The 70,775-nt window shown below is 49.7% G+C and overlaps 1 protein-coding gene and 1 non-coding gene across 2 annotated transcripts; one reads left to right on the top strand and one right to left on the bottom strand.

Annotated features, from left to right (window-relative positions):
- Nucleotides 1–8,252: 8,252 nt before the first annotated feature.
- Nucleotides 8,253–8,359, bottom strand: LOC124512731 (U6 spliceosomal RNA). Its single transcript, XR_006962241.1, has one exon. It is a non-coding gene; the product is annotated as a U6 spliceosomal RNA (small nuclear RNA).
- Nucleotides 8,360–26,290: 17,931 nt separating this feature from the next.
- GSC (goosecoid homeobox) lies at nucleotides 26,291–28,194 on the top strand. Its single transcript, XM_047079913.1, has 3 exons — nucleotides 26,291–26,645; nucleotides 27,122–27,381; nucleotides 27,701–28,194. Exons 1-3 carry the CDS (start codon nucleotides 26,291–26,293, stop codon nucleotides 27,854–27,856), a joined length of 771 nt encoding a protein of 256 aa, XP_046935869.1. The 3' UTR covers nucleotides 27,857–28,194.
- Nucleotides 28,195–70,775: the final 42,581 nt, after the last annotated feature.

Here is a 70,775-nt window from a genome sequence, read left to right on the forward strand (position 1 = left end):
AATGATTGTCTCTAACACTGTATACTTTTTCTCTAGAAAAGTCTTCCACATCTAAAAAAAATAATTCACCTTAGATGCTCCGTCCCTGTTCTGTTGCCGTTGCTATTATAAAGGAGTCAGTTCTGAAATTATGTTTTCATTGTTTGTTGTTGCCTGTCGTTGGTGGATGGAAATGCAATTCATTTTTTCATTACTGACTTTATATCTAGCTATTTCGCTAAACTCTTACTAATCTTAATTTGTAGATTCTTTCGTATTTCCTATGTAAATAATCCTATCATTTGTGACTAATGACAGGTTTGGGTTTTTTTCTTTTTTCCCAATCATTACATCCTTTTCTTGCCTTGTTGCACTGGCGAGGGCCTCTGATGTAATAGTGGTGACAGAATGCATTCTTGTCTTCTCTCTAATTTCTAGGGAAAAGATTCTAATTTACTACCAAATGATTCTGGTAGATACCTTCGCTTTGTCAAGGAAGGTCTTTTCCATTTTTATGCCGGTAAATTTTTAACTGATTGATTACAAATGGGCAACAGGTTTTCTAAATTCTTATTTCTACGCACATTGGGACAGTTTGTTTATATCTGCTAAACTAGCGAACACTTATCAACTTTTTTCCAATATTAAATCACCTTTGCATCGTTGGGATTAAACCCAACTTAGTTCTCATGCATTATCTTTTTGATACATTGCCAAATTCTGTTGGTAATATTTTAGATGAGACTTCTACATTCATATTAATAAATGAGATTGTCTTTCTCACACCGTCCTTGACTAGTAGGTTTTGATATCAAGGTTATATTACCATCATAGAATGAGTTAGGCACTTTTTATTAGTCTCTGGAAGATTTTCTGTATGATCGGGATGAGCTGGGAAGTTTAGTTGAACTCCTTTGTTTAAAAAACAAAAAAAATCCAGGGGCACCTGGTGGTTCAGTCAGTTAAGTGTCCAACTTCGGCTCAGGTCATGATCTCATGGTTCGTGGGTTCGAGCCCCGTGTGGGCTCTGTGCTGACAGCTCAGAGCCCGGAGCCTGCTTCGGATTCTGTGTCTCTCCCATGCTCATGCTCTGCCTTTCTCTGTCTCTCAATAATAAATAAATGTTAAAAATTTAAAAAAAAAAGGAAAAAAAATCTAGGACCTGTAATTATCTTTTCCTATAGGAAGATAATTAAGCTCTTACTCATTTTATAAGTGGTTTTAAGAAATTTTGGGCTTTTTCATTCTCTTCGAATCAATTTTGGAGTTATTTTTCTAAGAACGTCACTGTTTTGTTTGACTTCTAAGAATTTATTTGAATTCTAAGAATTCAAATTTTTGGCCTAAGGATGAAAAAAAAATGTTTTTAGTGTTTATTTATTTTTGAAAGAAAGAGAGAGTGAGAGAGAGAGCGAGAGAGAGGCAAAAAGAGAGGGAGACACAGAATCCGAAGCAGGCCCCAGGCTCTGAGCTGTCAGCACAGAGCCCGACGCGGGGCTCGAACTCACAAACCATGAGATCATGACCTGAGCCAAGATCAAGAGTCAACGGCTTAACCAACTGAGTCACTCAGGCACCCCAGGCATAAAGATTTTTATAATATTCTACTAAATTTTTGTTGTGGCTATGGTTTTGATCCATTTACTTTCTTTATACTATTATATGCATCTATTTTCTTTTTTTTTTCAATCAGTCTACCAGATGCAGGCTGCTTCATTAATCTTTTCAAAAAACCAGTAGTCTTGTTGATCTGCTCTATTGTATCTTTTTTGTTTCTATTTCATTAATTTCTGTTCATATCTTCATGGTCTCCTCCTTTCTGCTGTCTTTGGGGGTATTCTGTTTTCCTTTTTAATGCATACATTTTCAGCTTCTCTTGGTTCTAATATAATATTTAAGGTTATGGATCTCCACTTAAGACCGTTTTCCCTGCATACTGACATGTAATAGTTTGGGTATCAATCAATTCTAATTATTTCAAATGCAAATTATTATTCTCTTATTCATGAGTTGTTGTGAAGCGGGCTTTTAAATTTCCAGACATGAAAAGATTACTAAAATTTCTCTTTGCACTATCTGTAGCTACTTCGTAAATTCCACTGTGATCAGAGACTGTCATATCTGTATGACATTCATTGTCTTAAATAGATGACAAATGTTCCGTGGTTTAAGAGTCTACACATTTCAACCCTGTTTTCCGACCATGATGCAATTAAATTAGAAATTAAAACCAGTGCTAAGAAATCGTAAAACGCAGATGAAAATTTCCATCTGTACTTGAGAAGAACGACCATTTTTTAATTGTTGGAGGAGTTATATGCCCACGAAGTCACGGCCGACGATCCGACAACCGTAATTCAAATCTTCCGTCATCTCGGGGCGCCTGGGGGGCTCCGCTGGTTTAAGCTCAGGTCATGATCTCGCGGTTTGTGGGTTCAAGCCCTGTGCTGGGCTCTCTGCTGTCAGCACAGAGCCTACTTTGGATCCTCTGTGCCCCTCCCTCTCTGCCCCCTCTCCACTCGCACTCTCTCTCAAAAATAAATAAACATTAAAAAAAAAACTTCTGTCTTTTCTAATATTTTTTTGTGTGTTTATCGGTAACTAGTAAAGATGCGTTGAAATCCTTGACAATTATGGTAGATGTGTCCATTTCTCCCCGTAATTGTTTTCAGATTTTGTTTCACATTTTTGAGGCTTTATAAAATGGATGAAGTTGGGGCGCCTGGGTGGCGCAGTCGGTTAAGCGTCCGACTTCAGCCAGGTCACGATCTCGCGGTCCGTGAGTTCGAGCCCCGCGTCGGGCTCTGGGCTGATGGCTCAGAGCCTGGAGCCTGTTTCGGATTCTGTGTCTCCCTGTCTCTCTGCCCCTCCCCCGTTCATGCTCTGTCTCTCTCTGTCCCAAAAATAAATAAACGTTGAAAAAAAAAATTCAAAAAAAAAAAAATGGATGAAGTTTACAATGTCACATCTTCCTGGTGAATTGAACTTCTTATCCTTATCTACTGACCCTCTTTAACATTGCTTTTTTTTTTTTTTTCTTAACAATAATTTAGCTTCTCATGGGTAGTGCTGATAAAGCTCTTTGAAATCAGGACAACACTGCCTTCCAATTATTACTCAATGTACTTGCTTACTATTTACCATTCCTTGCTTTGGCCTCTGCTCCCTGATATTTATTTATTTATTTGCTTGATTAGTTGCTTGTTTATGTATCTTTCGTGGTCCTTCAGAGTTCCCTTATTTCCAATAAGCTCATCAATACATCAAAATGTGTGTTTGCTATAATGTTGCCAGGCTCTAACTGACATAAGAGTCCCTCAGAATGCCTAGAGTGCCAGAATGCCAAATTGGCACACTTTTCGGTCTTTACTATATACATACTATATATATTTTATGTAAGCTTCATGCCCAGGTCGGAGCCCAACATAGGGCTTGAACACATGACCTTGAGATCAAGACCTGAGCTGAGATCAAGAGTCAGATGTTTAACCAACTGAGCCATCCAGGTGCCCCTACTATATTTCCAGAAAGTAGAAGTTATGGGCCTGGGGCGCCTGGGTGGCTCAGTCACACCCAACTCTTGACTTCGGCTCAGGTCGTGATCTCACCCTCCGTGAGTTGGAGCCCCGCGTCAGGAGCCAGCCTGCGTGGGATTCTCTCTCTCCCCTTCTCTCTACCTTTCCCCCACTCGTGCTCATCTCTCGCTCAAAAATAAATAAATACATAAACATTTTTTTAAAAAGAAGAACTTATGGGCACAAAAAGAGAAGACAAGGGACGTGGGCACCAAGGAGTACCGACCAGGGGATTCTGTGTGCCCATGTACACATATGCCTATTTTCCAAATACCTGTGGGTAAACAATGTGTGAAGGAAGTATGTGTATTCCTTCATCTGTGCTTCTGAAATCATAGGTTTTTCAAGTTACGTCTTATTTCTTTTTTTCAATTCTTTTTTCAGTGTTTATTTATTTTTGTGAGACAGAGACAGAGCATGACCAGGGGGAGAAGCAGAGAGAGAGGGAGACACAGAATCTGAAGCAGGCTCCAGGCTCTGAGCTGTCAGCACAGAGCCCGACGCCAGGCTTGAACTCATGAGCCATGAGATCATGACCCAAGCAGAAGTTGGAGGCTCCACCGACTGAGCCGCCCAGGCGCCCCAATTAGATCTTACTTCAGTCAATGAATATTTACTATATATAAAACAACTAGGGTGTGAGGACCATAAAGATGTTAGAGATCCTCACATTCATTAAATGTAAATAGTGCTCATCTCTCCATGTTGGGCTTGTGGGTGGTGAGTATTGTCTTCTATCGATTTTCTGTTTCTTGAACTTCTGCTGTGAGCATGTACTAGTTCCCTGATTATAGGGAAACAGTTATTTTACAAAGGGGTTTTCATACTTCAAAGAGTTGGAAACCACTAGTTTGGGGATTGAGAGCTTATAGAGCAAGAAAAACAAATTCGAAGGTGAATGGATGGGGCCAGGCCTGTGAGGACAATGAGAAAGTGGCCGAGGGGGCAGGGCGAGGGGCTGGGTTTCCAGTGACCTGATGGCCAAGGCCAGATGAAATGGGAGTGAACGCCTGTCAGCTCCACCCCATTTTTTGCTCTGTAAAACTGCAGGCCTGATGTTGCCAGATCTTTTGGCTAAGTGAAAATAGATATCTACATTTTGTTATTTGAAATCTTTACAGAGTTTCAATGCTGGCACACTCACTTTTTAAAAAATGTTTAAACATGGTGCAGTTCAAATCAACCATCTGTGCAGATTAGATATGGCTCCTGGGTGGCCCCTTGATATCCTGTGTTAGGACCTGGGTTCCTTATCTCTTTCACCTCCACATGCACACTCCACAATCACTAAGATCAGGTCCAGCCCTGAAATATTTCTGAAACAGGAGACACCACCAATTTCCTCCTTCAGTTCAGATTATGGGCAGCCTCTCCATCTGCCCTAGTTTTAATCACATTGAAACAGTCACCAAGTGGGTATATCCATCCATCCGTCCGTCTGTCCATCCGTCCATCTTGTCTGTCCATCCACCTATCCATCCATCCATCCATCCGTCCATCCATCCGTCCATCCATCTGTCCATCTTATCTGTCCATCCATCCATCTGTCCATCCATCCATCTGTCCATCCATCCGTCCATCCATCTGTCCATCTTGTCTGTCCATCCATCCATCCATCCATCCATCTTGTCTGTCCATCCACCTATCCATCCATCCATCCATCCATCCATCTGTCCGTCCATCTTGTCTGTCCATCTATCTATCCATCCATCCATCCATCCATCCGTCCATCTTATCTGTCCATCCATCCATCTATCTGTCCATCCATCCATCTGTCCATCCATCCATCTGTCCATCCGTCCATCTGTCCATCCATCTTGTCTGTCCATCCATCCATCCGTCCATCCATCTTGTCTGTCCAGCCATCTATCCGTCCATCCATGTATTTATTCTGACAACAGCTACCTTTTGGACATCTCCTAGATGGCAAGTAGTGCCCCAAATGGTGGAGACAGAACAGGGAATACGACCAAGCCCTACCCTTAAGGAGCATGTAACACTCTAAGGGAGGAAATAGATAATTACAAACAAATGATCTGATGTCAGATGGGGGAGGTGTGCTATCTAAAAGCTGTGTGGAAGGAAGAGGTGAGGGGACAGCATTGCTTGAAAGGGTGGCCAGGAAAGACCTTCACACATGGTGTCTGAATAAGACCTGCTTGCTAAGAAAGAGGCAGCTGTGCAAACACGGAGAGCGAACTTAGCCTCCAGGCAACGGATGGGATAACAGCAGGTGCAAAGGCCCAGAGACAAGAACGGGATGATCTAGATTTGTTGGGGGAGGTGTGCTAATCCTCTCCTGCGAACCCACACCACGCAGACTTCCTCCCTGACTCCACTGTCAAGCACTTTGTTCTGTGTTATCTCCTAACTCAGGCTGGGGGCCAAGGCCATTCTCCACGGGTCCATCCCACAGGGCTGGTTTCCAGGGAGAAGACATCTTTCACCCCCAGCAGAGATCCCGGGCAGGTTCCTGGTCTTGACCCTCCTTTCTGATCTTCAGTGGTTATCTTCCCCTGAGAGAGGCCCCTCCTCCACCAAAGGGCCTCCTTCCTGCTCCTACAGAGCAGACCCATTAACTCCTTTCTAAAGCCATTTGATAAAAACCCCAGATCCTGTCACCACCTCTACCCGCTGTTCACAGTGCACTCACCTTCCAGCTCCAACCCCTCCCCACCCTCTCAACCCTACCCTTGCAGCCCAGGCCCCCAAACTTCCCAGGCCCTTCTCTTGATATCTGACCTTCATAGGCATGGTCTGTCCTCTTAGCAACAGCATCTCCCCCTTTAATTCTAGCACCTTCCTGGTCGCTTGGTCCATAGCATGGCCTCACCATGGGCCTTGTCCCATTCCTCTGCCCCTCCCCACCGTCTTATTGGTCTTCCGCTGGCCCCTTCCTGCCTCCCACAAACACGAGCTCCTTGGCTGGCTCAGCTTCAAGCTTCTCTACCCTGGTCCTGCCGTCTTTTGTAACCGCTACAATTCCAGGCCGCTCAGTGCACTAACACGTGTAGGGTGAACACCAGTGAATAATTAAGTCCTTGGGTTGATCTGGGCACTCAGAATGGTCTGTCTTTGAGCTCGGAGTCATCACAACAGACAGGCAATCTCTTCTTTCCAGCATCTTCTTTATGCATTTATCATAAGCACAGGAGTTGCCAGCGTTGGTCCTAATCTATACTCGCTTGGGGCGGGGCTGTTCAGTATAAATAGAACCCTTGTATGGGGTGGTCACTCCCTGCCAAGTGTCCCACCTGGCACACAGCCACACCTCCTTGTTGTATAGATAGAATGACCGAATTAGCACCACGAGTGAATGAGTGAATGACCCTCCATAGGGCACTTCACACAGACCATTACAACGACCCAAGAGATAGATTCCCTGGTCAAATCCCATCTTACCGTCTAGGAAACATGAAGACTGAAGGTGATTAAATGATCTGCCTGACAGTCACGAATCTAATAAGCGGAAGCGTTGGGATTTCAACCCGCCCCAGTCTTTGTTTCACGGTCTAATCCCTGCGCTGTTCCACGGGGTGGCCACCAGCCACAGGTGGCTCCTGAGGACTCGTCCAAACGCGGCTGGTCCAAATCTAGATGTGCGGTGACGATAAAACACATTCCAGACTTCTAAGCTGTAGTGTGAAAAAGAGAATGAAAACTATCTCATTGATGCTTTTTACATTAAAGATAGGCTGACATGAAGGCATTTTGGATATATCGGGTTAAATAAAATATGTTATCAAAATTAATCGCACCTGTTTCTTTTTACCTTTTGAATGCAGCTACTAGACAAGTGGAAATCGCACTGTGGCTCACGTTACGTTTTTGTTGGACAACGCGGGTGAAAGCGCCCAGCCACCTTGTTCTACCAGTTCAAATGCAAACGCCTTCATCTTCAACATCCTGAATAATGCGCACCCAGGACTGTTGGCCCAAGGCTCCGTTCTTCGTCCCCCTCGGTTCGTCTCTCTTCCACCCACTGGAATGATTTAGTCTCAGTGTATCCCAAACCCCAGGGCTGCTGCCTTGCTTTTAGCTGAATATCGTGGACAATATTTACCTTGGAGATGTCTCCGACCTGGGGAGTTGGTCCTGAAGTCGGAACGTGGAGCTAAAATCGCTCTAGGCAAAATTATCCACAGAAAGCCCTCCAAATTAGCATGCGGTAGTGTGTCCCTGGTTTTGTGCACGCGGATATGTATGTACACATGTATGACAGACTCAGTGATATACAGTAGGTAACAGTACAGAGCAGAACATTGGTTTGCAAAATTTTCCCACCTATTGTTATTATTTTGATTAACCGCTTGTGAGTAAGTTGCAGATATTGGGACTTATTACTTTTTTGTTTGTTTGTTTTTGAGACAGAGAGAGAGAACGCATGCGTGCACGTGAACATGAGCAGGGGAGGGGCGGAGAGAGAGGGAGACAGAGGATCTGAAGCAGGCTCTGTGCCGACAGCAGAGAGCCCGATGCAGGGCTCGAACGCACGAACCGCGAGATCATGACCTGAGTCGAAGTCGGACACTTGACTTACTGAGCCACCCAGGCGCCCCAGGACCTTTCATTTTTGAATGTTTCAGTACATATTTCTTTTCTTTTTCATTTGACTCACTTTATTGCAATATTCACTTTATTGTGGTCATCTGAAACAAAACTCATAATATCTCTAAGGTATGCCTGTACAGAAATTCTAAAAATCTGGAACGTTTCATGAATTTGCATGTCAGCCTTGTGCAGGGACCATGCTAACCTTCTCTGTATCGTTCCAATTTTAGTCTCTATGCTGCTGAAGTGAGCACTCAGTATATATTTTTTAAGAACTAGGGGAACCTGGGTGACTCAGTGGGTTGAGCGTCTGACTCTTGATTTCAGCTCTGGTCATGATCTCACAATTCTTGGAATGGGGCTCTACACTGAGCAAAGAGCCTGCTTGGGATTCTGTCTCTGTCTCTCTCTCTCTCAAAATAAATAAATATACTTAAAAAAAAAAAAGAAGCCTGTTCTCTTATGTAATAGTTACCATTATGAAATCCAGGAAAGTTAACATTTTTATAATATCTGATATGCATTCCATATTCAAATTTCCCCAATAACATCTTTCCGAGCAACTTTCCCTGAATCCAGGATGCAAACCAGTATTCCATGCTGCATTTACTTGTCATGTGTCCTCGGTCTCCTCAGTCTGGAACAATTCCTTAACCTTCCTTTATCTCGCGTGGTATTGGCATTTTTGAAGATTACGGGATAGCTGTTATGTAGAGTCCTCCCCTATCTGGATATGTCTGAATGATTCTTCATTATCAGAATCAAGTTGAAAATGTTTTACACGTATGCAGCATAAATGACCCCGTATCCTTCCCACTATATCCCACAGGGGCTGGTGGTGTTTGTCCATCGTCCCATCCTGCTGAAGGTAACTGTGATCACTGACTGAGGCAGTCCTAGATTTTCTCCCTTTTATTTTAAAGAGATTTTTTAAAATGTTTATTTTGAAAGAGAGAGCGCATGGGCAGGGGGAGGAGCAGAGAGAGAGGAGCCCAGAACCAGCCCAGAGAGCAGGAGCCTCACACAGGGCCTGATCCCACGAACCATGAGATAATAACCTGAGACCTGAGATCACGACCTGAGATTTCATGACCTGAAATTAAGAGTTGGACGCTTAACGGACTGAGCCACCCAGGCACCCCATCTCCCTTTCAATTATTAAGAAATCTCTGGTCTCCTTTTGTAAGTGATAAGTAATCTGTAGCACAAGACTCTGATAGTGTGTAAGTATCACATTTCCTAACAATTTCACCCAGAGGTTTTAGCATCCATCCGTGATTTGTGCCCTGAACTGAGTTTTATTAGGATAGCTGCAAATTATTTTTAAAGCTGTAAAGGAGGGAGGGGAGTGGGGGGAACACAGGTGAGCGGTTGCATTTCCTTAACATAAAGGCCTGGAAAATGTTACTCCATTGTGTGGAGAATTTTTAATCCGCAAAGCACGGTTTGGGAGGAAGGGGCAAGATTAACCAAGATGTGGTCTCTGCCACCAGAGCAGCTCACGATCAGATGGGGGACACAAAGCAGACAGAGCACTGAGGATACACACACACACACACACACACACACACACACACACACACACAGGAAAGGAGGGACAGGAAACCGTTAAGTGAGAGCTTCAGAAGAAACCCAGCAGCCTGGAGCCGGCTGCTGGAGCCTAAGGTTTGCCCAGCACATAGGTACCAAGTAGGGAAAGCATCCCCCCATCCCCAGTGTCATGGATTGATGGGTCCCTCCCAAATTCATCTGTTGAAATCCTAACCCAATACCTCAGAACATGACCTGATTTTGAGATAAGGTCTTTATAGGGGAAATCAAGTTAAAATGAGGTCATCAGGGTGGGCCTTAATCCAGTATGACCTTCATCCTTCTAAAAGGGAAAAATCTGGACCCAGACATACACACAGAGGGAAGATGCTGCAAAGGGAGAATGTCACCGACAATCCAAGGAACACCGAGGCTTCCAGAAGCCTGGAGGGAGGAGGCCCGGAACAGATTCCTTCTCAGCATCTGTTCTGCCAACACCTCGATCTCGGATTTCCAGCCTCCAAACTGTGGGACAATACGTTTCTGTTGTTTAGGTCATTCCATGGGTGGCACTTTGTTACAGCGACACCCACCGTCGGCAAAATGACCCCACGTTCATGGGTTGCAAAATGTTGAGGGAAGAGCCCGGGCTCGAGTCAGAGCCTTGGGGTCATGGCCAGGTTGTACCACATCACAGCTGCTTAAGCTCAGGACAGTCTCTTTGTCTCCAGTCTCGGTTTCCTCATTTGTCAGTAGAGGGGAGTCAGAACCGCTGCAGAAGGGGTGCCTTGCGCTCCACTGGGGCCATCGTGGCTGGCCGCCATGACCTCATCCAGTCTTTGCTGACTACGGGACTCCACCACGGGAACCCCTTCCCTGACTCTCACTCTGCTGGGAAGGGTGGCATTTTTACTCCCTTTCACCCTCAAGGTCAAGCTCATATGGGGCAGAACTAGGTCAAGCTAATACGGGGCAGAACTAACACAAGCCAGTTACCCAAAATGCCCTGGTGCCGTGTCAGTGAAGGAGGAAGTTGGCTTATCTTTCTGAGATTTAACATGATCTATGGTGCACCAGGCATGACAGGCCTTGCCTGTCACTGTCATGGCCTAGACTGTGTCCCCCTGAACCCAGAACATTACAGAAGCCTTCCCGGTCTCCCCAGCCCTCTGTGGAAGTGATCACTCAATTTCTTTGCTCTATTAATTGCTTCTCTCCGGGGCCCTGGTTGCCTTCCATGGGCCACTGTTCTAAGCAAAGGGAGGTGGTTAAGGAGGGGAGTGTGGAGGGTCTCACCCCGGAGCCACCCTGCCTGAGTCTCATTCCTGACTTTGCCCTGAACTAGTTGCGTGACCTTGGGCAGCTTCTCCAGCCTCCCTGAGCCTCAGACTTCCCTTGTGTAATAATAACATGGCTCTTGGCTGGTTGTGAGTATTGGCTAGGGCCTGGCATATAATCATCCAATAAATGTCAGCTATTTTTAAGGCTTTTATTTATTTTTGAGAGAGAGAGAGAGAGAGAGAGAGAGAGAGAGAGAGAATGCAATCGGTGGAAGGGCAGAGAGAGAGAGAGAGAGGGAGACACAGAATCTGAAGCAGGCTCCAGGCTCCGAGCTGTCAGCACAGAGCCCGACACGGGGCTCGAACTCACGGACCGTGAGATCATGACCTGAGCCAAAGTCGGATGCTTAACCTGCTGAGGCACCTAGGCACCCCTCAGCTATTTTTGTTAGCGTTGGGAGCCAAGATTTTGGTGTAGGAAAAAAGATGGAGATCTGAGTTTAAAAAGGTTAAATATAACCTGAGTTAGGATTAGAAACATCAGAACAAACTCATGGTATATTTTATCCTTTAAAAAATGATCTGGATTTTTTCTTCACTCTGTTAACTCTAAATCTACCGAAAAGACCCAGAACAATATCTAAACAGTATAAATGAGCATCCCCAGCATCAGACTATGGTCTCTAAATACTGTTTCTCACTCAAAGAAACCAGGAATGGTTGATTCCAGGTCTCGGGCAGGAAATGAATGTGATCATTCTGGAACATCCTGTCAAACAAGAAAGCAGGGCAGCCATGAAAGACGACTGAGCTGTGTCAGCTTAGGACTCAGAAGCAAATTTGGGAAGGTTCCCATTCGCCAGAGACAGGAAAATGTGAGCACCAATAGGAAAATGAATTTCAGTATACTGAAACACATAAAAGTAAATTAAATCCAGGGGTGCCTGGGGGACTCAGTCGGTTAAGCCTCTGACTTCAGCTCAGGTCATAATCTTGTGGTTCGTGGGTTCGAGCCCCGCGTCAGGCTCCGCGCTGACAGCTCAGAGCCTGGAGCCTGCTTCAGATCCTGTGTCCCATGATGTCCCCAGCCCCAAGGCCAGCAGTTAGCAACCTTACCGGGAATGTGGGACCTGCTACTTGGCAGAGGGCTGCCCACATTCCAAGGCACTAGCAACTTTGCCCTGGTTTCCAGAACATTCTTTCATTGCTGGAGGCAGCCCGGCTGGGCCTGCTTCCCAGCTCTTTGCAGCTGGCCTGGATGTCAGTCTGTCCACGTCATCAGCCCTCCAGGCGCAGGTGGGCACCCCAGCCCTGCCACAGCCCTCTTCGGGAGAGGAAGAGAGCTAAAGCGATCTGGCCACACCCCACACCTGCCATCAGCTCCAAGTCTTCCAAGCACTCCACACTGTCCCCAGTGCTGCAAAGGAGGAAGGGTGGGGCAGGGATCCCCAGACACAGCGGCCCCTGGGGCAGTCGGCAAAGTGCTAACCACTCCCCTGGCGTCGGCAGAATGGGAAGTAGAATGGTCGAGAAGAAGGCAGCCAGGCAGCTATCCACCAGGTGCCTGGTTCAAATCCTGGTCTCACCCGCCCACCATATCTCTTAATTAACCCTACCTTAACACCTGCTAAGCACCATGCCAATGTCACGTGCACATCTGTACAGACATACCCACTTAGCACCTTCATTCTTACGTGATGAGATTTTTTCATTAAAACTTTTTTAAGCTTTATTTATTTTTGAGAGAGAGCGAGACAGAACGTGAGCATGGGAGGGGCAGAGAGAGAGAGAGGGACAGAGGACCCCCCATGCGGGGCTCAAACTCACGAACCGTGGGATCACGACCTGAGCCAAAGTCTGATGCTTAACCGACTGAGCCACCCAGGCACCCCTATGTGATGAGATCCTCAGGCTCATGTAGCCATAGAGTATTCTATTACATATCATTTTCTCACGTGCCCACGAAGGAAAGCGCAAGCAACGTTAAGTTGTTTTCCTCTGACAAGAGTCCAACTTCTGTGAATTAGGTCCCTGTGTTTCCATAGAGCATCACCGTCTGGGCCACCATGCCTGTGAAAGCTATTCCTAACCAGCTCCTTTATTCCTCACAACCACCTAGGTGGACAGGATGACAAGTAGCCGCGTTTTATAGATGCAAACACTGAGATCAGGGAGATTCAAACCCTCCGAAGGAAGCTAACCCAGAAAGCCCTTGCTGAAAATTTCCTTTCTCTGCATCACCTCTTTGCCTCGCCAGGTGCTGAGGCGCAAAGAATACCGGCTTTGGGGGGAGATTTGGGTTGGTCTAAGACTTCTGCTCCTTTCTTACAATCTGCATGATCGATCGCTTCACCTTCCAGGATCCCATTTCCTCACGCGCAAATGAGGATAATAACTCAAGTGCAAAAGCCTTTAAAGTAAATTAAAGATAAGGAAATACCATCCAGATTGTCTTTATCTCAGCCCTTGAAGAGGACCGAGGTTAATTTTCAGCGTCACTTTGAGTAGCCATACAACGCCTTGAGTCTTAAAGGTGTTCGGGGTCTTGGAAAATGCTAAATCCGAACATCCAGAAAGCCTCCCCAGGCTACCATTTGGTGAGCAGGCTCTGTGAGGGCACAGGTGTCTTGCCTTCTTTCCTGTCCAGGCCAGAATGCTCCCATTGGCTGGACCCCTTCTAGGCACCTAGTACTTATCATCCATCCAACAACCCGAGAGCGGTCCTCACAATCTCACACGGATGATCCTTGAGGCTCTGAAACCCCAGGAACCCGCCCTGGCACCCTAGTGACCTGGCCATGGGTTGGTGAAACCAGGATTTGGGCTCAGGTCTGAGTACGGTGGATGGTCCGAAATCTCATGACATCAAAGTTACATGCCCTGATTGTCAGCACAAGATCAAGCAGGCTCATCAGAAAAAGCCTGAGCAGGATCTGTGGCTATACAGACATCAAAATCAAACTCGGCACCTACATTTGAGTTACGAGTTTACGCGACTCCGTGTAACTCAGACATCTGTGTTCCGTCTGCTGCAACACACTGAGCTGTGACAATAATGTCCCGTCCTGTTCACTGCACCAAGAGCTAAGATCACCTGCTTTATTTCTCCTTAGCCATGGCTTTTTACTGCTGGAAATCTCTTTGAGCGTAAGGGACTTACCATGAGGTCAGGGACTTTTGCAAATTCGTCTTTTCTGCCCCAGCACGCAGCCCAGTGCCCAGCACGCAGAAATTCCTTACAAACTATTTTCAGCTCAGTTTCACAAACATCCACTGAGCACCTACCTCGCGCCAGGCACTGTTAGGTGCCAAGGGACAAAGATGATTATAATTTTAAAGGCTCACTGGTCTCTCCAGAATTAAGGGGAACTTAAGGCAAGGTTGGGATCCTTGTCGCAGAATGAGAAGAAGTGACTTACGCATCTGATCGGTAAGTTTGGGGACTAGAATCCAATCTTAAGACTTTAAACCTATAATGTGTCCACGTAGGAGTCCCGTCCTCTTCACACCCCCAGCCATTGTCCAGGAACCCAGGGGAGTGAGTCATTAGCGAGGGGGACTCCTTTCCAAGGATGTTGTTTGCCTGTGATGAGGTGTTAGTTGAGGAAATGGGGATGGGGGTGGGGTGTAGTCGCTTATCTCATTATTTGTTTGACCTGGGTCCCCTTTCCCTGGAACACTGCCCATGCAGAGGGGGAAAGGAGTTTCAGATTTTGGAGATACTGGGTTTCGATGCACATTGAATTTTAACGTCACAAGTAAAACACGAATGCTGTGTCTTTGTTCAAAAGTAAAACATTAGCAGGAAGGCTCAAGTCCTCTTTAAGTATCTACTCCAATCCTAGCCCCTCCTACAAGAGGTGACTGGTCCTGTTAATTCACTGGTGGACCTTCTAGATCTTTCTCTTTTGTGCGTTTATATATTCATTTCTCAAACACCATACAGCACTTACTGTGTTCCATGCATTGTTCTAACTGCCTTCCAAACGTTAACCCCTATGAACCCATAGTCAATGTTGCTGTTGTGTATGTGCACACACACACACACACACACACACACAGTCATAATATTTCAGATAACTTAACTTTGCCATTCAACAAGACATCTTAGAGATCTTTCCATATTAGTACATACGAGATGGCCTTCTTCTCCTCAATGGCCGTGTGGTTATTTATTATGGGTGCATGCTGCTTTATCTAAGGAGTACCCTACCGGTAAACATTTAGGTTGTTCCAAATAAATTTCATTATCCCTCGTGAATATCCTTCTGCAGACCTCGTGTATAGTATGAGTGGAAGGGCTTGCTTGGGTGGATTTACTCAGGGGGTCTTAAATCTTAACCTTCAGTAGGTTAACCTATGAATAATATAGGCCACGCCCAAAGAGGTTTGGGGCAGGGTGGCAGGGAGGAGGAGGGGAGGGGAAGAGCCTGGGGTCACAAGTGAACTCTGACCGAAAAACTGCCCCTTCCGCACTGGCTTCCTTGGGAGGCAAAGATACCTCGGGAGGTGTGTGCACAGCTTTTCCGGAGGACCCCACCCTCCCAGCGAAGGACCCCACCCTCCCAGCGAGCGGTCCCTCAGCTTCTCAGACTCCTCACAGCTGGAAGCCCCCTTGATTTTTCCCACAGTGGGTTTGGAGTCAAGCTGGTTGTTTGAAGAAGCAGGCGCTAGGCTGCACCAGGACGGGTCTGGTGGAAGGAGCCCCAGGCTACCAGGAGGCCCAGCGAGGAATGATGGCACCCCGACCTGCTTTGAGACCTGGGGCGAAGTCCTTAGACTCCTCTGACCCCCCGTGGCTCCCTGTTGCTTTAATCTGAGAATCAAGGGAGGTAGTGAATTGCTATTCTTTCTAAACAAAAAAATTTTTTTAATGTTTATATTTATTTTTGAGACACACAGAGACAGAGCATGAGCAGGGGAGGGACAGAGAGAGACACACAGAATCCGAAGCAAGCTCCAAGCTCTGAGCTGTCAGCACAGAGCCCGACACGGGGCTCGAACCCACGAACTACGAGATCACGACCTGAGCCACAGTCGGACGCTCAACCGACGGAGCCACCCAGGCGCCCCCGGAGAATTGCAATTCGTAAGCGACACACCATTTTCCTTGGGAATTTCCCCGGGAAAGGATTTGAGGCTTTTTGTTGTGCAGGGAACCAAGCCCAGGCCTCTGTCTACACCACTGCAGATATTTAGGCTCTCCTGTCCCTTGATCTATTTGTGTGCAAGAGCTGGGGCCCTAATGGTAAACACCCCTTGAGGTGGCAAGGACTTTCCGCCCTACAAATGACAAATGACTGCAGCTGCTCCACGGGCACACACGCTGGATCGCTCGCCCTGAGAACGGGATCATTCGTACCCACCCCCATCTTACAGACTCGAAGACTGAGACTCCGAGAGGTCACAGGGCTGTCTCCGGCTCACACAGCTCGTGGGCATCAGAGCTGGAAGGCAGCCTGACAATGAAGATGGGACTTTCAGCCACCACACCACCCACGGGGGTTGGGGCGGGGGGGGGGGGGGGAAGGGACTCTGGAATCGGGAGCTCTGGAATGGAATCAGACAGGGACCGTTGAGCGTGTTGCCAGTGTTCAACATTTGCTCTTTTGCAAGAGAGTCTCTCCTTGACTCGCTTTGTCACCGTGGAGGGGCAGGGAGTAGTAACCGCAGACTGAAAACAGGACCCCCAAAGGTGGCGAGGGCCCACCCCCAATTCCTGTCCCCGCTTAGGGTCTCAAAAGCAGTTTTTTCAACTACCCGAGACCCATCTACCCATCCCGGAGGGCCAGCTTTGTCCGGACAGCTCTGCTCCCACATCGCCACGCGGCCCTGAATTGGATCCTGACCCCTTTGGCTGCACCGCTGGGAAGTGGGGACGCATCTCCCCTGAACAAGGTCAGAACGCAAGCTAACGGTGACCAGCGGCCGAGGTCTGAGCTAAGAGGGGATTTGCAGCTGGTTTCCTGATCGCTCCCCCATTTCAGAGATGGGAAAAGGAAGGCTCCAGGGGAGACACAACCGGGGAAGTCCTGGAGAGTCTTCCTGCTTTCTTCATTTAGGACCCACCCCGATGACAGTGGGACGCCCCACCCAGATGTGTCAGACCTCAGGTTCAAAGGTGACCGTCGGCCTACCTTGGCACACAGGTGTGGCTGGAAAGCCCAAGGCTACCTGCACACCAGCGCACTCCTATGCACACGCCAGCCGCATGATGACGCCAGGCAGTGTCTGGGAGAACTAACTGCCTGGGGTTAACAGATGGACAGCCCTTCTCCCTTACCCGCTCTTTTATCTACTTCAGGAGAGCACCCACTGTGGCTAATTAACACTCCCCTGCTAACGATCTTTCGCCTGGAATTTGGGGAGGAAGTAGAAGCGAGGAGGTGGGGAGGGGAAGGGTGAAAATGTATTCTCTCCTTAAACAAGTGATTTAGCACACTCACAGGGCCAAGTGCCGGTTCCGCCCATATGGTCCCAGCTCAGATATTTCCAACCCTAAGAGGACTCGTTCTGCAGCACAGGAAGGCCCGACGGTCACCTCCGGGGTCTTCAGGGTGGCAGAGGCCACGTCCGCACAACCAGACAGGGAAGCCAGTGTGGCCGCGCGGAGCCAACAGGGGAAGGCCACGTAGGAGGGGGCGAAGAGAGCCAGCGAAGGCACCAAGACTGAGCGGCACAGGGCAGGGGCCTTCCGCGTGTGGCCAGAGTCCTGACAAACTAGGGTGGGGACAGAAGGGAGGAAAGGTAACTTGGGGCCAGGGAACAAAAGGTGTTGTTCAGCCAGCTGATGAGCAGGGCATTTCCTTGTTTTATAGAGCCCGACGCAGGGCTCAAACTCGTGAACCAGGAAATCATGACCTGGGCTGAAGCCGGACGCCTAGCCTACTGAGCCCCCCGGGCTCCCCTTTTCGCTCCATTTTCTAGAACAAACAAACTAGTCGTTTGCCCTAATTAGACCTAGTCATGGCCAGCCCTCAATACCAGTTTCTCCGGCCTTATGCCTCAAGATGGAGACGTTTGCTCCCATTTAGAACATACGCCCATAAAAAGGCAATTTGTTCCTAGCTCGGGAGACTAGGTCAGCCCCGACAGAGATCCAAGGAGCGAGATTTCACAGTGACTCCAGCTTTTGGAGCGAGAAATATTCAATAAAGAATTTCCCTGAAATATGGAGGGGTGTGCATTCGCCACACATATTCAATATCTACCTTTTCCTCAGAAACACCAGAATTCCCCTGCCGCGCAGAGAGCTTTGAAAGCAGCCCTCTCTGCCGCTGCGCTTTTACTGAAGGACTGGAATGGTGAACAAGTTATTTCAAAACTTATTTCAAGTTAAGCATTCACTTGATCACCTAGTTTAGCTTGGAAAGCTACTTTCTGAGGGGTTGGGGGGGGGGGGAAGAAAAAAAAAGAAAAAAAAAAAAAAAGAACGGCCGCGGCTGAAATCAGAATGTGGATAGCATTATCAAAAACTTATGTTCCCATCTCAGAGTCAACCGGAGACACTTTAAGATTCAAATAATTCCAGAATCCTAGAGTTTCAGAGAAAGCATTGTCATTAGCCGGGCATGAAAGTGTTTGTTGACGTCAGCATTCTACTTGCAAATATCGCGTGGACCTACCGGGCAGAGCTGAAAATGACTATATCTACAAACCTTATGAGAGCGGAATGAAATGTTCTTCGGGGACCTGTTAAAAAAACCTGCGAGGTATCATGTAGACAAGAGGGGTTCTTTTCAGTTCAACTGTCCTGTGTTTGGCTCATACACTCAATTCCCCAAGCTATCATTACTATGAACAGACTACTTTTTCCCATAATACATAAATTACAAACAACCCAATGACAGGGGAGACGGACTCTTGTGATTTTAAATCCAAGACCTTCTGGTCTGCAGAAAGAATTTTACTGCTAAGTGAAACCAAATCCACCTCGGGACCCAGCATCATTCAGTTTTTGTCCCTGGGTGCAGGCAGACACCCCCAAACAAGAAAATAAACACAACCTCCAGAAAGGAGGTGACCAAGGAGCTGGTATTGGGATTGATTGGCCCAGAAGTGATCAAGTGTGCAAAATGAAGGCGGGGAGGGGCTGAGGGTGTGTGTGTGTGTGTGTGTGTGTGTGTGTGTGTGTGTGTGGAGGGCAGTGTATTCCAAAACTCTCGATCTCCTGGCTAAGAGAATAAAAGCCCCAACACAAATCAAACAAACTGAAAGTTGAGGTTGTTTCTGGGAATTCTCCTTTTTCCTTTCGGGGACAGAGAACTGATCTGAATTATCCAGGCACCCTGGGAAGGGCTCAGCCTGTTCCTCCCACGGCAAAGCCAGGTTCGAGTTGAGTGACAGCATCAGACCCTCTGGCTGGTGGGATTGAGCAGGTGACAGGACCTGTGACCTCTGGACCTCTGAAAGCGGCTTCCCTCCCGCCTGCCACTTCCCATGACTTCGTCCGACTCCTTAGGCTTTTCGGAAGCCTTGATTTCGGCACACGACCGATGGGCAAAGGAGTCTAGCTGCTTCTTTCAAAGGCAGACAGGAATGAATGGGCCCAAGTAAGTGACCTTTTAGGAGTTGAGAAAACTATTCAAAACCGTCACTGACAGTGATGCTGGGGCAAGTAGGAGCCTCCCTTGGTGACTGCTTTGAAGGACAAGACACATCTGGGAACATGTTTGTTAGTTTCCTCGTTCTGATGTTGAAAAAGAGCTAGTAAAGTTACCTGCTACCCATCTCGCATCCAGATCTGAAGTAGACGTATTGTCCAATGACCATTTCATCAAGTCCTCTCTAAAAAGATGAATACACGTTACACACATCTCTGCTGATAACCAACCTTTCTGGACACGGAACACGGCCACCCAGGCATGGCTGTCTTTCCCCATAATTTTCAGTTTTATTTTCTAATAGTCTTTTCTTCAAAAACAAAACAAAACAAAAAACCCCAACCCACAACTTCCCAAATTATCTCTTGAGTATTAAGGCTTCCTTTTTTACCCCCAATACGTGTCTCGCCTAGCTAACTTTGATCACAGACACATTTTCGGGGTAAGTTCCTAAAAGTTAAGCAGCTGAAAGCTACGGAAATATTTTATTAGCAAATCAATTGTTTTTCCAAGAACTTTACAACCACGGCTAACAGGAAAAATCTACCCTTATTCATTTCAAAATGGGCAGAAGGGTAAGATAGGAATGTAGAATGCTGAGGAAAAACAAAACAAAACAAAAGTCTGGTGCCTTCTTTAGGTTATGAAATATGTCCTTGCCTTTCCGGTTTGCTGACCACAGTAAGATGTGTTGGAATGCGTAAGAAATGTAAATAAAACACCTCCTCCTGTCTTTCCCGGCCAGTCTTCTTTCTTAATCACATTTTGTCTCCCGGACAGTCTCTCTATAAAGAAGATCTCACTCTGCTTGGTGGCTCAACTGTGCACAAACTGGTCTCTGTTGCTTCCTGTCTCCCCTCAGTGTTTCCAGAACTTCACAGAGGGGCGAGGTCTCTCGGCAAAGTCTGCGTAGGACAAAGCTGACGTACAGGATAAATAGGGTAGGACCAGGAGAACACAGGGCTTGAAGGGGAGGTGGCCGCCACGGCAATTGTGTGGCCCCGTCTAGCACCCGGGGTAACTGGCAAGCTACAGCTGGCTCTGTAACCAGCCTTCCAATCCACATTCCAAGCTTGTTTACGGAGACGATGGATATATGAGCAACAAATGGGTTTATGCAGATGTATACGTGTTTCAGAAACACTGGCAGCCCAGAGGGGTCTCTGAACTGCACCCCATGCAGACTGTGCCTTTTCCAGCCACAGCCTCCCACTGAGAAAGACCCCCCCCCACCATGCGTGACTCAGACGTGCCATTTTGTGTCCAGCGATCCCATGCCCAGGATTCTCCTCCCAGACTGATTTTTGATCTTAATGGGTTCTGTGACACAGAGCCATCTCGCCGCTAACATCCTGAAGTGATACCTAGATTTTTAACACCTATTTGCGTGTTGGACTGATTGACTCGGCTCTAAGATAAGCATTTAATGACAAGGCAGTCAGTCCCAGTCCTGCTTAAGTGTCCTCTCAGATGGGCTGGCTTAAAGAAAGATGACAGAAAATGTTCTTTAATAACTATGGTTTATCCATTTCTTTCAGATAGTAAGTGGCACATTCTCCCTTCATTTGCAGCTTTTAATCCCAAATGGACATCGCTTTTGAAATATCCTCTTTCTTTCTTTTTCTTTCTTTCCTTTTTTTTTTTTCTCTCCCTGAGGCTGCCACTGGAAAGTTGAAATCTAGCAAGAATGTAATGGTAGATGCCAGCTTTCTGAATTACAGGGTGACTGCCTGAGCTGATCCTAAAAAGCGAGTGTCTTTTTTATACCGCATAAAAGGCTGAAATGTTTACATATCAAAAGGCTATAGGCCAATTTCTGTCAAAATTACACATGAAGTTAAGCAGTACAAGCAATTTATTTAAACACTAGTCATTGTAGAAAAATTCAAAACCATATGCTCTTTGAGCAGCTTTTCACAAATGCATTTGACCCATGACTTGGCTAGACATACAAGCTTCATAATTTACTCTAAATTTCAAATCCCCTTGACGTTTAAATAAAAGATCTTCATTAATGAGGTTTACATGAATGAAAACTTTAGAAGCTGATATCGGTGAGCGAGGGGCTTCGGGAACTGTCTGTGCACTCGCTCTAATTTTCAACTGACTGACTTTGCTAATCATTTCAAGAGAAAGTTCCACTGAGAACAAATTATCGGCATTTGCATTCTGCGAGTTGCCAAAGCGATGGTGCAGTCCCTTTGAAACAAACTTTGGTAAATAGCTCCGCTGAAGGAGGATTTCTCCAACCCTGAAAACCCAAGGCTATTTTTTTTTCGGATGCTTTGGGAAGACGTCATTTTTCGCCACCCTTTTCTCCCCCACTCCCACCCCCCTCCACACACCCCGAGTTATGTTGAATTTTCCTAACACCTTGATTATTTCGTCCTCCGAGGCTCAGTGCGCCTGTTTGGAATGTTGCAAAACTTGCGGCAAAACTCAGCCTAGTAAGGGTCCCTATATCCCGGTTGAATGGGCGCGCTGCCCTTAGCAGGGACCGCGTCTACACCTGGAGCTGTACTCCACCCACCCAACCTCACGCGGAAAACCCCCTGGGGCTACCGGAGGTGTCCTCGGAGCAGCAGGGCCATGGACCGGGGTTTGAGCACTATTTTTGAGGCACTGGATTTTTTTTTTTTAAAGCCCACCTACAAACAATACAGCCGATCTGCGCTGTGGAGACCGTCTGGGGTCTCAACACCGCGCACCCGCTGCAGCCGGGTCTGTGCATTGTTCCTAATTCCTCTGACCCACCTAATTCGCCCTCCTCCGAGGGGGCTCCCTACCTTTGTAAAGGACACGCCGGCTTTTTGCCCATGCCACGAAAAATCTTCTTAAGGGCATCCGATTATGAGCTGTGCTCTGTGACCGGGAGAGAGGCTGAAAGAATTAAGAAAAGAAAGTTCCTGAAACCGTAAGAAGTTGGGACCGCATATGCATTTTTTTTTTTTTTACAGCCATGGGTGCACGTGTGTGAGTGTGTGGAAGGGCAGTGGGCGACAGTTTTCTCCCTAATGAAAATATCTTGGGGGCGGGAAGAGATACCCAGACGCACACTCCAAATCTGGGCACTCGGTTTTAAATCAGAGAAGCAATTTAGTCTAGGCTCTATGAATCAATTTAGCGATGACTGCGGAGCAAAAGCGCCTTTAGAGATGCCGACCCGCACATATACCTTACGCATTCGGAATCCGCTGATCTATTCTTTAATATATTAAAAATGAGGGTCATTACCGGGGCGACGGACTCCTCAACAAACACATTTTCATAGACTTCTGGCATGGTGATTGCTTCGCGTGAAATCGTGTTTGGGTGATAATAAGTAAAATCAGCGGCGTGTTTATTGCACGTCCCACCTCAGCGCTTGCTGGCCGCCTCTGGCCGCTCCCGGTCCTCCCATGCTGAGCGGTGCGTGCGGGCGGACAAACAATCGCTTAGCAACACGAGGCAGGCAATTTGCGTGCGTTGCATTTGTTATTCGAATTGCGCCCGGCGAGGCTAGGCGATGATTGTTTGGCGCCTTGCGGACACTTGTGGGTTTGGGCCCCGCAGAGGACGCTCAGCGCGGACATCGCACCGCTGACTGCCTTCCCGGGCTCCTGCCTCCCCGCGGACAAGGCGCAGCCTGCAGATCGAGGGGCAACGGGGATGGGGAGACCCCGCCTCGCAGGGGGTGAGCTCCCTGGGAGACTGAATGCCTGGAGTCAGAGCTCCGTCTGGGTCCCTGTGACCTCTTCCCGGAAAGTCCCTTCTGCAAGAGCACAGAGCTTTCTCACTCCCTTTTCCTGATCTTGGACCCAGCTGATAGAGACCCTGACCCGGGTGGGGGTGGGGATAGGCTGCATCTTGGCCTCAATGAAAAGTACTAGAAAAATGCCCCCCAAGCTACCCCAGGCGACAGTCACCTAGCCTCGAGAATTCTCACAGTTTTAAGGGACCCAATGATTGTTGGCGTCGGTTCCATCCACTAAAAACTACCACGACCTAGACAGGTATTTGCAAGGTGATTGATTTGCAAGGTGGCAACGTTGGGTCTAGAATTCTGACGCTCAGACTCGAGATACAGTGCTCTTCCTTAAAGGGGTCGGAGGGTACCATGAGAGGATTGCAGAAAAGCAAGAGGCGAAGTCTAGGGCGTTGCTAAATCTCATTATTAAAGAGAACAATGTACCAAGTGGAAGGAGGCAGTATGCTTGGGGGGCGGGGGCAGGCTGCCTTATTCAAAAACTACAAAGCACTCTTAAATTTGTGGCTGAAGTCTCGGCGCCTTGCGGTTCCGAACACCTCTGCAGAAACAGACGAGGACTCCGTCCCGAAACCCTTCTGCCTCCGCCCAGCTCAGCAAAGGTCTTAAAAAATCCACGCACGCACGCACGCACGCACTGCCCAGGGCGCCCAACGCCGAACACAAACGCAGCCAGAGTCGCCGAAGGAGTTGCGGCCCCTAGTTGTCTTTCATCAATCGCCCTGCAGAATTCAACCCAGGAAAGGTTGGCGGAGAATATGTGCCCGGAAACTGGTGATTTTTAAGTCTCCCACAGCAAATGCCTCCATCCCTGGTTAGTAGCAAAGGGAAAGGGCTGCACTTCTTACCCTAGACGTGACCTCTCTGAAGGAGAGGGTCACACTCCATCCCCTGGGAGCAGTTTTTATTGTAAAAAAAAAATCGATTGCCTCCCCAAACTGAGACCCATCTCGGTCTCGCCCTAGTCTCCCCCTACAACTACTTCTTCTTCTGCTCAGCATTAGAAGCAAGGCTCCTGGGCCACGAGCGGGTGGGCCCGAGGGTGCAGAGTCCACGAAGGGAGGCCTAGGAGAAGCGCCGCCGCCTAGCTTCTCGCCGCCACGCCTGCGCGCGGCAGGGGTTGTGCGCCCCGGGCCGGACCAAACCCCCGCGCCTTCGCTCCTCTGACCCGGGAACACGAATTGACAAGTGCCCTTTCCCCTTTGCCCTACCGCCCGGGAGGAGGCAGCCCACAGACGTGGCCTGACCGAAGCAACATCAGACAAGCCGGCAGGGACCCTTGTTAATTAGCCAGAGAGCTACAGGGAGAAAATGGGCGTGAGTTAAAAGCGGCCCTCCTTCGGGAAACCCGAGTTGCCCCCCAACCCGGCCCTCGGCTGTCTCGTTTGGGCTCGGCACTACCCCTTTTCCTGAAGCGGCTGGGGGTGCCTGCGCGAAGGGCCGAGAAAGGTCAGTTCTGCGAGACTGGGGCTTACGCCGGGCCCGCAGGACCTCCGGGGCGACGACTTTCGTTCCGCGCGTATCGTCGCCTACCTTCTCGAAAGGCGCTCTGCCGCCTGCGCACGGTGGTGGGCTTGGATGCGCCTACGGCAGCTCCGGCGGACCGGCCGTGCCGCGCGGAGGATCCCGCAAATCACCGCGGCCGCCTGCCGCGAGCAGAGTCCGGCTTGGGCCAGGCCGCCGGGGCTCCGGGAGTCCAGCCTGGGCCTGTTGGGCGAAGGACAGCTAGGTGGCCTGTCCCAGTCGGGGAACCGGCGAGACGCACGGGGGGGGAATTCGACTCAGTTGTTGGGGAATGGGGTGAGGAATCCCAAAAGCCCCGTTTTGGGATTGAAAACAAAAACAGTATGGGGGAGAAGACACCCCATTTCCAAAAGCGATTTTTACCAAAGAAAAGAAAAAAAGCAAACAAACATAGACCTACCGGCCCCCACACAGGGAGCAGCGGGAAGCATCGCTTCTAGAATGCTGCTCTTGGTGGCGAATTTTAAATAGCGGCTGAATTTCGTGTCCGCTGTGTAAGGGCCTACGGGTTCTTATGGTAGATTTCAGAGCCAAAGTGACTGCAATATATATATATATGCATGTATTTTAAGAACCACAACGCACCTCTTTCGTCGTTTTTGCCTTTAGAAATTTTGGCCTTTGCAAAAACAAAAAGGTTGGGGTGGGGTTAACCAGTTCCACTAGGGAGAAAACCTCAAGATAAAAAAAAAAAACTGAGGTGAAATTAGGCGGTGAGTGCTTGGGGGCTCGGAGGAAAAGCGGAATTTTTAATCTTGCTTGAAAGAGGACGCAGCCCCTCGCATTTTCTAAAACAAAACAAATTCCGACGTGGGGAGAAAAAGTAGCCTCAAAGTAAAACTGGCCACAATGAATTTGAGTTTCTCGCAGAGGAAATCGCACCCAATAATAGGACCCAATCTGAGAAAAAAAAAAAAAAGGGTGGGGGCGGAGAGGTCGGGCGCAAGGAGTTGTTAACTGCGCCGCACAATGGAATTAATGAGATTAACCGGAGTAATTAGGACGCCCGCCCAGCTCGGCCGGCCCGCGGCGGGGCCGCTGAATGGGAAAGATTAGGTTAATTTCATTAATTTGCAATCCACAATCCCTTTTCTGGCCCCCGCAACCCCCTCCCCTTGGCACCTCTCCCCCCTCCCCCTCCCCTAAAGCCCCCCCCCCCCCACCCAAAGGAACCGAAAGGGCCAAATCTGGTTCTGTTTGTCATCTGCATATTACCAGGAACTAAATCCAGGATGACGTCGACTCAGTATAAAACCAACAAGAGGTTCAGCTGGTCTAAACTCCGTCCTACCCGCGGGTTGGGTTCAGCGAACGCTGCCGAGAGGGGAGGGCGGGAGGAGGGAGAGCGGACGCAGGGGGCGGGGAGGGGCGCGGGGCTGCGCGCTCGCCCGCGCTCTCTTTCGGTTTGGTCGGCCGCTGGAGGAGAGTGGACCCCCCCCCCACTTTGAGGCTTTTTCCCCGGCGCCTCCCTGCCGCCCCCCGGTCCCGGCGCGGGGCTCGGGGATGCCCGCCAGCATGTTCAGCATCGACAACATCCTGGCCGCCCGGCCGCGCTGCAAAGACTCGGTGCTGCCAGTGGCGCCCAGCGCCGCGGCTCCCGTCGTCTTCCCGGCCCTGCACGGGGACTCGCTCTACGGCGCCGGCGGCGGCGCCTCCTCGGACTATGGCGCCTTCTATCCGCGCCCGGTGGCCCCCGGCGGCGCAGGCCTCCCGGCCGCGGTCGGCGGCTCCCGCCTCGGCTACAACAACTACTTCTACGGGCAGCTGCACGTGCAGGCGGCGCCCGTGGGCCCGGCCTGCTGCGGGGCCGTGCCGCCGCTGGGTGCCCAGCAGTGCTCCTGCGTCCCGACGCCCCCAGGTAGGGTCGCGCTCTCGCCGGCCTCCTCCGCCTGCCTCGGTCCTCAGTCCCTAGAGCGTGGGTGGGCGGCGGCGCTTGCTATTTTCACTTCGCGCAAACTTTTCTCCTTGCAAAAATAAACTTTCCCCACCCTCCCCCTCCACTTTTTTTTTCTTTTTTTCTTTTTTTTTTGCCGATCGGGCACGGGGGATTGTACACTTGCTGCAAACTTTAGGCGAGAGTTAGCGGAAACTGTAACTTAGTGCCTGCATGGGGAGACTAGGCTTTTGGGATTCCCTAGCTGGCTTTGGGAGTGTGCGCGTGGACGCTCTAGCACGCTTCCCCCATTTCCCTGCATCTTCGGTTTCCGCGCACCCCCGCTTCCCAGCACCCCCTTGCAGAGGATTTTCCAGTCGGAGTGGGTCGCGGACAGGCGGGCTGGCGTGTGCGCCCCGTGGCAAGGAAGGCGGCTGACCGTGCGTCTTACTCTGTCGCAGGCTACGAGGGCCCCGGCTCGGTGCTAGTGTCCCCAGTGCCGCACCAGATGCTGCCCTACATGAACGTGGGCACACTGTCGCGCACCGAGCTGCAACTCCTCAACCAGCTGCACTGCCGGCGGAAGCGGCGGCACCGCACCATCTTCACGGACGAGCAGCTCGAAGCGCTGGAGAACCTCTTCCAGGAGACCAAGTACCCAGACGTGGGTACCCGCGAGCAGCTGGCCCGGAAGGTGCACCTCCGCGAGGAGAAAGTGGAGGTGGGCGCGCCTGCTGGCCCTCCATGGCGAGATCGGGCCCCCGCCGGGTTTGCTCGGTTCTGCTCGGGTCTCCCTGAACTTGCAAAACATCCCGTGGAGGCCCGGAGGCTGCTGGAGGGCGCTTTAGGCCCAGGAAGTTGAATGGAAATGCGGAAGCGGGAGCGAGTCTCCTGTCCTTTTGTTGGCGTGCGCGCGGGGTCCCCGGGTTCCGAGCCCACGCCGGCGTCACGCGCGGCCACGGAGGGCCCCGGGGGTGCCCTGGCCGTGGGGGAGCGCGCCTTTGATCTTAACTGTTGTTTTGTCCTCCGTTGCGCAACAGGTCTGGTTTAAAAATCGCCGTGCCAAATGGAGGCGGCAGAAGCGGTCCTCGTCGGAGGAGTCGGAAAACGCCGAGAAGTGGAACAAGACGTCGTCAAAGGCGTCGCCCGAGAAGAGGGAAGAGGAAGGTAAAAGCGATTTGGACTCGGACAGCTGACGGCCGCGGGCCGGCTGTGGCTCTTGACTAACTCGAAGGACTTGCACAGACAGACGATGCTACTTTCTTGCACACGCGCTGCCTTGCGGGAGGGGGCCGAGAAAGAGGAACGAGGAGCTGTAAATAGTGTACAGAGCCCGGAGGGTTGGCGCCTGGGGTCGGGGGTGCGCAGGGGCTCGAGCCCCGAAGTCCAAGGCCGCCAGCGCCTCGCTCCCCACCGTAGTATTTATAGTTAAGTTAACGGTGACGATACAATAAAGTGATGGCGATGTAGTCGGGCCACATTCTGTATTTCATACCCACCGCCCCCCACCCCCATCTGAGGCCCAGAAAAGAAATCTACGTAGTTTGTAGCTTCAAATGAAAAAATTGGGCAGCTCTGACCTGTCCGGGGACAAAAAAAGAAAAGAAAAGAAACCCTGGATATGAAGCAGTCGCAGGACGGGTGTCTTGGTTTAAAATCCGTTTCGTCTCTAGGAAGGGGTGGAGAGGGACTTTGCCCGGCTGCTGGGGGTGGTAGCATTGCCCATGAGAGGGGACAGCATGGGGTTCCTTCTCCCCCTCGCCCGCGGGGAGAACCAGGACTCTTTTCCTCCTTGCCGCCTAGGGAAGCCAGAGCGAGAAAGCAGGATCCGCCCTGGAGCTGGGGGATCTGGGAGCCTCTCCAGAGCCGGCTCACGGGTCCCTGTTCCCACGAAATCCCCAGGCCTGAGGGTGGAATTAGGTGGCGGGCGTGCCTCTTTCCCGACACTTCTCTCACTTTTCTGGATCTTTCATGGCCACTCCGCCGCTCTGAGCCGGCACGTCTCCCGCCTGGCGGCTCTCAGCTGCAGGTCCGCAGAGCCTAGTGGGGACCCCGGCCATCGCTGGCCCCACGGTGCTTTAGCCCAGGCATTTGGGGTGGCCACAGGTACCTGCCCTGAGTTCTGGGGGCCACCGGGTATAAGAGTGCCACGCCGGGGCAGTGGCGGTGCTGACTGACGCCTTTGGTCTTCTCCTGCTGCCGCTGCCGCCGCCCAAGGTCTCCTATCTGCATTAGCTGGGGTCGCCTCGGCTGGTGTGCTGGTCAGCAGCCTGTGAGGGATGGAGAGGCCCGGAAGCTTCCCCGTGTGGTGCCGGCTGAGCACTTGGGCCAGGGATGAAGACCAGAGCGTGCACGCTGTATGGTTCCCCAGCCCACGGGGCCGGGGTTAGGGTGGGTGGAGGCCAAGGGCCCGCAGAATTGGTTTTGAATGTTTCTGCTTTACTGATTTTACAACAAATCCATTTTATAGATAAGGAAGCTAAGGCTCAGAGAGCTTCCCGGCTTGGCTGATGGGGGTGCTGCCCAGGGAGCAATGACCTTGTTCTTCCTTTTCGGCTGCCTGCCTCCGGTATTTAGTGCGAGGTCCCTCCAGGGGAAGGCTGTGCATCCTGGCTGTGGACTGGGCCCCGGCAGAATAGCCTTTCCCAAGAGGCGGTATTTTTCCTACAGCTTTTTTGTGTTTAAAAGGTAAAAGTAATTCCTGGAACAGGTGAAAAGACACTTCGGAAATAGGAAGTGTCTCCCCCCTTATCACCTTTTGAATAAGGAGTATCTCTAGATGGAAGTAGGAGACAGCCAGGTCTGCCTCAAGGGTCAAGACTGCCTTGGTGCATGTGTGCCCTTGAGCAAATTATGGAACCCCTTGCTGTTATGGGCTGTAAAATGGGTACAACGATAATGTCTGCTCCCCAGGGCTAGTGTGGACATTAAAGGCATGGCCTCCTGTGTAATAATAGCTTGCATGGGGGAAATCGTTCAACATGGCTACTTTTTTTTTTTTAAATACGTACTATTATGGTTTATATTGTATCGGACCCGGCACTTCAGGATTTTTTTTTTTTTTTTTTTTTTTTTTTACATTTTCTCATTTTACTTTTCAAGAATTCTGTGATGGGGGGTTTTCACCAGTTTACAGACGAGGAAGTTAAGGATCAGGAAAGTGAAATACTTTTAACAACATTTGGTTTTAGAAAGTAATCGTCTTTGCCCAAGTGAGTCTTAATACTATAATTGGCCATGTTTCCACTAATGCTCGTTCTGGTGAGAGATAGTCAGAAGCCATCAATTTCAGATGAAACTTGCAATGGCTGTTCTAGATCTTCCTTAGACCTCAGGCTTCCATGGCCTGGCCTGCCCTGCACCCCTCCTCCTCCACTGCTGTCCCTAGGTCTTGTCCTCTGTCCCATAGGAGAGGGGTGAGCCTGCAGAGGGATCCAGGAAGAGCTCTGACTTCTACCCTTCCTTCAACGCTCCATTAGTCTAGAACATTCTAGACTAGTAGGACAGAAGTGGGTGGCATCATTCCAGCCTGAGCCATAAGACATCCTGGAACTCTATCAACCTCTATGTCTCTTTGTGACTCGCCCTGCCCTCGGACTCCCTATAAACAGGGATCTTCCTTTTTTCTTTTCTTTTCTTTTCTTTTCTTTTCTTTTCTTTTCTTTTCTTTTCTTTTCTTTTCTTTTCTTTTCTTTTCTTTTTTTTTCTTTTCTTTTTCTTTTTCTTTTTCTTTCTTTCTTTCTTTCTAACGATCTGCATTTGTCTAGTCTGGAGTGGTGTGGTGCCCACGTCAAGTGACGGGAGAGAGGGATTGCAGGAGGAGTAGGGGTCTCAGACATTCTACCCCCAGAAACACCTGGGGGGAAGCCAGGACAAGTAGAGGGTGCAGGGGGTGCGTGGGCGGGGGAGGAAGACCCAGAAGGGGGCTCCCAGCTCCTGGGGAAGACGCCAGGTGGCAAAAGAGAAATCTTGCCCGTCTAGGGCTCCCACACTGGAGGGTCCTGCAAAGTGCTTCAGCCTTGGCCCAGGTCGCGGGAAACAAGCATAGTAAACGTCTGGAGTGAAGAGGGAAATGTCAGGATGGTCTAATTATATATCGTCCACCCACCTTTTTCTGCATTCCCCGGCCAGCTGTGAGGCTCCGACTTTTGTCTTAACCTGGCTGCTGGAGTCAGGGAGGGCCCGATAGTGTCAAGGGAGAGAAGGCCCTGGGCCTTCAAGAGCCGCCCTTGGGCCTTGTAATTATCTTTGGCGGAAATTCGGATCCCAGTGTTGGAATGTGGTGTATATGCATGTTGAGAGGGGTAAGGCATAGGGCAAGTGACTGCGTGAGCGGCCTGTAGCCTGTACCACACCTTTGCCCCCAAATGAAGGCGTTCTCCCCCATTTGACAGTGGAGCAAACTGAGGCACAGAGTTAACACAAAGGGCCAAGATGAGAACGGTCATCTTTAAGGGACAAGGCTCTTAACCGTTTCCGTAAATCAGGCTGCCTCTCAGAACTGGGTGTTCTTTTTGGTGGTGATACAACCGTGGGTAAAAGTTCCCCAACAGCAAACGATGCAGGAGTGAATGCACTTGCCCCTGGGGCACATAGGAATTAACGTGCCCTAAAGTGCCAGAAAGATTCTGGGAAAGAAGCATGACAATTAAAACCCCCCAGAGGGGTCTAGCGCTTTTCAGTGCAAAGGCCTTCCAGAAACATCTCTGGCCCTCAGGGCGTGAGGACCCATTTGGCAGATGGGCAGCAGACGCCCAGAGAGACTAAATGCCTTGCCTGGGACACATAGTAAATGGCACAGCCAGCCCTGAAAACCCCAGACCTGAGCGCACCCTCCCACACACCTCTTGGGATGGTCGCAAGGTATGAGGTTATGGCTTCCAGCTGCCAAGGTCACCTGGGCCAAGGAGGGCGCTGGCTGCAGGCAGCTGACAAGGAAAAGGGAGCGTGGGGGGTGGGGGAGGGGGTGCAGAAATGGGATTCTCAAGTTCTGGATATACCGCACACAGGGTATGTTCTCACTGTTTTCGCAGTGAGCTGGGCATGGGTGGTGGGGGGGAGAGGACTTGAGAACAACCGCTTCACAAACGGCACCCCTGGAGTGTATATCTCCATGACGGTTCTTGAATCCAGTTGCCTTTTGCTGACTTTTGAACTTTGAGCTCCTGTCTTAAGCCTTGGCGTGAAGGATGTCGTTTTAATGGGTATGTGTGAGATGCACGCTGGTTGATTTCTTTCCCGTCTCTTTGTGTTGGGGGCGGTGGCGATTGGAGGCTGGGAGGTAGAGGTCGTGGGGCGCTCTTTCTGAATTGTATGGGGTTGTAAGTGACTCAAGGAAAATTATTCACTCACCAAGACCCTCAGCCAGAGCTCCCCGGTCAGGTCCCTCAAATTCACTTTCCCTTGTTCATTGCACACTGCAAGTGCAAACCTCCACCTTAAGGGAGACACAGTCCCGGCCTGGGGAGGGCAGGGTAACTTGAGCGTGCACTTGGGTGGGGCCATGTGTTCCCCAATTGGGAGTGACCCGGAAGAATTTCCTTCCTCACCCGCACCTGCACAATGGGCTTGAGTGGAGGATTAGAGATAATGTAAGAACCCAACAGAGTGTCTGACACATTTATTATTGAGTGCTTTGAAAAACACCCTCAGATTGGCTGGATAAGGCCCTGCATAAGTAGGTTGGAATTAGGAATTAAGGAATACACCTTGGTTTTAATTATTGCTGGTTTAGGAGTTTATGGGTGACCGCAGGACACAGACTGTAATGAAATTAAATGTGACTGCCGTGGATTTAAGACAAGGAAGCATCTGATAAGGTATAATAGGTTGTATTCTCCCTAAGAGGTTTAGGACAAGGAGATTTAGAGTGAAGGCGAGAATCTGGCCTCGGTTTGGATCCCGTTTCCAAGTTTTATGAAAAGACCTTGAAGTTTTTCAAAAGTAAGATGAAAACAAAATGCAGCAGCCTGTGCAAAGCTCCTTGAAAGTTCTGGAAGAAATAGAGCCAGCTGGGTCTTTTGATTGCGGAAGCTTCTCGCTTGTTGTCGGGGGGGGGGGGGGACACGGTGTGTCCCCGAGGCCTGTCCCCAGAGCCGTGTGACAACATACAAGACCAGACCTGTGGCTTAGTTTTAAACCCGGGTGGGGGTGGGGAGGGGTGAGGCGCCATTGTCCTTGCAATCCAAATGACCCACGAAATAAACAGGATGAATTATGGCATGTTGTGGTATTTTTAAGTGGGTCTATAATTTTTGGATCCCAGCAGCCCTCATTTGTTCTCAAGTGTCCAGCCCTTGGAACCATCAACGAAGAGAGATCTTAAGACTCCCTCTCGCAAACCCTCCGCTCTCCCTTTAAAGTTCATTCCGCTCATACCTTCTGTTTCCCTAATTCTGAGGTCCTCTGGAGTCGGCTGCCCAGGTCGTGCACCCGGGTCCAGCCGAGGGAGCTGCATTTTGCTGAGCATTTGTACTCCCCTCCTTAACCTGAGCTGATTTAGAGAAGCTATAATTAGTGAGATAATTTTAGCTGTGATGGACAGAGTTCAGAAATGTCCATGTCATTTCCTCCCTGACCTGCCAGTTGTGCAGTACTGAGCCCAGGAACCGTTTCCACCCTGTTGCGTTATCGGGGAGGGTGAGCGCAGAAAATGCCAGCACAGGTTAAGGAGACAAACTCTCTTTGGTAACTGAGTTAAGGCTGAGCTCCTTCCCGGGCGTGAACATTCTTTCCTTCGGCTATTGCTATGTTTCCGGTGCTCAGAACTAACACATGGTAACTTGTTTAAAAAACTTTCTGGGGGGGAGGGGAGGGGGAGAGACAGAAATCTCTTAAAAGTAAGGATTTTGGGGGGGAAAAAACCCTGTGATGTCCAGCAGCCTGCAGCGAGGACTACAGCATGCCACAGGTGCACGTGGCGAAGAATTGATACGCGGGCAAGGGCATCCGGCCAGACGGGGTGAGCTTGTGTCTCGGGAGGGCCCCGCACCCGCCAGGTAGCGGCTCACGGCAGGACAGCCTTGGGGCCAGTGTGGTCTGAATCACACCCGCCAGTGTTTGACCAGCCAGCCTCACTGTGACTGTGTCTGCTTTCATCGTGTCCCAAACAAATTATTGACATCACCCGGCAAGGACAAGAGACACTTCTTTCCAGATGGAGTATGGTTAATCCTCCTTTGAAAATCCTCAAAGTGCTAACTATGGGACCAGAGAACTAAAACTGCCCTTCTCCAAGAAACAGGGAGGCCCAGAGCATTTGGAAAGCCCCCTCTGCGAGAAAGACTCAGAACTCTGTGAAGTCGGAATCCCAGCTGGCTGTTTCATCTGAAGATGTTCCGACTCAGGCCAGATGGCTGGGACATTAGGGGGTGCGCATGTTCAACGTTGTTTTGTATTTGAGGAATAAATATTTAAAATCTGAAACCAAGTGAATCACTTTCTACTGAAGTGGGCAGGGCCGCAAAGTCGTGTGTGCCCGTTGATGTCCCCTGCTGTCCTGAACATAACCCCAGCATGCGTGATTCCTGCCACACTCAGCACCTTCAAAGGAGGGTGTCCCCCCCCCCGGGCTGGTGCAGGACGCCGGGAGCCTGGTGGCTCTTCTTCCTCTACCTTAGGGTTGCTGTTTCTGTTTCATGCCTGCTTCTGCGCCCAGACTCCCGAGGTGCTTGGGTGAACGTGGAGAGACCCCCACCCCCGTCCCTTTGTCCCCCACTGGATGAAACCTCTTGGTTTTGTTCCACTTTTGGCCCGTGCGGTAGCTGGTCTCTGATACAAAAGGGAGCAGATGAAAACTTAACCCTTTTCCTGACTGTTAATTAAAACTGAAAAGATCGTAGGTCTTTATGGTTTATTTTTGTCTTTATAGAAGACGTGTGTGTGTGTGTGTGTGTGTGTGTGTGTGTGTGTGTGTGTGTGTGTAGCATTTCTTTCTTTTTTTTTCACAGAAGAGAGATTATTTTTTGCAACTCTCAGGGGGTGTTGTAAAAAAATGTATCTTATGTTAGTTTCGGGATTGACAGTTTCTTCATCATTTTCCAGGGCATGTCTTTATCTAATCCCTTCTAAGCCTTAGGAGTCAGGGGGGAGGTGGTTACCGTCATCTTGTTACATAATAGCAGCTACTTCGACAGCTTTTGCCCTGGGTCTGGCCTGCCTTGTTCTGCTTTTGTCATCTGTACTCAATTAATCCCATCCAGGCCCCTGCGAAGCTGGAATTATTGTCACCATAAAGCACAAGGTGAAATGACGTGTCTATTCAAGGAAGTTTGAATCTTAGACCCCGAGTGCAGTTCTCTGTCTACACTGCCAGACTTTCTTAATAAGGACCAGCCAGGAGGGCTGGGTTCGAATCTCTGCCTGGTCACCAGCAGGCAATGTCACCTTGAAGCTTCAGCCCCCTCCTTTCCAAAATGGGGGGATTATCATTTCCTGCGGCACGTGAAAGACACCTGCGGGTTTTGCAAATGCCGGTGATGAATCACAGTCGATATATCAATGCGGTAGTCATTGTCCTAAGCATATAATCAAACGACATGTTTATGGAAAGCCTTCAGCAAAACAGTAGTAATGATGCCCCTCCCTTCAGGCCACAAATACTAAGAGGGTGCCCAGTCTCTGCTCAGTGCTGTTCTAGTTGCTGGAGAGCCAGCCTCCGTCCTCCTAGAGCGTGCTTGCTATGGGAAGAGACAGTCACCCACCAAATAGGTTGTCATTTCGGACGGTGCTGGGCAAGATGAAAACCGAGTCTGCTGAGGAGAAGGAAGGGTGCTAGGGGCTGGGGCAGGATTTGGGAGATTTTACAGTAGGGTCTGAGGTCTGTGTGGTGAGGGGATTAAACGCCATCTCAAGCAGTCCTCCAGAGCAGGGGTGGGCAGGCTGCAGCCTGAGGGCCAGTCTGGCCCCCTGCCTGTTTTGTCAATAAAGTTTTATTGGAACACAGCTGTGCCTGGTTCATTTGTGTATTGTCTGCGGTTGCTTTCCCTTGTAAACGCAGAGTTGAGTAGTTGCAGTAGCAGCTATAGGGCCCGCAAAAATTGAAACTATCTGCTGTCGGGTCTCTCACAGAATAACTTTGGTGACCCCTGGTCTGAAGTTTCAAGTTTAAACCGAAGATGAAGACTTTGGCTAATAGGGGATGGGGTGAGAATTTGTACCTGTTTGCCTAATGCTTCATTTCCTTTCTCTGTGGTTTCAGCACAGTGTCAGGCCCCTGTGATGGGACTGGGGGCCAGAGGGTCGGCTAGAAGGCAGATCTCGTAGGACACAATATGGTGCCTGAGGCCTGGCATCAGGCCTGCTGCTTTCTCGGTGACGTGCAAGAAATAACTTTAGAACAATGGGAAGCAGGATGTCAAGAAGTGTAAAGTCAGGTGGCATTGACTAGGAAACCAAGAGGGAAGATCGCCGCAACCACAGAAGGCTTCCTGGAGGAAGTGTTCGTTGCAGGGGAGTTAGCATGTGGCCAGGCAGAGCCAAAGCACCAAGACAGGCAGGTATGGTGGCAGCAGGGAGACCAGAGAGGAGGCTGACCGGCCCTCCCATGCCAACATCTCCATGTACGAGCTAGCTCCCTCCGCTCCCCCAATGCTTGCCAAGCCCCTGCTGAGTGCCGGACAGGCCTTCCGGGTGAGTCGTGTCACAGACGTGAAGGGAGCGGTGTCTGTCCTCAGGCGTGGGACTCCGGCTGCTCCAATACTAAAGGACTGGTGCAGGGGTGGGGTGGGGGCCCACGGAATTCTGTGGTTGGGCAGGGGCAGGGTCCTAGAAGCTTCTGAGAGTGGATCATTGGAGCCACATCTTTGAGGCACATGGTGATGCATGGGCGGGGGGCGGGGAGAGCCTTCGGGAGGAGGGGCCAGCTGGGTGGGGAGGTAGGGGTGGAGGTGAACCGGCAGGGAAGGGTTTGGCAGGGCAGAGCCTGGAAGACATTGAAGGCAGCAGCTTGGTGGGTATCTAGTCGGGCGTGTGCAGTGCCCAGGTCACTGTTGTAAAACCAACCTGCAGAATAGGTTTCCCTGCCCTCCCAGATGTCGGAAGATAGCCAGAGAGATGGCCAGGGTCGTGCCAACAGGCGAATGATTCACGTCCACTGCCGGCCACGGGGGGCGGGGGGGGGGGGGTCGGCGTGTCTCCTCAGCCTCTGCCCGGCACCCTCTCCATCTTCTATCGGAGGAGAGAAAAACATCTCACTGGGAGCCTTCTGCAGAGAAGGGCTTTTTGTTTTGTTTTGTTTTGGAAGGGATTTTAAAATACAGTGATTTGTGGTGGGTAGTTGAGTTCATCAAAGTGATTTTTCCAGATGCTGTAATTTTTGGGCAGTGGACACGTCAAGGCTCCCCCATCTCCCCCCGCCTCCCCTACGCTCCAAGTCCCTCTCCGGCCTCAGGCACCAATCCCACCCCACGGGAACTGTCCCAGGCACACATGCAGCATCTTACAGAACCTTCTTCACAGCCATTAACTCTGTCTCTATAGCAACCATGGGATGTGGGCATGCGGGTCTGTTCTTCCCATTTTACAGAGGAGGAACAGGTTCAAAGACACCAAGCCGCTTTCCTAAGATCATACAGCCAGGAAGAGAAGAGCAGAAGAGCAGAAGTCTCCAGCTCTGGAACTTTCCATTGATATCTGGCCCTGTCTGCTCTTGCGATCGCAGCTGCTCTTCCTGGGTGTGGCGGCATGTTGGTTTCAGCGGGAAGTGAGGCCCAAACTTGTGTCCTTCCTGGTAGCTAAATCCTCCAAATGCTGCTGCCTCCGGGCAACCTTCTTGGATCACTCTTGGCTTTCTCACGCCTCAGAGACTTGGGCCTGATCTCTTGTGCATTCCAAGAGTTTATAAAGACCCTCGGATGTACTTAGACTTGCGGCTGTCATGATGTTCCCCACCCAAAATAAATCAAGCTTTGCATTTGCCAGTGACCATGAGATTCTAATGCTTCAGAGAACAGATTTGCCCCAAATCTATTGCTCCTACCCTCCCCCACCGCTGTACAGATGTCCATGGCATTGACGGAGAATCGCACCCTTTCCATATCAAGAGGGATCATCTTCCTCCCAAAACCTCTGGCAAAAGGTGAGCCTGGGGGGAGTTCTATTAACTCACTGGCACAGATTTATTTTTTAAGCTGCTCCAGCTCAGGGAATGGACCCAGGGCAGCTTTGATAACGGAGACAGTGTTGCGAGGCCTTTGCGGTCCGAGTGATCTTTGCTTGCGGTTTCTGCCTGGGCTAAGTGCCCTCACAAGTGGGAAGGGGGTAGCCGTAAGGCTGTGAGTGAGAACAGGGTGACGGGGATGGGGCCGCAGGGATCGGCGCGTCGGAGGGCTGGGGGGTGGAGAGCCATCTTGAGCAGACCAAGCTTTCTTCTGGCTAAGGCAGCCCAGGAACAGCTTAGCTACGGGACTCTGCCTGCCAGCCTGAGCTCCCCGGGCCCAGGGGAAGGGCTCCGTCAGGGTGGGTGGGATCCTCACCCATCTCTGGGCACTGCAGCAGGGTGGGGGGTCCTTGGGGCTGCCTGTCTGAGCACAAGGCCAGAGGACAGGAAGGATTTTCCTCCGCTTGACGCACTTCTCTTCCCGGGAGCTTTGCGGGCAAGTCCGGCGCGGAGAGCGGAGCTGGGCGCATGGTGACAGAGGTCAGGAGAGCGTCTTTGTGCTCCTGTGACCTGGGCCCTGGAAGCTCCAGCCCTAGGCTTCCTCCTCACTGCTCAGTATTACAAAGGCAGGCTTCGAAATCCGGCTGAGCACGGGGGTGGGGAGGAATGGGGTGGAGAGAGAACAGGATCAGCGGTCAGCGGTCGGGAGTTAGGCCTCTGCCACTTCCTGGTTCCGGGGAACGTGGCCTCAGTTTCCCCATCTGTTAGGGGTAGTCATCAGTCCTGCCTTATCCACCTGCCAGGGTTGTTGAGAGGGTCACGCGATTTGATGAAAGCACACGCTCTGTGTGATGGGTCCTGTGACCACGTGTTGAGCCAAGTCCCTGGTGGCAGGCTCCGTGCAGAGCCTGGTGTGGGGTTTGAACTCAGCGAACCGTGAGATCACGACCTGAGCCGAGATCAAGAGGGGGGCGCTTAACCGACGGAACCACCCAGGCGCTCCGAGCATAAGGACTTTTAGATTGTACCTGGCAGTGTCCCTGTCAGCTCCGACACTCTTTACCTCTCTTCTTTGGCCTCTGTCACTCCATCTTGCCTCTTAGAATGATGGAGGAATCCGGTCTGGTCACTGGTCCGGCCAGAGACCTAAGGCCCCTGCCATGTGTTAGGGGCTCCCTTAGAACGCAGGCCACAGAGCTGACTGACTCGTAGAAGCATTTGTGGGACATTTAGTTTGTGCCCTTTGGGGAAAGCTTAGGGCCTCCACAGGTATTGGACCTCGTTTGTCTTTTCCTGTAGTGGGGCTACATTGTGTTCCCCAAAAGATACGTCCATGCCCTAAGCCCCGAAACTGGTGAATGTTGACCCTATTTGGAAAAAGGGTCTTTGTAGATGTAATTAAGTTAAAATCTCAAGATGAAATCATCCTGGATTTAGGGTGGGCACTAAATCCGATGATTGGTATTCTTCTAAGAGAAGGAGAGAAAATCCACCAGGGAGAAGGCCCTGTGGAATGGTACTCTCACAAGCCAAGAAATACCCAGGGCCACCCGGAGCTGGAAGAGACAAGGAGGGGTTCTCCTTGAGAACCTTAGAGGTACCATGACCCTGCCAACACTTAAACTGTGGACTTCTGGTCTCCAGAACTGTAAGATAAAAGAAGTTTCTGTTGTTTCAAGCTACCAAGTTTGGGGAATTTCTTGTAGCAGCCCTAGGAAACGAATACACCTGCTCGGCCCCGAAATGATGTTCTCTAAATCTGACGCATCCTACATTTGTTTATAATGACACTTAATTAAGGTGACTGGGACTTTTTCTTTCCTACCCCACAGCTACTGTTTCCACATTGCATTGCATTTTAGGATCTGTGAAAAGGCAGCAAGGAAAAACCTGATGACTCTTTCGAACTTAGGAAATTTCCATCATTTTCCTTCTGGAAACATTATAGCGTGACATTTACAGGAACACCATCTAAAACTTTGCAGCTCCGAGAGTTGGGTGTGCGGCCTCCGGGAGAGGAGGAGAAGAGAGGCCAGTGACCAGGCAGGCTGGGTTGGTCCTGCCCCCAGACTTAACTCACTGTTTCCCCACCTTTGGGCATCTGTCCATGTGGTTCCCTCTGTCAGGGATGCCTCTTCTCCCCATGGTCCTGCACCTGAAATCCCATCAGTCTTCCAGAACTGCTCAGGGAACAGGAAGCAAGGAAGTGATCCCTGGCCTCTGGTTCAGAGGCTGTGAGTTCTAGTCCTGTGTTTGAGCTTGGAAAAGATTCCTGCCTCTCTGGGCTACAGTTTCCCCTTCTGTAAATTTAGTTGAGCTCAAAGGGCATTTACTAAGCACCTACTCTGTGTCAGGCAGGGTGTTAGATGTTGGGGATTAAAGAGGCTACAGACTATATAAAAAAAAAAAAAAGGCGGGGGATGGGGGAGCCCGGGTGGTTCAGTTGGTTAAACATCTGACTCTTGAGGTCAGCTCAGGTCATGATCTCACGGTTCATGAGTTTGAACACCACGTCGGGCTCTGAACTGTCAGCCGAGCCTGCTTGGGATTTTCTCTCCCTCCTTTTCTGTGCCTCCCCCATCAAAATAAAGAAACTTAAAAAAAAAATGTACAGACTAGTAATATAGTTATTACTTCTAATTTTAGGAGCTGGGCGAGATCTGCAGAATGAATGAGGAAGTGAGTGAATAAATGAGTGCGTGCCTCTCACCATGGGTTTGTGGTTGTCCTTCCCGGGGGGGGGGTGCTATGTGGCGGGAGCGTCTGTGAGCACCTGCCTCTCCTTGCTCTTAACCTTGCTGCGGGCAGGATGGTCTGCAGTGTCAGCCCCAGACAGGCGGGGGGCGGCTACCAATGCTACTGAACTCGAACTCAGATTTTTGCTGAACGATTGGGCTCCTGCGATGTGACCAGGTGTTTGCGTGACGCTCTTGCCCAGACCCTTGAATGTTCACTGAGATGAAATCGTACTGCTGCAAACAGGTTTGAACCCCTAACGAAGTCCCTCTCCCTTGCCTGTGCCGGGGTTCCTGATTTCGACACCATCTGTAGTCACTGAGCCACGGGTTGGGGCTCACGGACTGTTTGTTGCCACCGCCTGGACATTGGATTCAACGCCCCGCTGGCTTTAGACTTGGGCAGACTCCGTTCTCACTCCGGCACTATCCCATCAGGTCATGACCTTCTTGGACTGTCAGATGTAGGCTTCATGACCCTGGGCACGTCCCCTAACCTTCCTGGGCTTCCTTTTCTTCACGACAGAGACAATGGATGCAACGCACTCACCCCAGTGAGCAAATCGTCACAAATCTTGAGCAAATCGTCAAGAACCCAGAGCCGTTACCATCAGGAGCTTTGCGTTATGTTATTTGCTATTCACAATTTTGCCTGTTACTCTAAGCTTAGGGATTCAAGTAGGGGATGGGGAGGGCTGTCAGCTTCCTTACCACAAACTTGGTGACTTAAAACAAGGGAGCTGTATTCTCTCACGCTTCTGGAGGCCAGAAGTCTGAAGTCAAGGTGCTGCTCCCTCCGAAGGCTGTAGGGGAGGCTCTGTTGCTTACTTCTTCCAGCTTCCAAGGGCCTCAGGCATCCTTGGCTCATGGCTGCCTCATGCCCATCTCCACCTGCTGCATGGCCAGCCCCTGTCTCTGTGTCCCATCTCCTCCTTTTTCTCAGAAGGACACTTTTATTGCCCCCCCCTCCCCCCAGTTCCAACATGATCTCACCTTGAGATCCTTAACTTTGTTACATCTGCAAGGACGCCTTTTCTGTATATAGTTACTTTCAGAGGTTCCTGGGGTTAGGATGTGGACACATCTTTTGGGGGCCACCATGGAGCCCACTCCGGGAAGTAGGAAAAGGAGGACTTCCTGTGAACCCATTTCTCGATGCAGTGTTTCTCTTACTTGCTCATTGTTCTAAGAAGGTCTGCAGGTGACCTCTTCCTTGGACACTCGCCGTCCAGTCATGCTGAGGGTGACCTACATGTACCTGTGATGCTCTGAGCCCTGAGGGCCGTCCCGTGGCACTCGCAGGGCAGGCTACAGGTGCCAGGAAGATGACTCTGGCAGGGCAAGTGACAGATGGGACTGAAGACCCCCTACTTTCGTCAGCGTGGGCTGCCCGAACAAAATATTATGGACCGGGTGGCTTAAAGGATAGACCTTTATTTTCTCGGTTCTGGAGGCTGGAAGTCCAAGTTCAAGGTGCTGGGAGGTCTGGTTTCTTGGCTTGTAGACAGCTAGCTGCCTCTTCTCATTTTCACATGGCCCTTCCTCTGCATGCAGGGACACCCTAGTGCCTCTTCCTCTTTCAGGACCCCAATCCTATCTGATGAGGACCCCACCCATGTGACGTCTTTTAACCTCAGTTACCTCCTGAAAGGCCCTATCTCCAAATACAGTTACATGGGGGTTAGGGCTTGGACAACTGAATTTCAGAGGCGGGCACAATTCAGTCTATAATACCCCCTTTGATGATCTTTGCCGACAGAAGCAACATTTTGGTAGACCGGGCCTACCAGATGTTGGATTTCTTCCTTCCTTCCTTCCTTCCTTCCTTCCTTCCTTCCTTCCTTCCTCTTTCTTTCTTTCTTTCTTTCTTTCTTTCTCTCTCTCTCTTTCTTTCTTTCTCTCTCTCTCTCTCTTTATCTTTCTTTCTTTCTCTCTCTCTTTCTTTCTTTCTTTCTTTCTTTCTTTCTTTCTTTCTTTCTTAACGTTTATTTATTTTTGAGAGAGACAGAGAGCACAAGTAGAGAGAGAGGGAGACACAGAATCCAAAGCAGGCTCCAGGCTCTGAGCTGTCAGCACAGAGCCCGATGTGCGACTCAAACTCACAAACGGCGAGATCGTGACCTGAGCCGAAGTCAGACACTTAACCGACCGAGCCGCCCCGGCTCCCCCCAGATGTTGGATTTCTGAAGTCATACGTGACTTCCAGTTTTATTGATCAACACCGCCCATCAGGGCTTCTGCCACCTCTAGACGTTTCCTTAACGCCTTCATGGGCCTCTGCCTGAAAATGCTGCTGGTGACAGCCACCCCACAGACAGCACCAGATGCAACCTGGGGACATTCACACACTGTGTATCCAGACCTCGCCGCACCCTCCCCCTAGAAGCAGGGACAATTCTTTGTTGTGTTTGATTGATGAGGAGCTGGGGGCTCAGGGAGGGGAGATCTCCCAGCTAGGTACCGTCGGGGAGGCGGATGAATTGGATGTGAAACCAACGTCTATCTGACCCCAGGGGCTGTGTTCCTCTCCCTCCCGTCATTTCTTACCTCTCTCGGTTCAGAGGAGACCCTCGAACACCCAACTTGGACACTGCTACCCTTCCTTTTATTCCAGAAGGGCCTGCATTTTCCCCATCCCGCAACTTCTCCGGCTCTCTTTCGGAAGGTTTCAGTCCTGGCCAGATGCACTGTTGTTCCCTCTTCAGTAATCCAAAAGCCAGCTCCGCAGGGACGTCCCCTGGCACGGCACATTCGCCTCCTGCTCTTACATTCAGCGCTTGGGGGAAAAGCCTTCCCCACACGTAGCAACGGTCTCCAGGCTGAGCCGAGCTGAGGGCTTCCAAGTAGAGGGGTCATTTGGATACTGACCAGCATCTTCGCGGGATGGAGGTGACTGCCAGCCAGGCTCGAAGGGTGGGTGTGCTCTTTGCCGCAAAGCAGGGAGGGGGCGGGGGTGACCTCAAGGACGTTCATTCTTTCCAGTGCGTGGGGCGCTCTCGTCACTGCCCCCTGGGAATCTGGACGCGTGTGCCTTTGTAAGAGCGGCCGGTTTTCCGAGCAAAGGTGAGGAGACCCGGCGTGCGGCAACCTCTTGCCCACACGCTTATCCCCAGAAGCATCTGTTGCCGGGATGACGGAAGGCGCTGTCGTCCGCTGTTGCTTTTGTTTGGACATGAGCGAACTTCAGTCATCTTGACCCCATTCAGCTGAATCGTGGAGGCTGCCTGGACGTTCACCGTCCTGAGGGGTTGGTCTGCATTTGGTCCAAATGACGTGACTGCCGACAGAAGGCAGCACAAGTGCTTTAGCAGGCAGGGCAGGACGGTGGGGGGGGGGGAGGACGGGGAGGGAGTGACGAGCTGGCTCTGCTTCCCGAGGCCCCTCGAGCCCGGTGACACAGTGAGCCGTTTAATCTCTCAGAGATACGGTTGCCTCAAGTAGAAAACAGAGCCAATAACTCATACCCCTTTGTTCTCTCCAGGGCAGATTACGGCAATCTTGGAAGCACGAAAGCAACTTTTTTTCCTCCTGTCCCCGAGAGAGGGAGGGATGAGTGGACCCTTCAGATGAATTGGATGTGAAACGGCAGAATATGCCGTTGATAGCAGTCCATATTTTTGCCTGCAGAATGTCGCATCTAAGTATTCTTTTTATAGGCCCGTGACGGAACATCTGGGAGGCCAGATACAGGCCATGTGACTGGGGTCCGGGTTCGTGAGGCAGGTCGAAGCGAGGTGTTTTCCCATTGAATGTTTGTGATCGTGGGTGACGTGGGTGACGTTCCAGGGAGGAAGGGAGGCTCAGGGAGGAGTAGGGGGCGTGGCTAGGATCTCGCTGGAACTGGCTGTGTCTGTGAGGGGAGGGCCAGCTGAGCACAGAGTCCGGGACGGGGGCCTCTCGGGAGTGCCCAGAGCACCCGGAGACGGGGCCGGGAAGAGAGCCTGAGCCTCAGGTCAGGCGGGCAAGGAGTGGTGGAGGCCTGGGCCAGGCCTTCAGGCAGACCCCATCTGCTTTGGGAGTTGAGTGGGGGGGTATACCGGATGGCGCTGTGACAAGGTCAGTGGGCCCAGAGCCCCGGGCAGGGGGCACACCAGGTGCAGGATGGAACATTCTGGGCCTGAGGGGCACCGGGGCAGCACACAGAGGAGCCTGAACTGACCCTCGGGTCCCAGGTCCACAGGAGACCCCGTGTGAATGCAGAGTCCCCGTGGGAACGGCACTATTTTTAGCCAACACTGGGACAGAGGTTCATTTTGCGATGGGACCGTCTCTTGCCTTGACCTCCCCAGGGCTGTCCCTCTCCACCCCGCTCGGCCTGCTCTCAGGGCCCCACATCGGGCCTCACTTGGCTGGTCCCTTCTGGATTTTCTTCTTCCCCCTCTCTCCCTCGCTTTATTCTCTCTTTTCCTGTCTTGCCCTTTTCTCCTCCAACACTTTGCCCTTGGCCGGGAGCTGGGGGGGCAAAGATGAGCAGGGCAGCGCTCCCACCAGGGCGGGAGACAGACTCGAAACCGGAATTCTGTGCAGATAGTGAGCGATGCCGAGAGAAAGGGGTGTGCGGGGCACGGGGAGGCCCCGGGAGGGCCTGGGGCTTCCCTGCAGGTCCCGGGCCTGCCTCAGTCTTCACATCTGTGCAGTGAGCCTGCTGACACCAGCTGGTCCCTGGGGCCCCAGGACTAAACGAGGTAGCACCTGTAAATAGGGCCTTGGGCATCCAGTGTATATGCCCAGCCCGCACCAGCTGCTCTGTGTCACTGTCCTTATTCTTACTCTACCTGGGTAAGGAAAGACATGGGGTCAGGAAAGACCAGAATTAAAGGTTTAAAGAGTCATGCCCTACGGCCTTTTCCAAGGGGGCCACACAAAGGGTGTCCAGGTGGAGTTGACAGAGGCTGGGGGAGGGGGGAGAGGCCCTGGGGGGACAATAGAGGGACTGAATCCGAGGGGTGGAGGCAGCAGGGCCGGATTAGGGGGACTTTAGTGGGACAATGCTCGTTAATAAGGACTGATCCTGGCTTTTCTTTCCCTCAGAATGACGCTCCCCGTGTCCTCACTGAGACAAAGATGTCACAGGATCAGGATAATGAGGTTGATGGTGCCATAAATCGGAGACAGCTCCGTTCACAGCTTAAGATGTGCACAGCTCTGTGAGGCACTTGGGGAGGGCCGCTAGGTTTTCAAGACCATGATTTTTTTTTTTTTTTAATATTCATTTTGGAGAGAGAGAGAGAGAGAGAGAGAGAATGAGTGGGGGAGGGGCAGAGAGAGAGAGAGAGAAGACCCAGAATCTGAAGCAGGCTCCAGGCTCCGAACTCTCGAGCCCCATGCGGGGCTCGAACCCACGGACTGCGAGATCACGACCTGAGCTGAAGTCAGACGACCCACCGACTGAGCCGCCCAGGTGCCCCTCCGTGTTTATTTCCTCCTCTTAGAATCATATAAATCATCCATGCCGGAATATAATTCCGAACCGCGCGGAAGTGCGTAACGAGGAGTGAAAGTCTCCCCTTCCTCGTCGGTGCTTTTCCCCCAGGGGGATGACCTTTGTTCAACGTTTGGAAGTCCCAAGCATCTGTGTGTGTCCGTGTTCATGAACCGGTCCGTCGTGGACACCCCATGGACTTCTCTCTTTGTCAGTCACATACACCAACACCTGCTGTCCGTGGGTACCGGTGTGCCTTCGCGTACGGACACACATTTCCTTATTGCTGGTTAGGAGGCCACTTCTGAACTGTCACAGTTAACGCCTGGAGACCACTGTGCGTGGATCTTGTTGGCCCTTCCCCCACTGGGGGAGGTCCCGAGGGGCAGAATCTGGCTGTGGAATTGCCGGCCAGCCCCGCTTCCCCGCATTAGAGGGGTCAGTCGTGGATTCGTTCGAGGCTGAAGGGGTGGATTTCTTTGTTACTGTTTGATGGCCTTCGTGAACCGCCCGTCACACCTTCCCTATTTTTCTATGGGTCATTTGGCCCTTTTCTTACTGTCAGAGCTTTGAGTAAGTCAGGGCAGCTAGTCCTTGGTCCCTTATATATGCTACTAATATCTTCTCTCAAAGCCTCCGTTCGCATTTTAACTTTGCCAGCGGCCTTTGGCTATAGAGGGCATTTCGTTATGGAGTAAAATTTGTGAATCTATTTCTTTTTTTTTTTTTTTTCTAGAGTTTTTTTCTTTTTTGAGAGAGAGAGTACAAGCAGGGGAGGGGCAGAGAGAGAGGGAGGGGGAATCCTAAGCAGGCTCTGCACTGGCCCTACCTCGTTTAGTCCTGGGCTCATGACCCGAGCTGACGTCAAGAGTCAGACTCTTAACACACTGAGCCACCCAGGTGCCCCAGTGAATCTATTTTCTCCCCTTTTTTTCTTTCTTCCTTTCTTTCTTTCTTTCTTTCTTTCTTTCTTTCTTTCTTTCTTTCATGTGTATTTATTTTTTTGAGAGAGGGAGGGAGAGAGAGAGAGAGAGAGAGAAAAAAAGAGACAGAGTGCGAGCGGAGGAGGGGCAGAGAGAGAGAGGGAGACCCAGAACCCGAAGCAGGCTCCAGGCTCTGAGCTGTCAGCACAGAGCCTGATGTGGGGCTTGAACTCACGAACCCTGAAATCATGACCTGAGCCAAAGTCGGATGCCTAACCGACTGAGCCACCCAGGCGCCCCGGTGAATCTATTTCTTAATGGTTTCTGGGTTATGTCTTGCTTGGAAGGGCATGTTCCACCCGAAACTACGATAATAGTTATTTGTAATTTCTTTGAGTACATTTATAGCTGCATTTATTACATTTAGGTCTTTAATCCATCTGGAATTTATTTTTATATCTAAGGTGATGTAGGAATTTAATTTTATAGTTTCAAAGCGACGGCCAGTTGTTTCAATGCTATTTACTATATAATCTATCACCCCCACTATTTGTAATATAGCATCATTTCAGTTTGTCTGTGGCATCGGATCGATCCTCTCTCTCTCTCTCTCTCTCTCTCTCTCTCCCTCAACCCCAGCCCTCCCTCTCTCTCCCTCTCCCTCATCTGTCTATATCTTTATGCCCCCTTGGTTGTGTTCCTTTAATTCATTTGTTACCATGTTATGTAAGCATCCTCGTTGTATGGTATGTCTTAATAGCTGATGGGGTAAGATCCTGTTCTCCTCCATTAGTTTGGTTTTTTACCCCATAACTTTAGTGGCTAAATTCGTTTTACAATTTGCACTTAAAATCCCAGAGAAATAAATATTTGTTGGTATTTTGATTGCCATCACACTTAACATTATAGATTAATTTGTAGAGAAACTATGTCTTTTTTTTTTTTAATTTTTTTTTTCAACGTTTATTTATTTTTGGGACAGAGACAGACAGAGCATGAATGGGCGAGGGGCAGAGAGAGAGGGAGACACAGAATCGGAAACAGGCTCCAGGCTCTGAGCCATCAGCCCAGAGCCTGATGCGGGGCTCGAACTCACGGACCGTGAGATCGTGACCTGGCTGAAGTCGGACGCTTAACCGACTGTGCCACCCAGGCGCCCCGAGAAACTATGTCTTTATAACATTGAATATCACTTCCGGGAATATGGAGTTTCTCTGGTAGCTCTTACCGCATAACAACACCTCTTGGAACTCAGTGACTTGAAGCACCTGTATTTGTTACTGCTCACAAGTCTCTGAGTTGGCTGCAGACTGGCTGGCATGGGCTGGCTTGGGCTGGGTGGCCCTGGCTGGGTGGCTTGGGCTGGATGGCCCTGCTTCAAGTCATAGATGCCTCTGGTTGGATCTAGCTCCTCACCGAAGTTGGGGGCTCAGGTCTGCTCCCCCGTTATTCCTTCTGGGCTCCAGCTCTGGGGCAGCGTCTCTCATGGCAATGACAGAGCTACGGAAAGGCCAGCAGAAGGCTCTGAAGACCTGGGCTCAGAATGGGCACATTGTCACTTCTGTTCACGTGTTGTTGGCCAAATCCAGTCACGTGGCCGAGCCTAGCACCAAGGAATGAAGGACCACTCTGCCCACAGTGAGGCCAAGGTAAGGAACGGACACAGAGAGCGATGAACTGGGGCCAGTGGTGCAAGCGACTTTAGGGTATACCTGTTATTTAATTTTTCTTTCTTGTTCCTTAGTAACATTTTACGGGATTTCGCGTATACAATTCATAATGCTCATTGGATTTATTCTTATTGCTATTGGTAGTGGGACCTTTGTTCCGGTATGCGTCACAATAGTTGTCTTTTATTGGCATACAAATGAATAGTTTACTTATTGATTGTATTATATCCAACCACCTGACCAAACTCTCATCGGCTCAGCGTGATTTTCCGCTGGCTTTGGGGGTATCCTGGGTGGACAGTAATATCGTTGGAAATCTATCATAATTTTGCCTGTTCCTTTCCAATACTTATTTCTCTGATTTCTTTACTTTACCTCATTGTACTCAGTAGGTTCTCTAGTGAATAGAACAGTGTCGATGGCAGGCATCCTTGTTTTGTTCTTATAAAAGGATTGATTGGCTTCGCTGATAAATAGTATGTTTACTATTGGTCGTTCCATGAGAAATAATGTAAATGCTTGCAGAGTGAAGAGAAGCCTCCTTCTAGAAAATTAAAGAGATGAATTTGAATGAAAAGTCAGACCTGCTTTAATAAATTACTAGTTTGTATTCTTCTGATTGCCAGTGTAGGTATCAGCTCAATCTACCTTTAATTAAAGAAAAAAACCAACAGCAGTTATGTAAGGATGTAGAACAGAAACAGCTAAGCTTGATGAAGGGCTTAGGAGATTCTCTCTTCGTCTCTCATCTGTGTTTCTTTCTGGGTCTTGTCTGTATTTTTCTATGCCTGCAGACCACTGTTCTCTGTTCCCCATGTCATTGGGCAAACACAATGTTCCTCCTTTCTCTGTCCCCCATCACTCTTTCTATTTCCCCATGATCCATTCCACATTCTAGCAGAAGGAACTCTGATCAGCCCTACCTGAGTCGGATGCCCCCCAACCCCCTGAGAAAACGTCAGTGGTCAGAGGACAAAGATGCCTCACTGTGCATGGCCCAGAGGGTCCCTGTCTGGATCTGGGGAGGTAGGGGGGTAGTTTGGGGCAGACACTCTCAAATGTCACTTGTGCAGGAAGTGCCCTCAACTCAACAGCAGGAATCCTGGTTTTAGAACTGAGACGCTTCAAGTCACGTCCTGACTCAGCCCTGGACTCTCTCCTTGACCTTGGAAACATTAAGAGCCCCCAGCCCTCAGGCTCCCCATCTTTGCCAGCTTTATTAAGGTATGACCAACAAATAATATTGTGTATATTTAATGTGTACACGTTTTGATATGTGTAAATATTGTGAGATTACTACAGTCAAGCTACTTGACACGCCCATCGCTTCACATAGTTACCACCGTGTGTGTGTGTGTGTGTGTGTGTGTGTGTGTGTGATGTGTGTAATGGGAACATGTATGATCTAGTCCCTCGGCAAACTTCAAGCACAGTAAAACCTTGGTTTGTAAGCATAATTCGTTCTGGAAACACATAGTAATCCAGAGCACTTGGTTATCAAAGCGAATTACAAGACCCATTGCCCCGGTTGTGACCAATCACGTGAAGTTCGGCATCACATACTACTCGTATTTCAGGACGCTGCTCGTTTTCCAAGTTAAAATTTATTAGCAGTGTTTGCTCGTCTTTTTAAATTTGTTTTAATGTTTATTTATTTTTGAGACAGAGAGAGAGAGATAGAGCATGAGCGGGAGAGGGGCGGAGGGAGAGGGAGACCCAGAATCCGAAGCAGGCTCCGGGCTCCGAGCTGTCAGCACAGAGCCTGACGCGGGGCTCGAATTCACAAGCCCTGGGATCATGACCTGAGCCCAAGTTGGACGCTCAACCGACTGAGCCACCCAGGCGCCCCAGCAGTGTTTGCTCGTCTTATAAAACATACATCACCTTTTCTCTATCCCTTCATTCATCCATGGACACTTAGGTTGCTTCCCTTCCTTGGCTATCACGAATTAGCCTTTTCTCCTATTTTTTACATTGGATTAACCATGTCTGTGCTGCTTCCTTGCAGGGCTATTGGCAGAAAGCAATACATAATTTAACGTGACAGAATTTTTTGTCCCATAGCTGCTTAATTGCATAATCGCTGTGATTATTTCTTCTGCGGTGTATTCCCCCTCCTCTCCCTCCTCCTTCTTCAAGTATAACTTGTTTCTTCATCATTATATAAAAAATGTGCATTCTCACTGTAGAAAAAAAAAGGGGGTGAGCCAAAAGGAGAAAATAAAACACCCTTATCTTGCTGTTAACTGGTCACGGCCTCACTTTTTTTTTCCTTTCTCTTTTTTTTTCTCCCCCGCTTTCACTTTTTAAGCAATAATAGAATCATTGGAGGAAGTTCTCGGTCCCGAGTGTTTCCTCCTCTTGGGACTGAGTGGGGGTGGCATGTGGGGGCAGAACCAGCAGGGACCCAGCATTCTGGAGAGCAAGCAGGAAGGTGAGAGCAAACCAGACTGCCGATCTCCCATTGCCCCTTCCTTTGTGGGTTTCCTTTCTCCCTGCCTCCCAGCCTCCTTGAGGGACCAAGGGACCACTGCTGAGTGGGGGCGGGGGAGGGCTGCAGAACACCGCCGGGCGGGGTGGCCCAGCCCTCCCGCTTCTCCGTGCATCTGCTCAGCCCTCCTCCCCCCTGTCTGGAAGGCAAAGCTGGACCTGCCTCCCTCCCACCTCAAGACTGCCATCTCTTTCTGACTTTTGTCACCTTCAAGAGCACTCACCATATTTAGCTTGCTTGAACGTGTATATATTCAACATAGTGACATTCATTGGTGGGGGAGACCCTGCAGGAGACCGGACTTGGGGCACCGAAACCCCCCGCCGGCACTGCTGAGGAACCTGACCTGTCAGAGGCTGTCGACACTGCCCTGACGGTTTGCCCTTTAGGCTGCTGGAGGAGCAGGGGTGTGACCCTGGGGGAGGGCCAGTTGTTGGTGGGGGTTAGGAGGGTTGTGCTTTCCAAGAAGGTAGGTGGAGATTCATGCCACAAGTCTAGAAAGAGCATAATCTACCAGTTGGTTAAAAACCTGGGCTCCTAGGTCAACTGTCTGTGGCTCTGAGATCTTGGGAAAGTCATGTACTCTCCAAACCTCAGGTTCGTCGTCTGTGAAATGGGGATGTGGAGGGACCGGTTGCGGGGAGTAAGCCCTGATTTGCGGTGCTTGTAAACACTCCGATCGTGGAAGAAACGCAGCCACACACCGTGATAGATCTTTCCAGCACGCTGATACGATGGATGTAAAGAGCCCCCAAAGCGTAGATGAGAGTAAAATGCAGTAAAATGATTAGGATGTGATGACTTTTGAGTATGTATGACCTTTCTTTAAAAATACAGTTTACTTGGGGCGCCTGGGTGGCTCAGTCGGTTACGCGTCCGACTTCGGCTCGGGTCATGATCTCTCAGTCCGTGGGTTCAAGCCCCGCGTCGGGCTCTGGGCTGACAGCTCAGAGTCCGGAGCCTGTTTCAGATTCTGTGTCTCCCTCTCTCTCTCTGACCCTCCCCCATTCAAGCTCTGTCTCTCCCTGTCTCAAAAATAAACAAACGTTAAAAATAAATAAGTAAATAAAAATACAGTTTACTTAAATATAAATGCATATAATTTGATTTTTAACAACTGTGTTTAACAGACGGCTCACACAATTTCCGCAAATGTGACAGTTCCTGCGAGCCCCCAGGAGCTGGCTCAGGTCGGGGGTGGTGGGGGGGGGGGCCACTCCGGACCTGAAACGAAGGAAACAGAGCCGTCAGCATCATGCCTGCCCTATAGCGGGGCTTCTCAGTCTTCGGTGTGTGTAGCTGGTCCTAGAAAACGGGCCCTAGAAAAAGGCCACTGAGGCTGGGCCTTCATAGGTTTACTGAATTCCCAGGTGATTTTGACACGCTCGAAGTGTGAATACCACCGGCTTCTAGTTAGTGCTAGGCTGTGAGGGCGCCCAATAAAGGTTAGGTTGAACGGCACCCAATTGCTATATCCTATCATTGGGACCCGTACTGTTGACAACTTCATGCGGTTACACCTGATCACTCTTCCTTGCCCCTGTTCGGAACTAAGAAATTAAGGGAGAAAGCAGATGGGAAATTCACACGCCGGCGAGACTGACACTGAGGCCGCGGCCCGGCGGCTTCCCACGACCGCGCGCCCGGAGGGGAGGCCCCCACGGCCGTCTGGACAAGCGCAGGACGGGGCAGGTGCCCAGGGGAGCAGAGCAGGTGGCCTGGTGGGGAACCGCCCATCTGGTTGGCCGGTCCCCTTCCTGAACCCACCTGTCAGGTAAGCAGGACCGAGGTGATGTGCGGACAAGCTTCGACAACTGATTCGCGAGAGGAACAAACGCTGCTTGGAAATGCGCCCCCGCTTGAGACGCACAGACACTCAGTCCGGCCCCCCAGGGATTCCCAGGCCCGTTAAAGTTCCATCGTAGATGGAAGGAGAGGGTCATCCTGGGGAGAGGAACAGCCGGGATGAGGATAGCAGCTCCCGAGGGCGGGGGTCCTGCTGCTTTGGGGTCGCGGTGGTTATGAACAGCTGGTGGAGGGGACAGTTTGCATATTATGAAACCCACCCACCTGAAGCGCATGCCTCGCCGATTTGTATTTGCAGACCTGTGCGGCTAGCACCACAATCTACTTTTAGAACATTTCCGTCACCCCCAGAAGAATTCTCGTGCCCACGGACGGTCATCCCCATTCCCACCCAGCCTTAAGCAAACACTCATCTACTTTCTGTCTCTTCAGATTTGCCTTTTGGGGACATTTCATAGAAATGGAATCAAACATACGCATTATTTTAGCTCCCCCACCCGCTTCATTGAGGTATAATCGATGCGGAGCATGGGGTGGGGGGGGTTACGGCGCACAGTGTGATGGTTTGATACGCGTCTGTGTTGCAACGTGATGATCACCGTAGCATCAGCTGACACACCTCCATCCCGTCACCGAATTACCCTTCCTGTTTCTGCCGTGAGAACACTTAAGATCTAGTCTCTTAGCAACTCGCGAGTACATGATACAGTGTTGTTAACTGCCTTCGTCGCGCTGTACTTTAGATGCCCAGAACCTACTCATCTTCTGAATGGAAGTTTGTACCCTTTGGCCAACATCTCCGCATCTCCCCCACCTCCCCAAGGACATGGTCTGCTTTGTTCGCTACGCTATCCTTAGCATTTCCAGCGTGGCTGGAATAAATGTGGATTTGCGTGTTTTGGTGGGAAAAGGGGGCTGGGATCTGGAGCTCAGGGGAGGGATTAGCCTCCCTGCCGGGCTGCTGGCCAACTGTGGAGTCTGGAGCCAGACACTTTGTATCTCTGGGGCTCAGTATTCCTGTGTGCAGAATGGGATTGGCAACAACTGCCTTGGAGGGCTGTTGTGCGACATGCGGCAGTAATGTCACTGAGAGCAGTGGCCCAGGGACTGGGTGGTCAGTACAGGCAATATGTTCTCTAAAAACACTTTAAGGGGCCCCTGGGTGGCTCAGACAGTTAAGCATCTGACTTTGGCTCAGGTCATGATCTCATGGTTTGTGAGTTCAAGCCCTGCATCGGGCTCTCTGCTATCAGCACAGAGCCTGCTTCGGATCCTCTGTGCCCCTCTCTCCGCCCCTCCCCTGCTCACTCTCTGTCTCGCAAAATAAAATAAACATTAAAAAAGAATAAATAAAAATAGGGGCGCCTGGGTGACTCAGTCGGTTAAGCGTCTGACTTCAGCTCAGGTCATGATCTCACTGTTCCTGGGTTCAAGCCCTGGGTCGGGCTCTGTGCCGACAGCTCAGAGCCTGGAGTCTGTTTCAGATTCTGTGTCTCCCTCTCTCTCTGCCCCTCCCCTGCTCATGCTCCATCTCTCTCTCTCTCAAAAATAAACATTAAAATTTTTTTTAAAAATTTAAAAATCAAAAAAATAAAAATAAAAACAAAAACACTTTAAATGTGCAGTGACCCTGTGCCCCAGGGTGTGTGTGTGTGTGTGTGTGTATGCACGTGTGTGTCTGTCTGTGTGCTTGTGTGTCTGTTTGTGTGTGTCGGGGGAGGGCAGAAGGAGTGGGAAAAGTCCAGAAGGTAAAAATCCCTCATGTTGGGGTTCTGGGGAGGCCGTATTTTAAACTCAACATCGCTAGGGTGACCTTTGAGTCCAGCTGCGTCTTTTGGGATTATACCCGAGATGTTTTTCATATTTTCGGGTTTCTTTTCCTTTCTGGTTTTCATCTTCGCTCCTAGACCACAGAAGTCCTGCCGCTGAGGCTGCCGATGGCTCAGGCCTGTGCACAGGGTCCTGGTTGTTCCAGTGCCCGGATCTCAGTGACAGCGTTTTCCCTCTGTTTACCCAGCAGTCACACCTGATTAATCTAAATCAATTTGCAAATGTCTTTATTTACGTGGAAAATCCTTTGGATAAACAAGGACTCCTGTGATATAGTACACACTGGAACAGAAATATCCCAGCTCCTTCTTTTGAAAAAAGTTTCCCGACGCGCAGGCACTCAAGGCGACCCAGCCCGTGTTGGGTCTGGCCAAGTGGCATCTGTGCATGGTTGGCCTGATGCGGACACGGAAAGAATCCTTCACAAGCTCCTCTGAAGCCTGTTGCCCCTACCTCAGATTGTCAAGGTCAAGATAAAGAGAATCAGGCTGGTGTGAGCCACCTCCCCTCCCACGGAGGTCAAACCTCTCGGGGATTATGGCGCGCATTAGTTCCCTGGAGCCACCGTCACCAAGTGCCACAAACTTGGGGCCTAAAGGCAGCAGAAAGGTATCCTCGCATAGTTCTAGAGGCTAGGAGTCTGACATGAAGGTTCTGGCGGGGCCGTGCCCTTTCAGTGGTTCTATGGGGGTGCCCTTCCTGGCCTGCGCCTACCTTCCAGTGGGGACTGGCATCCTTGGTGTTCTTTCCGTGTCTTGCGTCACTGTGGTCTCTGCTTCTGTTGTCACATGACTTTCTTTCCGGTGTGTGTCCCTCTTTGTGTCTTTCTTTCTTTTCCTTTCTTTCTTTCTTTCTTTTTCTTTCTTTCTTCCTTTTCTTCCTTTCTTCCTTCCTTCCTTCCTTCCTTTCTTTTTCTTTCTTTCTCTTTCTTTCTTTCTTTCTCATTCTTTCCTTTCTTTCTTCCTTCCTCTTTCTTTCTTTCTTTCTTTCTTTCTCTCTCTCCTTCCTTGCTTCCTCCCTCCCTCCTTTCTTTCTCTTTCTTTCTTTCTCGTTCTTTCCTTCCTTTCTTCCTTCTTTCTTTCTTTCTTCCTTCCTTTCTTTCTTTTTCTTTCTTTCTTCCTTTTCTTCCTTTCTTTCTCTTCTCTCTCCTTCCTTCCTCCCTCCCTCCTTTCTTTCTTTCTTTCTTTCTTTCTTTCTTTCTTTCTTTCTCCTTCCTTCCTTCCTTCCTTCTTTCTTCCTTTCTTTCTTTCTCTTTCTTTCTTTCTTTCTTTTTCTTTCTTTCTTCCTTTTCTTCCTTTCTTCCTTCCTTCCTTCCTTTCTTTTTCTTTCTTTTTCTTTCTTTCTTTCTCATTCTTTCCTTTCTTTCTTCCTTCTTTTCTCTCTTTCTTTCTTTCTTTCTCTCTCTCTCCTTCCTTCCTCCCTCCCTCCTTTCTTTCTCTTTCTTTCTTTCTTTCTTTCTTTCTTTCTTTCTCATTCTTTCCTTCCTTTCTTCCTTCTTTCTTTCTTTCTTTCTTTCTTCCTTCCTTTCTTTTTCTTTCTTTCTTCCTTTTTTTCCTTTCTTTCTTTCTTTCTCTCTCTCTCTCCTTCCTTCCTCCTTTCTTTCTTTCTTTCTTTCTTTCTTTCTTTCTTTCTCCTTCCTTCCTTCTTTCTTTCTTTCTTCCTTTCTTTCTTTCTCTTTCTTTCTTTCTTCCTTTCTTTCTTTCTCTCTTTCTTTCTTTCTTTCTTTTTCTTTCTTTCTTCCTTTCTTCCTTTTCTTTCTTTCTTTCTTTCTTTCTTTCTTTCTTTCTTTCTTTCTTTCTTCCATGTTTATTTATTTTTGAGAGAGAGCACAAGCAGAGCAAGGGCAGAGAGAGAGGGAGACAGAATCCGAAGCAGGCTCTGAGCTGTCAGCACAAAGCCTGACACGAGGCTCCAACTTATGAACCACGAGATCATGACCTGAGCCGAAGTCGGACGCTTAACCGACCGAGCCACCTGGGTGCCCTTTGTGTCTCTTTGCTTATAAGGAAACCAGTCCTATTGGATTAGGGGCCCATCTCATTCCGATGTCACTTCGTTTTCACTTATTACATCCACAAAGACCCTATTTCCAAATAGGGGGGCACAGGGCAACCCGTAACGTAAAGACGTTTGGGACAGGAGCGTCTGATTTCACATCCCAGCCCTACCTTCTGCTGGCTGGGGCGGGGGGCGGGGGGGGGGGGGTTGCAGATCGCTTTCTCCCTGAGACTTGATTCCCGTCTCTGTACGATGCCTGTAGCAGACTCTGCCTGGCAGCCGAGTCCTGTGATCAAGGGAGGTGACGCGACCGCTTGGCATTGAGCTGGTCCTTCACGGTGTTGGTCCTGTCTCCTTTCCATGGGCCCAACTGGGAAGAAGGGAATATTTGTCTTCTAAGCTTCCAATTAGAAAAGTTTGCAGTATCTGGAAGAAACGGTGGCTGTGGCGAATGAAAGCCATGCTAGAATGTTCAGGACACGTCGGCATACGTAGTGGATGGTAAGGAGAGCCCGTCTTTTTTGTTTTTATTTATTTTTCATCTATTTTTATTATTTAGTGTTTTAACTTATTTTTGAGAGGGAGACCGTGAGCAGGGGAGGGATGTCGTGGGCCGATGTCGGTCACTCAACCAACTGAGCCACCCAGATGCCCCAGGAGAGTCTGCCTTTAAGGGGGACCCCAAGCTGCCAGCCATAAGGTCATCTGTGCTGGGGGTTGCACAAATGTCACAGGAGCCAGCTGGATTTGTGGGCTTTAGGAGTGGCTTCGTGTGTTGCAGAGGGAGGTGTTACTAAATAAAAGAGCATTTTTTTTTTAACACAGGATGTGAGCTTGCCCCGTGCTTAAATCGGAAAGTCAGACTTTGTCTTACCTCTGTTCCTCCTCTGACCTTGAATACATTCCATGGAGCCCTGAGGTCAGCTGAAAACTGTCGTGACTCTGTCTCCCCCCGAAACTGTGAGTCCTGAGAGCAGGGTGACTGTGCTATTTATTTCTCGACCCAGAATGTTCCAGTTATTTATTGCCGCCTCACCAACCACCCCGATGCTTAGTGGTTGAAAATAATATATTATTAACTCTCTTGGTTCTGGAGGGTCGACGAGGCTCCGCTGGGTGGTTTTGTCTGTCCCCCACACGGTCACGATGGGATGCTGGAACCACCTGAGGGTTGCTCATACGTCTGACGGGGACAGCTGACATACGTGGGCTGGGCAGCTGGGGCTCCTGGGGCTCCTGGGGCATTCTGATCTCCGTGAGGACTCTCTGCACGGTTTCTCCCTCAGGGTGCCTTCAGGGTAGCTGGAGTCCCGCGGTGTTCAGGGCTCCAAAAGCGCATGCCCCGAAGAGAGAGCCAGGTAGACTCTGCCTTGCTTTTTATGAATAAGGCTCTGAAGTCAAAGCGCAGTCACTTCCCAGAGACTCACAAAGGCCAGCCCATATTCAAGGGGAAGGCAGGGAAACCCTTACCTTTGGATGGGAGGATCGTCAAAGGATTTACAGTGTAAAGACTTCCGTGGGATGGACAGGGGGCTGCTGGCTTATTTTTTATTAAAAAAAAAAAAAGTCACGAGGATCCCAGTCAAGCATTTGCAGATCCAGGCATTAAGCATAAGTTAATTAAACTATTATGAACGTCTGAAGATGCTGATCTGTGTTAGTGTGCTAGATCTTTTTTTTTTTCTTTTCTTTAGGACAAAGTCAGCATGGGTTGGTTATTTCTGTCGTAGCCTCTGAGGAGGTCAGCATCCACAGAAAGAGGTGGGTACTGCGGCTGGCACTCGAGGGGTCATCTTATCACCCAAAGAAAGGTCTGTTTCCGTGAAAAGCACTTGGAAGATTGACCCAACAGGAAATCGCTACAACTACAAGCGTAAACTGTCTTAACCTCGAGACTTTCCTTTTGCTCTGTCGCTAGAAAAGAGGATTCTTGCCGGTAGGAGGGCAGACCTCACCGAGAGCACACAGTAGGTGCTCAGTCCACGTTCGCCGAACTGACTTGCTGCCGAATGGCAAGTGGGTTCCAAGTGGATTCCCGGTGGAATCAGTGGGTTCCAACCCGTAGGTAAGCGGACACGGTTAAACAATGGCCGTAGCAACCCTAGTAACAGTTGGTCTTAGCACGTACAATCAAGGAGTAAAGTTTTGCTTTGCTGTAGGACTGTATGGAGGGTGACCGGTGCGTCAGTAAGGGTTCCACCAAGGAGGCGGGACGGCTTGGCGTGTCCTAAGGGGTTTATTCTAGGCGTTAGACTTTATACGTTTCTGGGAACCAGTTACGCAGTCTATGTCAGTCTGTTGTCCTCGAGTCGGTTGTGGGTCTGAGGCCACAGCAGGGCTGCTGGTGGAAAGAGATGATGAAGGTGTAGTGGGGAGGGGGGAGCAAAGTCAAACTGGAACCCGGGAGGATAAACGGGAATCCACCGGAAGGCCGCGTCCCGCTGGATCCCATGCTGGTCTTTCCACGACCTTGATGCCTTGAGGGGAGCCGCGTAAGACCTAGATGCTCGGATCCACCTGGCCTGGGTGGACACAGACAGCTTCACGCACGTAATGTGACCCAGGATTTGGGACCCGGACGGGGGAGATGGGGCGGGAGCTGGGGGAGGGGGGCGTGGGCCTGGGTGCCACTGCCCCACCCAGGTGGGCCAGGAGACCCAGGACGATGTGCGTGAGCTCCAGCAGCTCTGGGGGCTGGGACCGGGTCGGGGGCTCTTCGTGTTGAACAGATGGTGTCGGGGACCCATGACGGGTAGACACGCGACTGTTACAGCTTCTCAAGGAGTAAACCTAAGCAAAACATATTCAAATTACAAACACATGCCCCTTGGCCCAGAATCCCACTCCTGGGAATCCTTATCACACAGACAATGTGCGAATACCGGTGTTCAAGGTTGAATACGTTGTGGATCATGCCTAATAATTCATAGTACTTCATTGATAGTTATAGTAATGGATAATTCTCAGTTCATTGAAAGTAATAAATTGGCACTCTCTCTGGGGTCCTGGAGCCATGGGGTATTCAAAGAGCAAAGCTGAAGCCGGGTGTGGATGCCTTGAACCCATTTTTTTAAACAGTGACAAAAATATGTTGTATGTGTATATGTGTCCCTGTATGTGTGTAGCCATTATATGTTTAGAATTATGATTCTACAAGCATGGGGAGAGTGTGGACAAAATAAATACAAGGTTGCCGAGACTGGTTGAGTAGGACGGGGTGAGGAAGTAAACAGGGAGCCTCACAGAGAGAAAAAAGCAGATATAACACTGGGTCAAACACTACTGGAGGGACATGATCTCATTTAGACTGGGATTCAGGGTTATGTATGTGTGTGTATATATAATTTATCTCTATTAATATTCATTTCCTTTGCTGTTCTTAGGCTTACTTTTTGTACAGGGAAGTCATTTTGTACCCACTCAGTGTCACTCTCTCTGTCTTCATAAAGTACATCACTTTTAGACAATACGTAGTTGGGTCTCTTTGGTCCATTCTGTTCTACCTTTTAATTGTTTAGATCATTAACATTTAATGTGATTATTGCTCTGATTGTATTTAGGTCTGCCATTTTATTATTTATCTTTGTTTTTTCCCTTTGTTATTTGTTTTAACTGCTTTTGAGAATAATTTCAAATTTACGGAGAAGATGCAAAGATAGCTCTGGATGGGTTGTGCCCCCTCCCATTCATATGTTGAAATCCTAACCCCCCAATGTGATGGTATTTGCAGGTGGGGCCTTTGAGAGGTGACTAGGGCCCAAGGGTGGAGCCCCCGTGAGTGGGATCTGTGCCTTGTAAAAAGGGGAGCAGACACAGAATCCCTCTCTTTCTGTCTGCCTTGTGAGGACACGGCAATAAAATGGCCATTTGCAAACCAGGAAGAGGACTCTCACCAGAACGGACTTGCTGGCACCCTGACCTTGGACTTCTCACCTCCACACAAGCCCCCCGGTCTATGATATTCTGTTAGAGCAGCCCACACTGATGAAGACAATAGCACAGAGAGTTCCATGAGTCCCTCATCCAGTTCCCTCAGTGTTGACATGTTCCATTAGATCTCACCATGGTACATTTGTCACAAGTAAGAAACCGACATTAGCACATTACAGTTAACTAAGCTCCAGACTTCTTTGATTTCACCAGTTTTTCCATTTATGTCCTCTTTCCAATCCAGGGTATCGCCTTGCACTTAGTCAGTAGGTCCTCTTGGTCTCCTTTGGTCTATAACAGTGTCTCAGTCTTTCCTTGTTTTTCATGACCTTGACAGTCTTGAGGAATCTTGGCCAAGTATCCTGTAGAATATTTCCCAACTTGGGCTTCTGTGATGTTTTTCTCATTAGACTTGGGTTATGGGGTTTAGAAGAGAATACCAAGGAAGTGAAGTTTCCTTCTTGTCACAGCCTATCAGGGACACATGCCTGGTGATGTTGACCTTCACCACTTGGCTAAGGGGGTGTTTGCCAGGTTTCTCCACTGCAAAAGTACCATGCTTTCCCCTTTCTAAGTTTGCCCTGTACCTCTTTGGAGGCAAGTTACTAACTAGCCCACCTGTAAGGGGGAGGAGGAGTTAAACTCCACCTTCCAGAAAGGGGGTCTCTACATATGTTAGTTGAAATTCTTCTATAGGGAAGATTTGTTTCTCGTCCCCACTGATTGGTTTATTTGATCATTTATTTATATAAGAATGGACTCATGTATTTTCTGCTTTGGGTTATAATTTAAAACTGCTGTTTATTTCATTCAAATTGTTTCAGCTGTGGTCACTGGGCACTCTTTCAGGTTGACTTCTATGTCTGCGTGACTTGTCCCTACTCTTTAAGGTTTTACGATCACATCTACCCTGAACTTTTCAGTTTTTCAGACATATGCGCTAATAAGTTTCCCCTCCCCCACTGTATTGCTTAAGCTAAATTGAATTGGATATCTGTGTATATAATATGTCTGGTATATAACAGATATAATATATATCAGACCCAGATATAATAGGACTTAAAGTTATTATTGAAGATTGTTAAAAATATATTGAAATAGGTAAAAAAAAAACATACTCCGAATTTAGGCCAATATAGTTATCAGCATTAAACACATAATTTAAGGTGGAGCTTCCTGGTACCCAAAGCAAGAATAGAAACAGGATGAATTATTTAACACTTGTCTTATGAAAGGAAACGTATCAACCTCTCAGGAGAGATAAGATTATCTTTGATCCAAATGTTGCAAATATTTTCTCATGAGGATTCTTACTATGAGAATATTAAGCAGGGTAAGGATTATTTTTTAAAGATGCCATAATGTTTCGATATAAAAGCAAAGGGATATTATTATTTCAGGGTAAGTTAGCAAAGGCATTTCGGTAAGAAGATGACTTCTTGTGGTCTAGAAACCATCTTCTTCGTGTTCTAACCTGATACAGATCAAGAGCTTAGGGAATTGGAGGGATGGATGGACAGTCTTTGTCTTAGACTATTATTCTCAGGTAGCCTTCGGTATTTGAAGGATAGTAGTCAAACTATTTCTCTAAAAATAAAGCCCACACTCCACACACATGTACTACTGAAATGGCAGCGATCTTAAGTCAGAATTCCAACTCTAGTATTTGATCTGGAGATTCAACTCTGCAATTTCCACTGTCGCTGATGAATTTTGTGTCCGTTCTCTCCCGATCAGCCCAGCAAACTCGTTCTAATTTCTCTGCAGAGTTTAATGGGACTCTTCCCGAAGAAAGCGCTCCGTAGCACGCCAAGAATAACGTCTGTAATACAAGGGCAAGTGACCCAAGGACAATCTTCTCCCAAATATTTGCTTTTCTTCCCCTTGCGTTTTCCCTTCCTTGTACCTTGACACGGCAGCGCCTTGGCGTTAGCAGGCCGAAACAGGGACCCCTGGGCATTCCATCCCCGCCCCTCTGGATCTATATTACTGCTCCAAACCCACATTCCTTTCACCTCAAGGAGCCCACCCAACAGCGGGCTGGCCTACCTCCTGACTTGAATGCCACCTCCAGAAGGCTTCACCTTCCAGCGGCTAAGTGAGTTAATCCGCTTACCAAGGGCTTGGCTGCTTTTTGACTTCCAGTGGTATTTTTCTGCCACCGGTAAGCTCTCTCTTTTGACATCACGTTTCTGTAGTGCCGTAGGATTTCGAGGAGGATAGATTGGCCTGCGAAAGGCTTCAAGTCAGGCAGCTCCAGTAGAGCACACGAATTCCAGTCCCCCCGAGAGACTGGTGGCTTGGAAGAAACCCCAAACAGCATCCCGACCCCAGGCCCTAGAGGAACAATCCGTTTGAAAAGCTCAGGGTCCCAGGCTAGGGCATCGTGGCCCACCAAACGTCAACCAGCCGCACGTTGCGCGTCAGCCTAACACGAGGTTTACTTGATCTTTAAGTCGTTTTATGTTTTAAGGTTTAAATGCGTTTATTTAAAAAGGAAACCTCGTGGGCCTGATCAGCCAGGGCTTGAGGCCCTTCCAGCTCCACTGGGGCTTTGGCTGTGGACCTGGGAGGCCTTCAGAGGCGATGCAGGGCCTGGCCACTTACCCCAGCGCCTGTCAGAGACCCCGCGGTGCCCCTCCTCAGGGCCCAAAGGTGGCCCAGGGGGGAGAAATGCACGGGCCCAGACAGTGGCCCTGGCTCATCTCCATAGGCTCCTGTCGTGTCCTCCTCCCACACCCAGCCTTAAGACCGCTCCAGGCCAGACAAAACCAAGTGTTCCCCAGAGGGGTTCGGCTTCCTCCAATTGGTCCTGCTTTCTTTGCTAATAGTAGAGAACGAATTTGAAATGGGATAGTTCTATATTCAGAAATACTCCTTTGTCCCAGAAGCGGTTTTGCAGCCCCGAAGTTCCCAGCGCTTGCAGACAGAGCCGCCCGCGCTGGCGTTGTTTTGGGGGGGGGGGGGGCGTTTGAAACCCTCCATTGTGAGGCCGGCCTTTTCCAGCCCCTGGACGTGGAGGAGGCCGTGCTCCCAAGATCCGCCCCTTCAGCTTAGCCCCTTCAACGCTTGCCCATGAACGCGGGAGACGGGGCTGACCTCCCAGGCGCCTTGCAAAGAAGGTGCACCAGTTTTAACAGGCGACACCAGTTTTGTACGTAAAAGGAGACTTTGCAAAAATGACTCCGGTTTGGAAGGACAGATGTGCGCGCTGAAGCTCCGAGGGGTAAAAATGCCTGGATCAGGCTTGTAGGCTTCTTTGGCAGGAACTTGCACCTGCCCCCTTCTGTCTATTAACGGTGGGCGGAGCTTTGCATCCCCGCAGAGGCAGGACGGCTTTCCTTGACAGCGCGACGCAGGAGCGCATGCGCCAGTGTGCAGTCGCGCCGGATCGGGTCTACGTGAAGCAACCGACGGCTCCCGTCCAGGGGGTCGCAGGTGCGGGTGCCCGAGTGTCCCCCCCGTGCGGGGGAAGGGGTGACGTGGAAGTTGTGGCCGGCCAGGAAGTGACTGCTTGGAATCATTCGACACGTTTTCAGTGCAAAGTACAGCATAACTTCCACCGTCTTTTGTGATTTTTGTGACTGCCTAGAGCACCCGCAAAACATTGGGTTTCACTGACCTCATAATAATGCAATATGTCTCCTGTGATTGAACGTTTGGACCCTACTTGCCCCCTAATGGAAGGGCTTCCAGGCGTTTTGTGATAGAAACTCAGTGATGGGAGGCGTGGCTCAACCTCAAGTCCCAGAAGCATGAATCCTGAAATGCACGTTTAAAGAAGCACATCCTGAAATTCACAGGAAAGCAACAAGAGAAGAAAAGGAATCTTTACATCACTACAGTCAACGGAAAACAAGTATGGCTTGCCAGGAGGAGGTGAAAACCACCGTGGGGGAAACTGTCCTGAGGGTGACTCTGACCAATGAAAGCATAGCTGTGTTCAATTCTGGCTCAGTCTTCTGTCTGGGGAGGCTTCTCAGCCCCAGAACTGCTATCTCTTGGTTTAAAAAGATCATCTTTCTTCTAGAGGTCATCAGCAGTACCGTAAGGGGCAAGAGAGGAGCACCTTTAGCACTGTGGTTCAAGGATGTTTAAGGACCCTTCCATGTCCCAACTCTTTGGGGGGACCCTGGGTGCTGGAAAGAGACCAGACGCCCTCTGCGCATCGTCTGGGCTTGAACCCCCACTTTGCCCTTCATAGCCACGCGACCCCGGGCAAGTTCCCTGCTGTCAGTTTTCCCATCTGTAAAAACTGTAAGGCTGATTTCCTCCCTTTGAGATCTGTTCAACAGAGATTGGAGATTCCCACCAGCATAGCAGAATGTGCCTTAGACAGTGCCTACCTAGCACATAGTAGGTGCTTAATAGGTAGCTTCAGTTATAAAACGACCTGGAAGGCCACGGCTAGACAAGGAGACTCCAGACTTTCAAGTGCTATGCGGAACACAGCATTTCTCCCCGATGTGTACGCATTACAAAAATCACAGAAAGGAAAATTTAGAGTCTGTTCATCACCTTACTGTTCTTCTTCTTCTTCTTCTTTTTTTTTAAGTCTATTTATTTATTTTGAGAGAGAGAGAATCCCAAGCAGGCTCTGAACTGTCAGCACAGAGCCTGCTGTGGGGCTTGAACTCACCACCTGACCCGAGCCAAAATCAAGAGTCAGATGCTTAACCGACTGAGCCACCCAGGCGCTCCTTACCATTCTGATACAGCCATTTTCACCTTTCTTTTGTTCCATCACTAACTCTGGGATTTTATTTTGCTTTTTGCCCTTAACATTACAATGCAGACCTTTTCCCTTCCAGTCTTCGGTCTCTCCCAAACAGCACCTGTTTCTGTCTCCATTGCGGAGTCTGTGGATTATCTTCAGTTACCAGCGGCTACATCAAATGCTCCGTGGACATCAGCAGTGTTCTGACCCTTGGACCTCATTGTTCAATCCATTACTCCACATGACTCTAGGGAGCGTGTGTCAAGCATTTTCTGCCTTATGTAGTGAATTCACATTATTTCTTTTAATTTTTTTTTTTTCCTACAAGATTGGGTCCTGAGGAAAATTCCTAGCAGAAACACCAAAACACCACAAACTTGCGAACGTTTTTCATAGCTTTCCGGACAACCGCCAAATTGCTTTCAGCTCACGGGTTTAGCAAACACACAAGGAGCCCGCTACGTGATGTGGCTTCCCACCTGCCGTGAGAAGACAGACCCGTCGGAGCATGGATGTGTATCTGTCTCACTGCTAGGCCAGCACTGATTGTGATGACGTTTATCTTTTTTCCTGGTTACACAGGCACACTCTTGTTTGTACTGGAGATCTGGTTTCCATGAGTTTTTTCCTTGGATTTGGCGAACGGGTTTCCATCCATCCATAAGAACCTCCAAAAGCTGGGACGTGTCGCAAGGATGTGTTGAAGGCTGAGCTTCGGTTTTGTCAACCATATGAAAAGGGGCTGGGATAGATGCCCATCAGCTCGTGTGTAGGCTCTCTGGGAAGCCGGTGTTAGTGTTATTCCCGTTTCGCTGATGAGGAAACTGAGGCTCGGGGACATCGGGGAACTTGTCTGAGGTTGTATGTGTGGTTAAGTGCCAGCTCTCTCTAAATCGTAAGTTCTTCACCATGCCGCGTGGATCGCACTGAAAACCACTCTGGGGACAGGATCTTGCTGGCAGAAGTAGAAGTCCCACAGAGATTAATTGGAAAGGGGCCAAGTTCATCTCTGGCATTAAAAAAAAAAAAAAAAAAAGGTTTTTTTTGAGTTTTTGTGTCTGCATGGAGTCTGTGCATCACCCCTCCAGCAGGGATGGGTTTGTAGTGCTACGTGAATGCTCGTATCCTGGGGGCCTTCCTAGACTCCCCTTAGCCCTGGATCTGCCCCCTGTCTCCATGAGCTCTACAAATCAAAGTACCCTTTCCATTAACTTTAACAAGTTGGCTATGAAGTCCTTTAAAACAGACTCTCCTTCCCTTGTTTGAAAATGGAATCAGAGTCCAGGAGAGCTTCTGTTTCAAGTAAAGGCTGTAGCAAATCAGCGGTAGTTCGACACCCCTCCGGTAATTTATCAAAGAAATTCCCTCTTTGGGTAGCAACTCGTGATTTCTAAGAGAGATGAAAGGAGCCAGAGAGCCCATATATCTTAGTAATTGTAAAGTTAAATGTCTGCAGGAGCAAGAAGTAATACAAATGAGTGGAGCAAGACAATAGGGAGTGGTGGGGACTGCGGGAAACAACAGCCCATGCTTCTGTGTGGAGGGAGCATGGCTCAGTTCCCCCAGAGTGTTGCCATGAATGAAATAGGCCTAGTATCGCTTAATCTTTTATTCTTAAAGAGATGCTAGAATTCCAGATTCTTAGGTAAAACCTGCCCATTTTTATAAAGGAGAAATCGATTTGGATTCTAAGACGGAAAAAAAAAAAAATGCACGCCGAACACCAAATATGTCTGCAAACCGACTTTGGCGGAGGGCAAGCAGTTTGTAAGCTTTGGTCTAGTGGCGCCATCTGTTTCACAGAAGGGAGAGCTGAGACCTGAAGACGGGGAATGACCATATGAATCATCCTGTGCTAATAGTTTAGGGACCTTCAGTTAGAAGAAGCCGTATTGCCAAAGTGCAGAATTTTGAAGTCCCTGGGAAACCCATTTGGGCGTCATCAGGGCTCACTGCAGAGGTTAGCATCTATTGCCCACTTGCTGTACTCTAAGCCCTGTGCGGAGATATATCTCACGTGGTCATTACGGCTACTTAAAAAAAAAAATTTTTTTAATGTTTATTTTTGAGAGAGTGAGAGAGAGAGAGAGAGAGAGCATGAGCAGGGCAGGGGCAGAGACAGAGAGGGAGACACAGAATCCAAAGCAGGCTCCGGGCTCCGAGCTGTCAGCACAGAGCCCGACGTGGGGCTCGAACCCACGGACCGCGAGATCATGACTTGAGCCAAAGTCCGACGCTTAACCAACTGAGCCGCCCAGGCGCCCGGTCATAACTGCTATTTTATCCACTTCACAAATGAGGATGCTGAAGTTCGTGGATGACGAGTCAGAATAAAGGGTGGACCGGCTTTCAGGGGTGCCTGACTCTGAGGCCTGTGCTCCGTTTTCTACTGCTAGCTGTCTTCTTAGGTAACGACTCCTGTCCCCCGCAGAGTCCGTATTAGGAACAAGATTCTTATAGAGGATAGATAGTAGGAGCAGGTGCCACTTGAGGCCCCCTGGAGATGACGCTTCTTGACTTGGGCACTCCTGACATTTGGGCAGGTTCTTCGTTGTGGAAGCTGCTCCTGTGTGTTGTAGGACGTTCAGTCACATGCCTGGCTTCTACCTAGGGATGTATCTTCAGCATCCCTACATGTCAGTAGCGCCCCTTTCCACCCCCCCAGTTGTGACACCCGACTATGTCTTCAGACATTGCCAAATGTCTCCCGGGAGCAAAATAACCCCCACTTGGGACCCACTTCAAGGTTTGAGATTCTCATAAATCTGTGATTAGTGGTGGTTTTCACATCAGCTTTGGAGCAAAGGAAGGGAAGCAGGCTAAGATCTGTGGACCCTCCAGGTGCCTCCGATGCATCACCTCGCAGGGTCTTCCCAAGAGGCTGGGAGAGGGGGCCACCACCCCTGCTTCACAGCTTAGGGTACAGATGCTCCGGAGAGCTCAGTGATTCGCCCAGGAGACATGACCAAGTCATGGAGGATGTGATCAATACATTCAGGTCCTAACACCCAGGGCTTTTTACTATATAAGAATTTCATAGTGAAATGCACATGCAATGCACCCAAATCAAGAGAGTAGAGACAGACACCAAGGAACATGTAACCAGAGAGAAAATATAATGAAGATAAGAGCAGAAAGCAATGAACTAGAGAGGAATTATTGCCATAACAAAAACAGAGAAGAGTAATGAGATTATATTCCTAAGGTTAATAGGAGAAACACTATTCATAAGGCTCGTGATAGAAAGATGCACGTAAATAAAATATAAACCTCTATGGAGAAAGTTTACAATTTGATCTGAAAGAACAAAAAGAAGATCTGAAAAACGGAGAGACGCTCATGTGCTTCCACAGCATTACTTAACGTTACAAATCTGTCCGTGTCCCAAGTTAAGCTATTGTTTCGATGTAGGCCTGACCAAATTTCAGTTGGATTTTTTGGGGAACTCCATAAACTTGTTCTAACATTTTTATTCTTGCAAGAATAAAAGTCCACGAATAGCCGAGTCAACTCTGGAAAACGAAAAGCAGAGTCACGATTTTCCCCACCCAAGGACATGTTAATGCAAACAGCGTGGAACAAAGAATGTGGAACGGAACGGAAGCTCAGAGACTGACCTGTGGGTACAGGTGAAAACTCAGCACAATAAAGGGGCCCCCCCACAAGTCAGCGGGAGAGAATGAACAGTTTCACGAGTGGAGCCGGAAAAACTGACCCACCAAACGGAGGCAAAGAGACGCCTAGATCCCCCGTAGCCGTTTTACAAAGGGGGTTCCCGATGGAAGAGACTTCAATTTGAAAGGTAAGGCTAGAATATCAGTCGGAAATAACACAGAAGAAAATAATAGAGCATTCTCGTGGGAAACTACTATATGGGTAGGAGTGTGTGTGTGTGTGTGTGTGTGTGTGTGTGTATCTCAAAAGCACAGACCATGAGACAAGAACAGAGTTGGGTTTGACGATAACACAATTGAGGGTTTCTGTCTGGTGAGGGACACTTTGGAACACGTTCACAGACAGGTAGACTGGGAGACATGTTTGCAATGTCAGAAATGGACAAGGGACTAATATTGACAATATCCAAGAAATTTCTGCAAAGCAACAAACAACAGGAAGGAACTTCAAGGAAAAACCGGACCAAAGGTGTAAACAGGCACTTCATAGAAGAGACCCAAAAAGCCAAGAGAAGGCTCGCTCAAACGTAGCAGCCAACGGCGAAGACACTAAGTGACACAACAAGACGTCACTTACACCCATCAGATGGGCAAAAGTAAAAACACAAAAAGCAGGATAACAATGCAAAATGCCGGTGGGGACGCAGGGATATGGAAAACCCCGTGCCTGGCTGGTGGGGATGTTCAGGCGGATACGTCTGTTCTGGACAGCCACCTGGCTGGCCCTGGTCTAACTGAGGTGCACCTGTCCTCCCCACGACCCTGCAATTCCCCCCGGATATCGTTCCTCAAAGAAACTCTCACATATCTCCATCAGGTGACATATATGGGATATTCATCAAGGGTTGTTGGGGCGTCTAGAGGCAGGTCCGCTGTGGGTCACCGGGGGCAGGGGGCAGGGGGGGACGGGTCCAAAAAATGTGGCGGACAGACGCTGTGGAATGCTAGGCAGTTGTTAGCAGCATAATTGCAGATCTTTCAAAACGCAAACTGTGACGCATACAGGGCGTGCGCATTGGAATGTGTGTGACTCCTCTTGGGAGAGGGGTGGCGCCGGAGGTAATGAGGTGAAAAGAGGAGGAGTAAGTAAGTGAATCAAGACAGAGGCCCTGAGTTGACCAATGGTGAGTGTGAGCCACGAATTGAAGCATGTGATGAACTCGGTCGATGCCTTTCCCCAAAGTGAAGAATATGTATTCTTTTAAGACAATACAGCCCTCTGGGGCGCCTGGGTGGCTCGTTCGGTTAAGCGTCCGACTTCGGCTCAGGTCATGCTCTCACGGTTTGTGAGTTCGAGCCCCGCGTCGGGCTCTGTGCTGTCAGCTCGGAGCCTGGAGCCTGCTTCAGATCCTGTGTCTCTTTCTCTCTCTACCCCTCCCCTGCTCTCACTCTGCCTCTCTCTCTCTCTCTCAAAAATAAATAAACATTAAAAAAATTTTTTTGTAAAAGAAAATAAAGCCCTCTGCCCTTATGCTGTTGGGGAACAGCCAGTTTCCCCAGCCCACTTGTCATTTGCAAGCCTGTCTCCATCCAGGCTGCAGGTCTGATCCTGATTTTACGTCTTCCTATCACAGCTCCTTCCGACATCACGCCTGTCATGTTGAATCTTCCCCGCCTTGCGTGCCATGCGGAAAATCAAGCCCCGTGTCTGCACAGCCCGGGGGTGGGTGTCTTGTCATGAACAAACCCAGGAAATTCAGAGCGATGTAATGGCCGTGGGCCTTCTGGGTGAAAATGAGAAAAAGTCCTCACCTCGTATCCCTGCCAATATTCGCGGACCATAAAAAAGGAACATTAGAAGTGAAAAATAGGCGATCGCGA

The sequence above is a fragment of the Lynx rufus genome, unplaced genomic scaffold (genome assembly GCF_022079265.1).
Source record: "Lynx rufus isolate CCGP_SWC_20201006 ecotype Redwood Valley unplaced genomic scaffold, mLynRuf1.p SCAF_17, whole genome shotgun sequence".
NCBI classification, from domain to species: domain Eukaryota; kingdom Metazoa; phylum Chordata; class Mammalia; order Carnivora; family Felidae; genus Lynx; species Lynx rufus.

Coding starts and splice junctions, on each gene's coding strand:
- GSC (XM_047079913.1), top strand. CDS start 26,291: ATGCCCGCCAGCATGTTCAGCATCGACAACATCCTGGCCGCCCGGCCG. Junction 26,646..27,121: donor CTGCGTCCCGACGCCCCCAG/GTAGGGTCGCGC, acceptor ACTCTGTCGCAG/GCTACGAGGGCCCCGGCTCG. Junction 27,382..27,700: donor TCCGCGAGGAGAAAGTGGAG/GTGGGCGCGCCT, acceptor GTTGCGCAACAG/GTCTGGTTTAAAAATCGCCG.